The sequence below is a fragment of the Neltuma alba genome, unplaced genomic scaffold, assembly GCF_004799145.2.
Source record: "Neltuma alba isolate B1F8T4 unplaced genomic scaffold, ASM479914v2 tig00010663_pilon, whole genome shotgun sequence".
In the NCBI taxonomy this organism is placed as follows: Eukaryota; Viridiplantae; Streptophyta; class Magnoliopsida; order Fabales; family Fabaceae; genus Neltuma; species Neltuma alba.
Window position 1 is genome coordinate 53,747 of NW_021635508.1, and position 56,393 is coordinate 110,139.

General features: G+C 34.8%; 7 protein-coding genes, 1 long non-coding RNA gene and 1 pseudogene across 11 annotated transcripts; 6 read left to right on the forward strand and 3 right to left on the reverse strand.

Moving 5' to 3' along the window:
* Positions 1-5,132: 5,132 nt before the first annotated feature.
* On the reverse strand, positions 5,133-8,320 carry LOC114758076 (UDP-N-acetylglucosamine transferase subunit ALG14). The gene is given in 7 exon segments (XM_028947094.1): positions 5,133-5,686; positions 5,822-5,881; positions 5,979-6,125; positions 6,856-6,995; positions 7,090-7,114; positions 7,116-7,311; positions 7,993-8,320. Coding segments are annotated over 7 exon segments (747 nt in total). The 5' UTR covers positions 7,995-8,320; the 3' UTR covers positions 5,133-5,509.
* Positions 8,321-9,133: 813 nt separating this feature from the next.
* LOC114758075 (E3 ubiquitin-protein ligase RNF14-like) lies at positions 9,134-13,797 on the forward strand (annotated as a pseudogene).
* A 2,036-nt stretch (positions 13,798-15,833) lies between these two features.
* Positions 15,834-20,897, forward strand: LOC114758078 (E3 ubiquitin-protein ligase RNF14-like). Its single transcript, XM_028947097.1, is given in 7 exon segments — positions 15,834-16,174; positions 16,177-16,250; positions 16,695-17,211; positions 18,295-18,680; positions 19,145-19,380; positions 19,477-19,624; positions 20,505-20,897. Coding segments are annotated over 7 exon segments (1,788 nt in total). The 5' UTR covers positions 15,834-15,876; the 3' UTR covers positions 20,634-20,897.
* A 2,862-nt stretch (positions 20,898-23,759) lies between these two features.
* Positions 23,760-27,244, forward strand: LOC114758077 (pentatricopeptide repeat-containing protein At1g63130, mitochondrial). 4 transcript variants are annotated; one of them, XR_003741744.1, is made up of 3 exons: positions 23,760-26,334; positions 26,585-26,869; positions 26,968-27,244. XR_003741744.1 is itself a non-coding variant. In XM_028947096.1 (2 exons), the coding sequence occupies exon 1, from the start codon at positions 24,086-24,088 to the stop codon at positions 26,300-26,302; it is 2,217 nt and encodes a 738-aa protein (XP_028802929.1). In that variant the 5' UTR covers positions 23,760-24,085; the 3' UTR covers positions 26,303-26,334; positions 26,968-27,244. The 4 variants fall into 4 exon arrangements, 1 of the variants encoding a protein (XP_028802929.1); XR_003741743.1 differs by having other exon boundaries at positions 26,791-26,869; XR_003741745.1 differs by having other exon boundaries at positions 26,794-26,869.
* Positions 27,245-27,731: 487 nt separating this feature from the next.
* Positions 27,732-28,969, forward strand: LOC114758082 (uncharacterized). The gene is made up of 2 exons (XR_003741746.1): positions 27,732-28,451; positions 28,534-28,969. It is a non-coding gene; the product is annotated as an uncharacterized LOC114758082 (long non-coding RNA).
* A 2,699-nt stretch (positions 28,970-31,668) lies between these two features.
* LOC114758079 (heat shock factor protein HSF8) lies at positions 31,669-35,426 on the forward strand. The gene is made up of 3 exons (XM_028947098.1): positions 31,669-31,725; positions 31,896-32,196; positions 34,101-35,426. Exons 2-3 carry the CDS (start codon positions 31,924-31,926, stop codon positions 35,286-35,288), a joined length of 1,461 nt encoding a protein of 486 aa, XP_028802931.1. The 5' UTR covers positions 31,669-31,725; positions 31,896-31,923; the 3' UTR covers positions 35,289-35,426.
* Positions 35,427-36,225: 799 nt separating this feature from the next.
* On the reverse strand, positions 36,226-39,771 carry LOC114758080 (syntaxin-22). The gene is made up of 7 exons (XM_028947100.1): positions 39,545-39,771; positions 38,681-38,774; positions 38,232-38,371; positions 37,969-38,040; positions 37,405-37,562; positions 36,990-37,090; positions 36,226-36,639 (listed from the first exon to the last, which is right to left on the reverse strand). Exons 1-7 carry the CDS (start codon positions 39,730-39,732, stop codon positions 36,574-36,576), a joined length of 819 nt encoding a protein of 272 aa, XP_028802933.1. The 5' UTR covers positions 39,733-39,771; the 3' UTR covers positions 36,226-36,573.
* Positions 39,772-42,759: 2,988 nt separating this feature from the next.
* LOC114758081 (binding partner of ACD11 1-like) lies at positions 42,760-46,499 on the forward strand. The gene is made up of 5 exons (XM_028947101.1): positions 42,760-42,912; positions 43,986-44,092; positions 44,199-44,274; positions 45,396-45,476; positions 45,660-46,499. Exons 1-5 carry the CDS (start codon positions 42,907-42,909, stop codon positions 46,164-46,166), a joined length of 777 nt encoding a protein of 258 aa, XP_028802934.1. The 5' UTR covers positions 42,760-42,906; the 3' UTR covers positions 46,167-46,499.
* Positions 46,500-50,296: 3,797 nt separating this feature from the next.
* Positions 50,297-51,039, reverse strand: LOC114758073 (uncharacterized). Its single transcript, XM_028947090.1, has 2 exons — positions 50,727-51,039; positions 50,297-50,607 (listed from the first exon to the last, which is right to left on the reverse strand). The coding sequence occupies exons 1-2, from the start codon at positions 51,037-51,039 to the stop codon at positions 50,486-50,488; spliced, it is 435 nt and encodes a 144-aa protein (XP_028802923.1). The 3' UTR covers positions 50,297-50,485.
* Positions 51,040-56,393: the final 5,354 nt, after the last annotated feature.

Here is a 56,393-nt window from a genome sequence, read left to right on the forward strand (position 1 = left end):
TTAGAATTTAAATTTAAATAATAATTACTTATTATTATCTAGACTTTGTAACCCAAATGACACAAAGCACTTTGCTTAAGATTCTTTTTTCTTTTTTAATTGTGAGACTGTGAGTTGAAATTTTTTTATAAAAGATATAATGATATGTGAGTCATGACAAGAAAAACCTACCCGTTTTTATTTTCTTTTACTTTTATTAAATTAATATAATTAAAAACACACAGTTTTCATGTTAAACAATTAATAAGGGTATCTTAAAAAAAGTCTTAAACATATTGATTAGTTTTAACCATCTTTCTTGATCTTGTGAATGTGAAATGGTTATTTGAAGTACATATGAACGTGTTTGACATTTTGCCACCACGCGCGCTCTCTCCCTTTTTTTTTTTTTTAAATACCAACACTTGCTATTTTAATTCTTAGTAATTCTTTTTTGAGTGAATAATTCTTAGTAATTCAGAAGACATCAAACGTCCATGCAGTATTAAATAAATTCATCTTAAGCATTAATTTCATTTGGAGTAAAATCACCCCCTTAAAATGGATGAATAACTTGTTGTGCCATAAGAAACTTCCTATTCGATAAATTGTTTTGAAGTGAGATTCATTAAAATCATTATATGCCTCATTTCAAGATATTTTAGCACATACATATTATCCATCAATTAATAACATTACTAAATGTTGGATAATTAACTACTCTGTTGCTTCCTAATATGGAGGATTAGATTATGCTTTAAATATGAAGTTAAATCATTTTATCTCTTCTATTTCTTTTTTTCTTCTCAGATCATATTTACTGTAATTAATTAATTTATCTGACTTATTTAATATATTTAAATTAATTAAGTAGGTCTAACTCCACTAATTCCTATCTCATATATAGTAGAAAGTAATAACCAATTTATATATGTTTACAAAATTAATTAAATCAATTATTTATATAAAAATGTGTATTAATTTTTAAAATAATTTTTAAATTATTTATATTTAAAAAATTTGTCTATTAATTACACATATTGATATGTGCAACTGATAAAGATAGTTTTAAGGGGAGAAAAATGATAAATATAAAAAATAAAATAAATTAAAAATTTATATTTACAATCGAAACAAATCTTTTAAATAACATTTCAATTAAGCCCGACATTTAAGATCAAATGAATTATTTTACCATTCTTAAAACAACCGTTAAAAATAGTTATCCTTCTAAAAGTTACAAATGTATTTTTTTCAAATATAATAAAAATGTTTCGGATGTAATTTTTTTCAAATATATCTTACTTATGAAAAAAAGTAAGCGAGTGAGAAAATAAATGGAAAAAAAAAGGTGATAAAGAATCAAGATGTAAATTTATTATGAAAATTAGAACTTAGAAGTGTTAGTACCTGAAAGTTTTTTTATGCAAATTTATTTTAAAAATTTAAAATCATAGCAATATCACTTTTGTTGTTAAGAAAATTATATTGATTATTAATATTTTTAACTATATGTACCAAAATATTTACTATTTTAAATTTTTCAAATAAATTTACAATAAAAAATTTTCTAAATGCTAACAATTTAGAAAGGAAATTTTTAAGATAAATTTATACCCTATTGATAATTACAAAAAAGATAAATTCAGCCTATACCGTTTGACGTTTGTTGGAAAGCATTTAATGCAACAAGGGAGCCGACCAAGAAATGTGTGCTCATTCAATGCTTTTGGTAAAAATCTATCATAACTTGAATTTTCTACATTTAAACGGAACTTCTGAAACCATTATTTGGTAGTTGGACAATGTGCAATATTAACAAACCTTCTTTTTTATATTATCTCTTCAGCAAAATTAATCCTCCTGTCCTTGTAATTTTGATTAAGTTATAATTAATTTCTAAATTTCAATTTAGTGCAACTTCATTATTATAATTTTGTATTAGCTATAACTCAATACCAAAACTTCGACTAATATAATTCAATTTGTATAGTTTTTATATAGTTTTTAAAAAATTTATATATTTCATAAAGTCTGGGAATTAAAGTTTTAAATAGGTAAAACTATAAAAACTATTAAAAAAAAACTAAGTTTCAAGTAAGTCAAAACTGTAAATAGGGACTCGTATTACAAATAAATTTTGCTTTCTTCTTTTTAGTCGGTGTGTTTTTTCTTATGAGGATAAGCAAATAGAATCAGAGGAAGCACTACCTGTGAAGATGATCCATTCTATAAGAGGTTTCCGGGAACTTTTTTGTTTGATAATATAAAAGGGCTTATCCTGCAATGTATTCACGCTACTTTTGTTTTTTAATATGAGAATTTGTTTGATTTTTATTTTAGTCTTAAATATAAGATTCTAATTCATTTTATTTTCATATTTATCTATTTTTTTCAAGGTAATACTTATAATGATAGTAGTTCTAGCCAATATATTTAATTAGTAAAGATATTTTAAGAAAGATAATACCTATCTATTACAAATAACTAACTTACCTAGTTTAATTAATTTATTCAAATTAGTTAACTAGTTTTTATATTAAAGGCATAAGATAGTATTTTCTAGTAGTTATAAAATTTTAGGTTTTACCCCCAAATTGTAAAATACCACTCTGATCTTTTTTAATTGTTATTTATAGGAAGAAATTTTGGTCCTTTTTATTTGTCACTTGTTCCTTTTTTAATGTTTCATTTCCAACTCTAGACCTATTAATTGAGAGAGAAAAATATAAAGATGAAGAGAGAGATGAGTAAGAAAATGCATATTAGCTATTTAATAAGAATAAAAGTGTTAAATTTTATCTATTTAATGATCTCCTAATATATGAGAAACTTCTACAAATGAAAATTAAAAAACAACAGGATGCTAAGTCATTATGCTTTGGAAAGGAGCAAACGCAATAGTAATTGCTTAATGTTGCAGTGAAACATTTGAGTTACCTTTATGTACGATTTTAACCATTTAACTAACTTTTATTGATATATGTCATTTGGTTGAAAAGGCTCCATATAGGCATATACAGAATCCGACAGAGTACTTAGCACCAGAGGGGTATATATTGCATGAAGTTGTTGATCATACATAATGCGGATTTTATGCTAAATACTCCTATGTAAGTTGGATTTTTGGACGTAGAATCATAAAATCTAATTGAGTTGATGGTCTAAAAGATGCAGAAAATAGCCCAAACCGTCAACTGAAACACAATATTAATTCACCTGAAATAGTACATGCAGGGAGGAAAAAAAGAACAGTTCACCAAACAAGATGACAAGAAAAAAGGGTTATATATGCAGAAAATTGAACTATATTAACAGAAAGCTTGCCCGAAAAGATAAGATCAATAAGTAGCAATCAGCATAAATACCTCCTAACCTCCCAGTTTGAAGAAACAAATCGGTCCTACAATTGAAGTTAACCTTTCAGCAGCATTAACTCAACTGCATTTTCCTCGCGTAATAAAAGATGAATACATAAACAATGCCATATATACTTGTCATTACTGGCACAATGTTTCAGTGTCCCCCACTGTCCCTGTCCACACACTCTCACACACACATTGGTTCTGGTAGAAGAAACATAGCTATCCTCATTAAAAGAAGGCTGGTACGAGAATTGCAGAGAGTAATTTCAATATTTAATTCTTTGCCCTACCTGGCTCTTCTTCATTGATCAAAACTCATCACAGAGAAAGTAAAATATTCTCTTTCTCAAAAAAATGTGGGGCTATATCAAAGATAAGCTCAGATCCAAAGTACCAGATACTATCAGTCTCAATCAGTTGATGTGAGCAACCACGAGAAGAATGAGAAAGAGGAAGACGCAAATTAAAAAATCTGTCCTATGAACCAAAATTTGACGTGTGACTATAGTGACTGAAAGGTATTGGGAGTTTGAAAAAATATAAGGCAATAATTGTATTGATGCACATGTATAGCTAATAACAACTAGAAGAACTGCGTCTAAAAGTATCAAAGTGTGATTTAAAATGGTGGTTGTGACTCGACCTTGAAGGCCAGTTGATGCACTTCCCCTTGAATGAAAACATAGAAGAGACAGTTTACTATTATCACGTGACTGGCAGCATAATCTTCGTTATACAACTGCAGACAATAATTTAATTGCTAAACGATAGGGATCTATTTGAAAGCTTACCGACTGAGTCTCTTGTCTGAAACCTAAATCAAAACACAAGGCATAAATATCCCGTTTGGCAAAAAGCATTAAAAAAATAAAAGATAAGGATTGCGATTGTAATTAAAAAAAATTATTAAAACAGTATTCAGTATGAGTAATTACTTGTTATATGGGATTAGAAAATACCACTTTCTTCATGGTATTCCTCAATCCCACATACAAGGGTTTCGCTAATCCCATATAACAAACAACCTCTTACGCTAAATACTTTTTTAATAGATTTTCTCAATTCCAATTTCTATCCATAATTTTCTACCAAACGGGATCTAAGATCTTCCTAAATTTAATGCCGACACAAAAGGTGTAGTTGATAATTCAAACCTTATGAGAACCCCTGCGTATTGCAACATCCCATGTATGGTTAGATCTTATGTCTCTCGTCTCTGTCTAACGCCCTAAGTTGTAAAAGAGACAGTAACAGGGACACTTATCTAAAAATGCCTGCTTACAATTTTTCTTAATCATGAAGAGAAAAAAGAAAGATTAAAATGTTGAGGTTTACACTACATGAGATACCCGCGTTTGTAGTATGATATAATTTATTGGTGATTATTAGTCCCTACTCTATATGGAAACTTCATTCCGTTCCATTTTCCTAATTGGCTACACTCTTGCTCTGCACACAACGAAAATGAGTTGCCAAAAATATATTACAATTATACAGAGAAAGTTCATATTTACCGATTACATTACCTTTATTACTTTGTTTTCTAAAACCTGATCCACTACTTGAACCATGTGTTTCGGGTGTATCTCGGAGATGATGTTCAACCTCTAGGCAGAGGCTCCATCTGTATAGTTCAGAGTCTGACCTGGGACTCGTCATAGCGCAATTCTTTATCCAATCAAAACAAAGAAACAAATATGCAAGGGACATTTGGGCTTTACTGATTCCATTCAAAGATGATACATGAAAAACAAAGGGCGAGGGGGAAAGAACTGAAAACAAACTACAAAGTAAATTATCTTCTTCGAGTAAGGAGTTAGTTCTTGCACCAAATTCATCAGAATATGCATATACTCAGACCTCCCTCCAGAAAGACGCCCTCCATAACAGCCTTATGCCAGCTCACAACTCAGCCTAGCTCAGACTAGTCTTTGCCTCTCCATTCTCACATTTTTACCTAATGCGAGCTGATTGTCATTTCTACCATCTCTTCATCCTTAGTTTTTTCATAACGTAACTTGCAGCTATAGCAGGAACAACATACACAAGTTTTCAAACAATATATATCATTGTAATCGAAATACAACTTTTTGGCCAATAATTGCAATGTAATTGGAAGAAACAAAACAAAAATGCTGGATTAAATGGCATCAGGAACTAATAAACTACATCAGACGACCAACATATGTAGCTCGTGGATATTTTCTTTGCAACTGAGGCCATTGAACAAAAAGCTGATCAGCCACCCGGAACTTGTACAGGAGCAGGCCACTTAAGGAAAGTCTTCTAACTCTTGCAATACTCTCAACATAGAAAATTGATGACCACCGGATCCCCAATACCTGTGCAGTAGGTTATCCGCACATCAATAGCAACTTTATTTATCAATTAAGTTCTACAAAGACAAATGTTACCTGGATAAAAAAATTTAATGGAAGAAATTATGGGAAAAATTACAGAAGGAAGGGAATAAGAACCTTAAATAAGAATGCGATTGCACAGATGGGAATGCAAGTTCCAGGTCCATTGCAAAGAATCTGGATACAGCAGCACAGAATTAGTAAAAAAATTTCTAAACTAGTAGGACGACTGCACCAGCAAGAGGAATCAAGCATATAAGAACAGACACAATACCACTTGGGGCCTAGTTTTAATCATTAGCCACGATGCATGCATCATTGCAATCAAAGTTGTCCAAATTGAGGTTATATATGATTGACCAACTTCCCTGCTCCGATATATCTGCATGAACTGAGCAGTATCGGGAACCCTGGTTCCATTCTGCTGTGAAACCTACTTTTAATCAGAATCCATAAACTGGTGATACCAAACAAAAATTCATCAGCCTCTCAACAGGATGCACATTGCATTTGCACCTCAATAGAAGGGAATTATCTAGAAGGAACAGCAAAAAGCATACAGAAAATTCCGATTTCAATAGCAATTTTAAGTGATAATAGTTTCCACCAAGATTGACAACAGCCAAACTATGTGTAACAGGTAGTTCATCCCTGAATATCCACAAGAAAAGCTACAAGGGAAGAGCAAAAATTCTTTAAATCAAGCATCAGCAAGATGACCTCTTAGTAATCATATCCATAATAGGTCAAGTGTAATTATCCCACATAAAAAGAACTTGATGGAACTTCAAGGTTATCATGCAATTTTCATGAAAACATCACCGGACAAGAAAAAAAAATTATGGCATTTGATCTCTCAATCTCCTACGGCCACACTACACCTTGAACTGGAGGCATATGGGACTGGTAACATAGGGCATCAATAAAATGACACAAATGTGGAAGCAAAGAAAAACTGCATGAACTATCCCTCATAATCAACAATCCCAATGGACAACAGGCGCCCTTCCAGGTTCATGGTAATGAAGCCTTTTTTTAGGATATAACCCTCACTCTGCAACTTGGGAAAAAAGTTTTTTCAAGAGGGATAAAAATAAATGCAACTGAGTTCATTAGATTCAAGGGACTTTTCAAACCAGCAAAAACAGTACCTCAGCTGCAAGGTTGTTCTCCAGCAACTGAGCTTTTTGAAGACTCATATTATCTGTGGCAGCAGCAATATAGAATCTTGGGGTAAACCTATCTTTCTGTAGCACTCCCAGGAGATTAAGCATCTCAGCCGTATGACCACCTACAGTAGCATAAAAATGTAAGCAAGCAGATAGAATCACCATATATTGCTTTGCTATGAGTGGAAGAACAGGACAAACGGCATAGTTTCAAACCTGATCCTAAAACAATTAGGGTGCTGAAGAGGTCTTGTAGCTCGTCGACTATATGGTCTACCACCCCATAATATAACATAAAGAATACGAACCAAGATCAACGTAATAACAATGGTACATGAAAAGGTACTGATGGAAACCATTCCAGAGAAACTGCATCCATGGCCTTTTCCCATCATAAGCATCTTCAAGTATTCAATCAATGGTATAATGACAACTTCCCTACAGAATTAAAAAAAAAAAAAAAAAAAAAGCAAAGGGAGGAAAAACAATTAGTATCATAATTTCACATTGATTTGTGAGTCAACAACAACCTACACTAAAACATGGGTACATTTAAACACAAATTTTGTAAAATTTTGATTGCCAACAAATCGAATGATGAATACATGATGTAATTGCCCAGATGTGAGAGAGAACAAAAAGTACAATTTTAGAACAATCACAATGACTGAAAAAACAGGCCGCTGATTTTACAAGAGCAAGTATAGAAGATTAGCTTAAGGGGAAAAAATGGAGATTTAACACAAAATTCCTTTTAGTTTTTTGTCGCGAATAGGCTAAGACTCAATCCCCGGCAAAATATATTTTGATAACAGAATGTAATACAAGAACAAATTATATGAGTGGGATACTGAGTTAGGTCAAGATCGTGTCAATAAACCAGTATGTGAACTAAGACTTCACGCAGTGCATCAGCCGGCGGTAGAGGGCTAGAGCTCACTCAAAGGCAAAGAACAGTATCAATATATTTGCAGGATTAAATTTAAGGACCTTGAAAGTAAGATCTAAAAGAAGGAATTATAAAAGAACTACATCCATTGCGGGGAACAAAAGAAGGGGAAATCAAATGCACGCATACCCGGACGAAATTAGAGTGTTGACAGAAAGCACGGTGGTCTCATCGAATTTGGGGCGGAACAATGCGAGCTGTGAGTTCTTCGACGACGAGGTCAGACGGAGACCGCTGTCACATGAAGAGAGCTGAGAGGCAGAGATCGATAGATCTGGGGCGAGAAATCGCCAGAGGGAGTGAGAGGAAGAGATCGATTAAGGCATGGGGAATATTGACGGCGTTGATGAAGAGTGGTTCGTAGAGATATGATGATGGGGCTTCGAACCCCGATGGCGGAGGGGGTTTGACGGCGACTGAGAGTGGCGGTGGAGATGAACCCGATGGAGGAGGAGGCTGGCCGGAGAGTCGATAGGGATGAGGGGAGACGGAGTCGAGGGATTAGTCCAGGTGGGAACCTTTTTTTTTCCAAATATCTGACTTAAAAAGTGAGGTGGATGGCACATGGTGTGCCACCTCAGCATAATTAAACATTGACCGTTTGTACGGCCAATCCACATTGCCACATTTTCACTACGTTGCTCCATCGAAAAAATTCAGGGGTGCTTGCATGCATCACATAAAAGTGTTTCTCGCTATGAAAAGACTAATAATGATTGATAAGATATGCTTAAAACGAACCTGATTCTTTTAATCTATCTATCTTCTGTTATCTATTAAATCTATTTAAATCAGATCAACTCGATAATGAATCAAACAAAACCATAGCAAAAAAACAACATTGATTTTTATGAATTTTTTTCTTATATTTTATCGTGCACAAGTATTTTTTTTATTAGAGCTTGTTGAATATGTGATCAGGTATAAAATATGAGCATATCTTTCACTAAAATTTGAATTTTGATTAACTTTTTATTAGAACAAATCCGTTTAATAAAATGAATGCATTTTTACTGTTTGGCGCTTGGCGTTTTTACTGTTTTGTTTCAGACTTTCAGGGGTGTCAATGGCAACAGATGGTACATTCAAGAACCACCAACCTCCCGGTTCTCAGCGGAAGCGGAGGAATCAGGGCGGAAAGCTCAAGTTCCGCTTCGTCCCGAAATCTGAATTGGATTCTTCTAATTCAGAGGTTGATCTTGCGCTTAAAGAATTAAGTATTCGCGAGGAGGTTGGTATCCCGCGAGAATTGGACTCGGGGAGCAAGCACCATTTGGAGCTGAAGAGCAAAGTAGAAGATAAGAGGGAAGATAATCATGTGGATGATTCAGAGAAGGAAGGGAATGGTATTTACAGTAGACTGGATCAGCTAATGAGGAATGTAGGGGAACCGGAATTGTCAGAGGAACAACTGAGTATAAATGATCAATTGCAAGCAGATGAGGTGATGAAGTGCACAATTTACCTTGTCATATTCATTCTAGTCAAGCGTATCCTCGGACTTCTTTTAATTATGGGATTGACGATTGAATTCCATTAAAATTGCATTGGAAGTCAGAATTTTAAATCTTTTTGACTTCTTTTTGAAACACTGATTTAGATATAGAAATATCATGTCATTGATGATTATTGTCTTAATTTTGGAACTGTCTCGATAAATTCTTTTCCCCCAGTTGCTTGCATTGGAGTCGATTTATGGAGAAAATGTCTTCAGCCTGGACAGATGGAAAGGTCTCCGTTGTTTTCAGGTCTTGCAGTAACACAGTAGACTAGTCTGAAAATTCTGTTTTTCTTCCTTTTTTTAACAGAAAATTGTCTGACATCTAACCCCGGATTGTGTATTTATTCCCCTTCGCTTTCGCAGATACACATACACATTGAAGTTTTAAATGAAATTGGCATCACAGCTAAGCTGAATTCTTCTGATGAGCATAAGACTGCAAGCAGCAATGCAGATGATTTCTCATACTCTTTTAAAGTCCAGTATCTTCCACCTATTATTTTGACATGTTTATTGCCAGAGTCATACCCAAGCCATCAATCGCAGCATTTTATAATTTCTGTTCGGTGGTTAGACCCCACAAGAATTTCTAGTCTATGCTTCATGTTAGATTCAATATGGACTGAGCAGCAAGGGCAGGAAGTTATATACCATTGGGTAGAATGGTTACATGGTTTTTCTCTTTCTCATCTGGAATTTGATAAAGAGATTATGCTTGGTCATTATGGCATGAAACGTGCTGGAGATGAACGTGCAGTCTCAAGAGCTGTGTCCCTAGATTTTGATATTCCTGCATTACGAAGTTACAACAAGGAGAGACATCACGAAACTTCCTTAAAGAAATGCATGAATGTTGCATTTGTTTCGATGTATATGCAGGTAATTCTTATTTTAGCCTGGCAGAATTTTGTGGTCACTATTAGTACTGTTGGCTAATTAGTGTTTCGAATGGTCAAGGTAAACGTATTTTGATACAGAAGCATTACTTACTTGGCACTGTTAACAAAATCTGATCCTTCTGCTGCCTTCTCTTACAGCATACAAGAAGCTTATGTCGCATAATATATTATAGTTTCAAGTATACTACTTGTCATTTGGATTATTTTTTTATCTCAGCAGGTAGCGAGTTCTCAATATTTTGGGGATGATCCCCTTTTGCCCATTGTTTGTGCATGTATTGAACAATGCTCAAAGTTAAATCTCCTTTCAGAGAGAGTGATTCTTATATTTTGTGTATCAATTAATACGGGTTGTTTAATTGTCTTACTACTAAGTTAAGGATTCAATTACTGAATCCAGCCTACGATAGAAAACCCACAGATAATACTTACCTGCTCACTCACTTGTGCTAAACCAATTCCCTCTATTCTCTGTTGTAGACTAGCTCATGATAGCTTATATTTTAGGAGTGTAATGTGAAATTGTTCATTTCATCAAATTTAACAGGTACAAATTATTATTGCTTTTAATGCGTTAGACGACACATTCTTTTTAATTCCTTAAAAAATATTGGTCTGATAGCTTAATCAAATCTGTATTATTGTGTTCTGTCTTTTTCCTATATCACTTTATCTTGTTTCTAATAGTTTTGGGGGATGATCCCCTTTTGCCCATTGTTTGTGCATGTATTGAACAATACTCAAAGTTAAATCTCGTTCGAGAGAGTGATTCTTATATTTTGTGTATCAATTAATACGGGTTGTTTAATTGCTTACTACTATTAAGGATTCAATTACTGAATCCAGCTACGATAGACTACGATAGAACCCACAGATAATACTTACCTGCTCACTCACTTGTGCTTACCAATTCCCTCTATTCTCTGTTGTAGACTTAGCTTATTTTTAGGAGTGTAATGTGAATTATTGTTCATTTCATCAATTTAACAGGTACAATTATTATTGCTTTTAATGCGTTAGACGACACATTCTTTTAATTCCTTAAAAATATTGTGTCTGATAGCTTAATCAAATCTGTAATTATTGTGTGTTCTGTCTTTTTCCCATATCACTTTTATCTGTTTCTAAGCTACCTGAGCTAATTCAATGCATTTGTACCTCTTTCCACATCTCTCAATTCCCCTCAAGCTGTTGGCTTGAAAAAAGTTTGATTTTCCACTTTATATATTATTTTCTGTTACACGTATGACTGCTATCCACTTATTTCTTATCTATCACTTAGAAGAATTGGGAACTAGATATTTTCGTTTTTGTCAATTAGGTTTGGAGTTTGCTCAGTTACCGTGCCAGCATTTTTTCTGCTTGAAATGCTTGCAAACCTTTGCTCAAATGCAAGTAAAAGAAGGCACCATCGGTAATCTTCAATGTCCCGATTCAAAATGTCCTGTTATGATTCCACCAACACTGTTAAAAAGCATGCTCAATGGCAAAGAGTATGAACGATGGGAATCCTTGATGTTGGAGAAAACACTTGCATCAATGTCTGATGTTGCTTATTGCCCAAGATGCGAAATGCCTTGTATAAAAGATGATGAACAACATGCTCAATGCTCTAAATGCTTCTTTAGCTTTTGTACCCTTTGCCGGGAGCGACGCCACATTGGCATAGCATGCACAACCCTAGACACGAAGCTTCAAATTTTGCAAGTATGTATTATGGGTTCATGTCTAGTTCTTGACTTTAGCAGCCCTCCACTGCCCACTCCGAAATAAAATGGAGTAGGTTCTTCTCACATAATTTGAATAATCTGATATACATGTGCAATCTTTATTTTATCATCGCCTTGTTACTTTAAGAGTTGCAAGGAATCTTCCAACAACCTTTTTAATCATCTTCGCCTTTCTAATGTAACAATGGTTTTTTCAGAACACTTTTGGGATTTTTTGCTTATATATAGTTTCTCATGTACTGAACAATGCAATGCTGCTAATTTCCCGACTTTTTACCAATTGGTTTTTGTCTCAGCCTTATGTACAATGTCTAGCTTTTATGGCTGGTTATTTATAATTTTGCTATGAGCTGAAGAACTTAATGTTCCCAGTTTCCTGATTGTTGTTTGTTACAGGAGCGTCAGAATTCATCTCAACTAAAGGAAGCTCAGAAGTTGAGAGAACGTGAAAAGATTAATGAAATGCTCAGCATCAAAGAAATTAATCGTGATTGTAGGATGTGCCCTTCTTGTCAAGTGGCTATTTACCGAAGTGGAGGTTGCAATAAAATGGTGTGTAGTAATTGTGGCCAACCTTTCTGTTTTCGCTGCAACAAAACAATGATAAATATGATCCTTACGGGCATTTCAGGTATTGGTTATGAAAATTGCTTGAATTTCCTTTTGCAAGAGCAAAATTCTTTAATACACAGGGTCCACATAGATCTGATTTTTTATTCATTCAAGGGATGGGTCATGTGACTTGTACTTAGAGGTTTGGCAAGAAAGCACAAATCACCGTCAGGTGGTAGGACAGTTACAAGTGCAACTCTCTTTTTCATCGCGGCCAAAGATGTCCTAATTGTCGTCAACTTAATGCGAAGGTGTGTAAAGTTTTCTAATTGTTCTTATCCCTCCTATTACTAAAAAGGAAAGGCAGTTCTGAATCTAAAAAATATTTTTTCTTACCACCGTTTACATCATCTGTGCTATTAGTAAAAAGAAACATCAGGCGGTCTCTCATTGGTTTTCTAATCCTTCAAAAATATTATTATACAAATATTGTGCTTTTACCTACTATTTGTACTACTTTGAAGAACATTCTACATGTTACGTTTTTTCATATTGGTTTTTAGCGTAAAGCATATCTGCTAGATTTTTAGTCCTGCTTACTTTTTTTGGAACATTCATGGTGCATTTTTTGTGTGAAGGTTTTGGAGAAATAAAGTTGAAGTAAAACCTTCATAAACTTAAAAAATTACACTCGCACGTTTATGTGCTAGAGACTTTAGAGAGTGGTGGTCATGATGTGTAAATTGAACTCCTTAAGCCAAGGAAGAGAATCATGTAACTTGGTGGTCAAATTTTACATTACAAAGAAGACTATCTTACTCCCATTGACTTTGTCTGAATTTTCAGTTGAAACACAACTCTTCTTGACATTACTAGTATCTTTCTTCCTTTTTCCCATTTTTGGGATATTCAACAGGTTGGAAACAATAACCACATGCTTTGTTGGGCATGCCAAAGCTATTACTGCTACTCTTGCAAGGAGATTGTTGGGCGTAGCACGAAGCATTTTGGACGCAAGGGTTGCAAACAGCACTCCGATGATTAGTACGTAAAGAGATCAATTATATCCTAATGGAAACAAATTCCTGCCGACACTGTAACGAGCACAATTCCGTAGAAGAACTATGCCCCAAAGTTAACTGTCGGAGTCGGGAACCCACGGCCTTATCAGTGAACCAGTGATAGATGAAGAATTTGCATGAGAGATGCTTGCCGGTGGAAACATCACCAAGACAAACAGTGTCTGCCCATTTGAATTCTTGACTTGACAACAAATCCTAATCTTTTTTACGAAGACCCCCATAAACAGTTAAACAAAATACATTTTGAAAAGTACTCTCTCTCCGTTCCTTATTATAAGAGACATTTGATGCTAATAGTATGTTTCTATATATAAGAAACACTTAAAAGTTGTATCTATTTTTTGTATTGATTTTCTATTTTACCCCTATTTATTTTGTTTCCAACTCATACTCTCTCTCCCTCCCACTTTTATTTCTTTTAATAATTTAATTGTTCTCTCTCATACTCTCTCTTTTTATTAATGAGGGCATTATTAGAAAAAACATTATACTTTTTAATATTAATTGTCTTCAACTACTTTAATTTAACTGTTTTTTTTATTAACGTAATTTAATTATTTGTCTTTTATAACATGGAACGGACGGAGGGAGTAATTACTAAAATGCTGCATTGAAAATTAGTTCACAGTACAATAAAATCGTCCCTACCAAGAATGACTTTTCATATTCCCAAGCAGCCAAGCTTTTGGTTATTTATTTTTTATCATCTCCTCTCGTATACCCCAGCCCTCAGGTATGCACTGTTGCATTGCACCGCTTCTTTGAGCGTGGCACCCGCATCACATGGACTCCTTCTTTCCTTTATTATTTTCTTACTTATTTTCTTCTTTCTTTGTCCATTCTCTTTCTTGGTTTTTTATCCTGCAAAATAAAAGAAAATCTGGGAATATTTTACAGAAAAATCACCTCTTATCTTAAATTCAAGAAAAAGTATGTAAATAAATTAAATATGTATAAGATATTTATAAATATGATCTAATACACTGTTATAACTTATTCTCAAATATACTCCTCTAGTCTTATTTATAAATCAGAAAGACTATTTTTTAGTTCTATTTATAGATTATCTTATTAAATTTTTTAAAATAAATGTATCATTTGACCCTTTTATGCTTTTAAAAATTCTCATTTGAATATTTTTTGCTATTATTAAAAATTAACAAACCGTTAAAATAATGACATTGATCATTAATGTTTTTAATGGGAGAATATAATTTTGATAAATTTTAAATTTTTTTTGATAAATTTGTACAAAAGAAATTTTAAAAATGAAAATTTTTGAAGCAAATTTGCAACTAATCTATTTATAATTATAACAGTAAAAGAGGGCATTAAAAAACGGAAAAAGAAATAGTTTAAGCTCTAAATAAGACTATTAGGTAAAGATTATTCATTAGGGCATTTTTTATACAGATTTGTTATTAGCCAATTTATTGTAGCCTTAACACGTTTGCCCTATTGAACTCTTTGTGGGTTGATATTTTTAGCGGGTTTCTTTCAAAGCTTAAGTCCGAATGAGCTCTACCGAAAAAGGGATAGAAAGTTTGGTTTGAATTATAGTGATATGCGTATTTTCAATACCTACATGATACTATTCCAATCTTTAATATAAGAACTAATTTGACATTCAATTTGATTCTAAATATAAGATCTTAATTCATTTTTTCTCCCATATTTATTTTTGTTTCCTAAAGTGGTCCTCGTAGTAGTTATGTGTTAAAAATTTCATCAAATATTGGTTTTAACTATTGCATATGATTAACAATAGTATTTTAGGGAAGACAAAATCAATTTATTACAAATAATTATTTTAAATAATTTTCTTAATTTACTCAAATTAATCAACTAGTGTTTATATTAAAGATAGGTGGTAATATAAGATTATGCCTCATTTTAAGAATTAATTAAAAAGTAAAAAAATACCATTATTTTTTTGTTACTAAGCACGTGTATCTTTTTATTAAAAATAATCCTTGTTCGAGGTGTTGTTGGATACTAATGTAAGCTCTTTCTTCTTTTTTGGTTACTAATGTAAGCTTTTCTTTTTACAAAAATTTAACATTCGACATATCGTGACCCAGTCGTTGCAGACCACAGGGTTTGTTTGCCCACCAAGCATGACAATGTCAGGCCTTGTGAAAGAAGCAAGTTCTCGTTTGACCGCCCAATGGGCCTCTAGCTCAAAAGTTGAAAAGGCAAAGTTTTTTATTTCCTTATATTTGCAGTTTGCACCGTATGGTGGCGGGCTTGTGGCGGTCGGAGTTTTCACTGTTTTGTTTCAGGGGTATCAATGGCAGCTGAAGCTCCCTTCAAGAGCCACAAACCTCGCTTTTCTCAGCCGAAGCGGAGGAATCAAGGTGGAAAGCTCAAGTTCCGCTTCGTCCCGAAATCTGAATTGGATTCTTCTAATTCCGAGGTTGATCTTTCGCTTAAAGAATTAAGAATTCGTGAGGTTGACGTCGAGCGAGAATTGGACCCGGGGAACAAGGACGGTTCGGAGCTGAAGAAGGAAGTAGGAAATAAGAGGGAAGATAATCATGTGGATGATTCAAACAAGGAAGGGAATAGTATTTACAGTAGACTGGATAAGCTCTGAGCGATGTAAGGGAGCCGGAATTGTCAGAGGAACAGCTGAGTATAAATGATCAATTGCAAGCAGATGAGGTGATGAAGGGCACAATTTACCTTGTCATATTCATTCTAGTCAAGCGTATCCTCGGACTTCTTTTAATTATGGGATTGAGGATTGAATTTCATTAAAAAGCATTAAACTTGCATTGGAAGTCAGAATTTTAAATCTCTTGGTCTTCTGCAGGTTTTGAAACACTGATTTAGATATAGAAATATCATGGCATTGATGATTATTGTCTTAATTTTCGGGCTGTCTCACTAAAGGGTTTTTTCCCCCCCAGTTACTGACTTGCAGTGGAGTCGATTTATGGAGAAAATGTCTTGAGCCTGGAGAGATGGAAAGGTCTCCGTTGTTTTCAGGTCTTGCAGTAACACAGTAAATTAGTCTGAAAATTCTGTTTTTCTCCCTTTTTTTTAACAGAAAATCGTCTGACATCTAACCCCGGATTGTGTATTTATTCCCCTTGGCTCTCGCAGGTACACATACACATTGAAGTTTTAGATGAAATTGGCATCACAGCTAAGCTGAATTCTTCTGATGACCATAAGACTGCGAGCAGCAGTGCAGATGACTTCCCATACTCTTTTAAAGTCCAATATCTTCCACCTATTATTTTGACATGTTTGCTGCCAAAGTCATACCCAAGCCATCAACCGCCGCATTTTATAATTTCTGTTAAGTGGTTGGACTCCACAAGAATTTCTAGTCTATGCTCCATGTTAGATTCAATATGGACTGAGCAGCAAGGGCAGGAAGTTATATACCAGTGGGTAGAATGGTTACATGGTTTTTCTCTTTCTCATCTGGGATTTGATAAAGAGATTACTCTTGGTCCTAATGGCGTGAAACATGCCGGAGATGAGCGTGCAGTCTCAGGAGCTGTGTCCCTAGATTTTGATATTCCTTCGTTACGAAGTTACAACAATGAGAGACGTCATGAGAACTTCCTTAAAGAAATGCATGATTGTTGCATTTGCTTCAATGTATATGCAGGTAATTTCTTATTTTAGCCTGGCAGAATTTTATGGTCATTTATAAGTACCTTTGGCTAATTAGTGTTTCAAATTGTCAATGTCCAATCAAAGATTCACTTTTTTCTTTTTCGTTTCTTTCGTTTGTTTTTTTTTTTTTTGGGGGGGGGGTGTGTTGGGGGTGAGCGCGCTTTACCGAAGCATTACTTGGTATTGTTAACAAAATTTTGATCCTTCAGCCTTCATTACTGCATACAAGACACAGGGACAGCATATAAGAAGCTTATGTCTCATAATATATTAATTTTAGTTTCAGCTTTCAAGCATACTAGTTGGTCTTATTGACATTAGGATTTTTTTTTTTTTTTTAATCACAGCAGGTAGCAACTTCTCAATATTTTTGGGGATGTCCTCCTTTGCTCATTTTTTGTGCGTATATTGAACAACACTGAAAGTTAAATCTTCATTCAGAAAGCGTGATTCTTATTCTGGGAAAAAAAAAAGAAAAGAAAAGAAAGCGTGATTCTTATTTTTTGTGGTAGTTAATATTGGACGTTTAAATGTCTTATTACTAAGGCAAAAATTCAATTACTGAATCAGGCCTGTGATAGAAAACTCTTAGATAATACTTACCTGCTTACTCACTTAGGCGCCAAACCTGTTGCCCCTATTGTTTTTTTTGTAGACTAGCTTATGATAGCTTATCTTTTAGTAGTCTAATGTGAAATTGTTGTTCATTTCATTAAATTTAACATGTGTTAGGTTTTCTGTATAATTTGCTATTATAACCTTGCTATGGCTATTAGATTTTTTTTTCAGTTCCTTAACAAATGCTGAATTAAATTTGTTCTCTTTGCGTCTTCGATCTTGTTCCCATATTACTTTTGTCTTGTTTTACATGGATAGATGCTGTGCTGCCTGAGCTAATTCAGTGCATTGGTACATCTTTCCGCATCTCAATTCCCTTTGGGCTGTTGGCTTGCAAAAGGAGTTTTATTTTCCACTTTTTTTTTTTTTTTTGTTGCCTGGGAGTGCTATCCACTCATTTCTACTGTCTATCACTTAAAAGATTTGGGAACTAAATACCTTCTTTTTATTCAAATAGGTACGGAGTTTGCTCAGTTACCATGTCAGCATTTTTTTTGCTTAAAATGCTTGCAGACCTTTGCTCAGATGCATGTAAAAGAAGGCACCATCAATAATCTTCAATGTCCCAATTCAAAATGTGCTGTTATGATTCCACCCACTCTTTTAAAACGCTTGCTTGGTGATGAAGAGTATGAACGCTGGGAATCCTTGATGTTGGAGAAAACTCTTGCATCAATGTCTGATGTTGCTTATTGCCCAAGATGTGAAACACCTTGTATAGAAGATGAAGAACAACATGCTCAATGCTCTAAATGCTTCTTTAGTTTTTGTACCCTCTGCAGGGAACGACGCCATGTGGGCATAGCATGCATGACCCTAGACATGAAGCTTCAAATTTTGCAAGTATGTATAATGGGTTCATGTCTGGTTCTTTAGTCCAGCAGTCCCCACCCGCAAAAAGAGAGAGAGAGAGAGAGAGAGAGAGATATGGCAGGTTACTTATTCTGTCTTGCACCCCCTTAAGCAACAGGAGTAGGTTCTTCTAAGAATACGTTATAGTTTGAATAATCTCATACACTGGTGCAATCTTTATTCTATCAGTGCTTTATTACTTCAAGAGTTACAAGGAATCTTCCAACCACTTTTTTGCATATATGGAAAATTGCCTTTCTGATGTAACAGTGACTTTTTTAGAACTATTAGGTTTCCATCTTTTTGCGTGTAATCAGATAGGATGATCTAGTGGCTTCACTTCTGGGAGTTTTTGCTGATATATACGTTCCCATTCCACGTTCTCTTTATTGTCATCCTCCCATGAGCTAAATAGTTTAATTTCCCCAGATTTCTGATTGTTGTCTTTGTTACAGGAGCGCCAAAATTCATCTCAATTAAAGGAAGCTCAGAAGCTGAGGGAACGTGAAAAGATTAATGAAATGCTCAGCGTTAAAGAAATTCATCGTGATTCTAAGCTGTGCCCTTCCTGTCAAATGGCTATTTCCCGAACTGAGGGTTGCAATAAAATGGTGTGTGGTAATTGTGGCCAATATTTCTGTTACCGCTGCAACAAAGCACTTGACGAATCTGATCCTTACGAACATTTTAGGTATTGGTTCTTGAAATAGCTGGACATTCTTTTTGCAAGCACAAAATTCTTTAATTTACAAGGTCCATATAAATCTTATATTTTTATTCATTCAAGGGATGGGTCCTGTGAATTGTTTCCTCAAGAAATGGTAGAGGCTTGGCAAGAACGTATAAACCACCGTCAGGTGGTAGGACAATTACAAGCTGAACTCTTTTTTCAACGTGGCCAAAGATGTCCTAATTGTCGTCAATTTAATGCAAAGGTACGTAAAGCTTTCTGGTTGTCACTTGCCAAACTATAATGAGAAATCTAATCATTGACGAATTTGAATAGATTTATTGATCATTGGGTTACTTTTTTTTTCGCCGGCAATAAGATAGTTGAGTTACTTGATTCACGGAATAGACGAGGTAGTTGAGACAATCAATTTAAATAGTTAATGATGAGCTTAATCTTTTCGAAACAAATGACATCAACATATCTTTGGAGTACTGAAATACTGAACAGGAAAAAGAAAGGTAGTTCTGGGTTTTAAAAATAATTTATTCTTACTACTGTTCACATTGTCTCTGCTATTAATAAAGAGAAACATCAGGCAGTCTCTCATTCGTTTTCTGATCCCTGAAGAATATTGTTATGCAAATATTGTGTTGCTACTTCAAACTAACATTCTATTTGTGTTATGATCTCTAACTTTGGTTTTTAGTATAAAACGCATCTACTAGTGTTTCTGTTGTAAAATTGCCTTGGCTTGGGGTGTTTTATCACCTGCTTACTTTTCGTGGGAACATGGAAGGAGCTGGTGAGGGAAAAGAACATCTGATCATGGGTGGTGCTCTTTGAAGAAACTTGAAGTAAAAACTTCATGAACTAAAGACATTAGGCTCTAACGTACGTTTATGTGTTAAAGACTTTGAGAGTGGTGGTCATAATGTGTTAATTGAAGTTCTCAAGACATTAGGCTCTAACGTACGTTTATGTGTCAAAGACTCTGATAGTGTGGTCATAATGTGTTAATTGAATTTCTTAAGCCAAGAAAGAGAATGATGTAACTTGATGGTCAAACTTAAACATTCTAGGGAAGACTATCCTAAACCACTTACTGAATTCTCTCTTTTTCCCATTTTTGGGATATTCAACAGGTTGGAAACAATAACCACATGTTTTGCTGGGCATGCCAAAGCCATTATTGCTACTCTTGCAGGGAAATTGTTAGGCGTAGCACGCAGCATTATGGACCCAAGGGTTGCAAACAGCACTCCGATGACTAGCAAGGAGATCAATTGTTATATTTTACTGGAGGTGAATTTTGCTGACACTGTAAAATTTTGAAGCTTTCATTATACACGATTTAAGATAGGGGCTACATGTCCATGGAGGGCAGTCGGAATATGTTGGCAATGTGAGTCCACTTGACGCGTTGCAAGTGCCTCACCGAGGGGTGAGTGGTGAAACTATTGTAATTGTGTCTCAGATTTATTTCATGTGATTTTCTACTGTATAAAATAAATATATAAGAGGAGTTTTGTTTGTGCTTTTGAGTGTTCTCAAACTGATTCCTAAAATGGTTCAAATTTGATAGTTTTGAGAAATATAAATTAATACGTATCAGTAAATTTTGATATGAAGGATTTAGAATTATAGTGAAGATACAGGCATCAAATCTCTTTTCCATCTATTGTAGTGTGTGGATTGATGTGTCATCTACAAATTTTCTCATCAATGGTTTAATAAATTGTAAATTTAATTTAATAAATTTTTGCCAACTTAGTTGTTATTAGAGTTGGTAATATGAGTTAAACTCGCAGGTCGAACCCGCTAACCCACCAAAAATGACAGGTTATGGTTGGTTAAATATCAACCTGCCAGTAAACAACGCTTTTCAACCCGCACCGCTTAACCCACAACCACTCTGCAGGTTAGCCCGCCGGTTAACCTGTATTTTTTTTTTTTTTGTATTTTAAAAATTTTGGTAATCATTATATGTATATTATTATATTATATATTCTATCTGAAAATTTAAAAAAAAATACATATATTATTTATTTATTTAGTGTTTTTAATCAAGTATTTAAACAAAAGATAAAAATTTCATTATATTTTTTATATTGTATAAGAAAAAAATTTTAAAAAATAATTGGCAGGTTGGCGGGCCAACCCATCAACCCACTATGACGGGTTAGGGTTGGCTAAAAGCCAACCCGCCATCTCACAGGACTTTTTTAGCCTGCACCGCCTAATTTTAACCCGTCACGGGTCAACCCACAACCTATGGATTGGTCCATATTACCACCCCTAGTTGTTATGATAAATATTAATTAATGAATTCATTTGCATAGACGTTTTTGGCATGGCTTGCCAAACTGTGAAGGTAAGTCTCAGAAGTACTGATATTTACAAAAGCTGAAAGATCCCTGTAAGATGCACCAGTTTTCTGACTTCTAAGTTATTCTTGCATAAATTTTATTAAATACTAATTATTTTACAAAAATCAAAGAACACTACACCAAATATTACTTGGTCATTGTTGAATGAAAGTGAAAATGGATAGAAAATTTTATTGAGGGATTGTGGATTATAAAAGAACTAAATTCATGTATTGAGGATGTTACGAACTGCATTTCTTGAAAACTAACCAAAATAGAGAATATCTTCTTAAATTTCACATAAAACGTATCAAGTCTAATTCATAAAATTAATATCACCGTGACTCTATCGGCGATTTTAGAAGGACAAATCCAAAATTTATTTGATTTTTGACTAACTTTTTTGTTGGAAAAACTAATACACATATTCTTGTAGTTTTGTCTCATTTTCAATTAGGTCCTCAAAAGTTTTTTTTAAAATTAAATCTTTAATGTTTTAACCGTTATAGCCGTTCAATTTCTTGTTTAAAATGGAGCTAAACACCATTAAAGAAGATCACTGCTATTGATTTTCAAGAGCCTTCTTCCTATAAGGTTGCTTGTATGGGGCAAGTGTAAGGCACAAGTCCCACCATGGCACCTCTTTGGCTAAGCTAAACCTCATGGATCCTTTGAGGTCTTCCCAGGCGAGAAATCAGAGATCATCTTCGATGTCCTGGCACATGATGGGAATTTTAAGGAGTATTCCTTCGACTGTGAGCACAGCTTTGGGGGATTCGTTGGGTCTGATGAGGATTAGGCCCGCTATGGCAGCAGATTAATCCCATTCGAGGATTGCACCTAAAGTGGATCCACTATGTTAGTGGATGTGAGCTTGTGCTTGAAGGGGATCCACCAATGTGGCACTGGAGTGTTTGATTGTGATAGATTGTTGCTACATCATGAGCCCTTCAAGCGAGACCGTCTTACGACAGCTAGATCCTCTCCTCCCTAACCATCATCCTCTAGCATCAAGATGTACATCTTGATTGTTAGGCCAACTAAATGGAGCACGTCTATTTTCCATGATTATTGGAAGAATAATAATGTGAAAATCTGGGTCTGAAGTTTATGGTGATGGATGAATGTATGTTTTTGGATTGAAACAAAGATATATGTTCCTTGGGTATAAAGAATAAGATTCAGATAGGGATTTTGATCTGCCTGTGATGGTGATTTTTTGAGGGATCAATGGCAGTAGTCATCTTTAGTGGTGTTAACCCAAATCTAACGATGTTTAAACAAAAAGAACTATAGCTATAATAATTAAAACATTAAGGATTTGATACAAAGGAAAATAACTTTAATGAGCTAATTCAAAACAAGATAAAACTACAAAGACCTGCGTATTAATTTTTCCTTTTTTGTTTTTTAATACTGATATATGATACATAAATTATATACTACATGTAGTCCTAATTATAAGAACTAGTTAACTAATTTGAGAAGATTAAGTAAAGAAGTTAAGTTAGTTATTTATAATAAATAGGTGTTATCTTTCCTAAAATATTTTTACTAATCAATTGTATTGGTTAGAGCTATTATTGTTAGAAGAATTACTTTGAGAAAAAACACATAAATATAAGAGACAAAGTGGATTGAAGTCTTTTATTTAAGATGAAAATAAAAATCAAATAAGATCTTTTATTAAAGATTGGAGCTAGTACTATTTATAAATCATATAGAAAACATTTTATACCTATAGTAAAGTAAACTTGTCATTGAACTTTGGGATACACGTGCTGTGTCTTAGGGCTATAAATTCCAACTCTTCAAATCAAATCAAAATGTCTTTTAAAAAAAACGATAAATAAAAGGACCATAGACACTCCAATTCGGCCAAACCTACTTTACTGTGCTGTAGCTGTTGTAGCTCCTCATTGTTCCGCGTCCCCTGTCCAGTTATACGTGAGACCTCGGAGAAGAGCTGAAGCCGCCGGTTGTTCTTTATTTTCTGTCATTGCCCCCAGTGACTAGAAGAAGCATATGTCTATCAAGGCGAGTTTTTTTTTTTTTTTGTGACAACGTCAAGGCGAGTTTTTGTGTCAAGATACATCCTTTCAGGGTATACTGTTTACATACCTCAACCATTGATTCCGGGCTATTTTTTAAAGATAGAACTTGAGAGTTAAACTAGGCTGCCAGGGAAGAGGGGTCGCGGAAATTTCTTTTCCGATGGTTGGCTATTAACCCCTTGAGGTTGTTTCCTTCTCACAGCTTTGTTAGTGCTGTGGCACCGTAACTGGTCTACGCTTGTTAGATTGGTATCGGAGAGGTTCCCTTGGTGCCGCGAATTGTGTATTGATGGGTGTATATTCATGTCGATAAGATGTGGAGTTGAGTTCGCTCTGCTTCACAGCAAAGTACTCTATTCCAAACAACGGTTATTTAGATTGTACTATGCTGCTTCTTCGGCAGTGATGTCTGAAGACCACTTGTTTGATGAAAGTCCTGAAGTTGATTATGCCAATGTAATGGTCAATTTTGGAGGAAATAGTATGAGAGTTTCAAGCCTGGAAAGAAAGGGCAGTTTATTTCCTATAGTGGTCTGGGTGATTAAAACCTCAAATTGGGAGACTGAACTTGCAAGAGATAAAATGTTCTGGAAAGCTGTAAAGCTATTTGGATTTTATCATTCAATCACTTCCTTTAGAATTATTATTCACATATATGCATCGGAGGGAATGCACATGGAAGTATTTGCTTTGCTCAGAGATATTGTTGGATTCTATAGGAAAGCCAATTTAGACGCGTTCAAATTGTTTTCAACTTTGTTAGATTCACCTCAGCATGTGGAACGATCAATTGTTGTGTATGACATATTAATAAAAGTACTTGCATCCTATTCCATGCTTGATGACGCATTTGATGTGTTCGTGAGAATTAAGCATCTGGGGTTTGAACCTGATGCATTGTCGTGCAATTTCTTGTTGAAATGCTTGGTAGAAAGAAAGAGGGTGGAGTTGGTTGGAAAATTATTTCAAGAGCTAAAAATCTCAGGCCCATCACCAAATATCTACACGTATACAATTATGATGAGCTTCTACTGTAGAGGAGATTGTGGGCAGGATGTAGATATTAACCAAGCTACCGGAATTTTTGAAGAAATATTGAGGAGTGGGGAAAACCCAACTGTTGTCACATATAGTATTTATATTCGTGGACTTTGTAAAGTTGGTTCTGTTGCTGCTGCTCTGCAATTCATTCGTGAATGCAGGTATAGAAAACTGCCTCTCAATAGCTATTGCTTTAATTCTGTAATTTATGAATTTTGTCAAAGAGGTGCAGTTCATGAAGCTTTGGAAGTCTTCCAAGAAATGCGGAGCTCAGGAGTATTGCCTGATGTTTGTAGCTACAGTATTTTAATTCATGCATGTTGTAAAAAGGGTGATATAGTGAAAGCTTTTGACTTGATTGAGGAAATGGAACTTTGTAATATAAAACCATCCATAATTAGTTACACCTCCCTCATCTATGGTCTATGCAAGAGTAAGCTGATGGAATTTTCAATGTGTGTGTTTCGGAATATCGGTGCCTCTGGATACAAATATGATCAGGCTGCTTATGAAACTTTAATCAATGGATATTGCTGTCAAGGTGATATGGGTTCAGCCAAAAAGCTTTTGGAGGAGATGATCACAAATGATCTGGTTCCGACTTCTTTTGGTTATCAGTGTATAATTGGAGGATTCTACAAACTGGGATTCGTAGACAAGGCATTGGAAATTCTAAATTCCATGCTACAAGGTGGTATTTTGCCAAATACCATCACTTGCAATTTTATTATCGATGGGCTCTGCAGAGAAGGCCGTTTCATGGAAGCCTTGACTCTACTGGAAGAGTTCCAAGACCAAGGAATTGACCTAAACTCTCATTCATATAACGCTGTCATCTGCAGTCTTTGCAAGAGAGGATATTTAAAATGGGCATGGGAGCTCCTTCCAAGAATGATGAAAAGGAATGTGCTTCCAGGAGTTGTTAATTATACAACTCTCATAGACGCTTTTGCCAAACAATCTCATCTAAAGAAGGCCTTATGGTTATACACTAAAATGCTGAAAGTTGGAGTCAGTCCCAACACCATCACTTATACAGTCCTCATTAACATCTTTTGCCGCGTGGGCAAAATGCATGAAGCTTTTGGTTTTTACAAGAAAATGATAGAAGATGGTTTGAATCCAGATCATATTTCATATACATCTTTAATAGCTGGTTTTTGTAGTACTGGAGATATGAGAAGGGCTTGGGTAGTATTCCAAGAAATGTTGAGGAAAGGCCTTTTGCCTGATGTATTTACTTACACATGTTTGATAGATGGATTTTGCAAGTTAAACCGGATAGATTCAGCCTCTTTTCTGTTTGATGAAATGAACAGAAAAGCAGTTAATCCTAGTGTAGTCACTTACACTATTCTCATTGCTTGGTACCGTAAACATGGATATGCAGATCAGGCGCATAGGTTATATCGTGAAATGAGGATAAAGGGTATTTCACCAGATGATATAACTCATACAGTTTATTTTGGGAGGCGGTAGAGCAGAAGCTGAGGTTTCATGATATTTTGATGGTACGTGCCTCACATTTTCTCATGTTTGATCGATTATTTATGCTAGTTTACTAAAATTCTCTCTAATTGATGGCCCATTTGAAATAACAAGATCATTAATTATAGAGCGCTTTTCAATAGCTGTCACACTCACTATTTTTTTTTAAAAAAAAATCACATTTCTTGCATAATTTTCTGAATTTAGTTTGAGGAAGTGTTTTTTCTTTTCCGAGAAATTAAATCATATTTCCTATGTAACTATACTTTGCAGGTTTAACGTTTCATTGTGATGTAGCTGACATTCTGACAATATGATTTATTGCAAACTGGAGGCATTGTTCTAGTAATATAAGTAAATGTAGTTTCTAATGTGCTTGACACACAATTTTAATGTGAGAGCATGCTAAGAAGGTTGAATTACTTGATGGATTTAAAGAATTGACTTGATAACTAATCACAATTTTTTTTATGGTGAAGGAGTCATGACTGTTTTGCACCGTATGATTGTGGCCAATAACAGAATTTGGATTCTTATCCTGGTCGTGGTGCTGAAGTGGTAAGGTTTTCCTTCATAGTAATGACTTATTCCTAAGGGAGAAAATGATCAGCATTTTAAGTTAGATCTTCACTTGCCCATATGTTTTTCCTCTTCAGGAAAGCATCTCTCAATTTGGGGATGTTATTATCAGCCTGGACCACTATGAGCTTGGATCACAACAATTGGTATCTATTTTATGGTTGCCCTTGCATTATGCAGGGAGCTGCAAGGTAATACTGCTTTGCACCGTGCAATGTGATCCAATGTGAAAGGAGAGGGACCAACTGGTTCGGGTCTTGCCTGCTTGAAGTTGATATTGCCAAGACTTTCGGATGAGATGACACAACAGTAGTGAAGGCAATGTACACTGTAAGCAAAGCTGGGGATTTCCCATTTGCTGCTCCAAGACGCCATTGGAACTCATTTTCAGCCCTTCCTACTTCCCTTGAATTTAACCTGAGAATCATTACTCTGGTTAGTTTCTGTAGTAGACTACATTTTCTTTGCTTTGTTTTGGGAAATAACTTTATGACCTTTATATTTGACTTTGTTATTGGTAGTGGTTGGTTTTTTTTCCCAAAAAAATTAATAGAGAATCATATATTGGGTTTTGAAACTGCCAATTTACAACGTGCCTGATAGGAAATAATATCCAAGAATCGGACAAGGATAGAGGAAAAATTGACAATGTTTCCAACCATATGTCCTTTGTTTAATTATATTATCAAGCACCACCTGTTTCATTTTTACAGCGTCAGTCATTTCCCCTTCATGTTTTTTTCAGGTTCCATCCCACCAACGTAGCTTTGGTTAGCCTGTTATGTTTTTAAGCCTATGCCAGTTCAAAATGTTGTTAATATTTCTTAGCACACCCCCTATTTCTCGGAACACAAGCTCGTCATTGACATTTGGTTGGCTACCGCCTGACTTTTTTCAAGGAGTAATATCCCTGTATAAATCTCGTGATGACCGGTTGTCACTCTCGCACTACCATCCTCCACAAAGTCTACCATGCTTCCACATAGCTTTAGAAACCTTCCATCGTCTTCTCATATATATTATTTATAGTAGTATATGCTCTTGAATGAATTCTTATAAATCATTTGTTCAGGTATATACTTGAAATCTTGAATTTGGATAAAGTAATATCAAACCACACAGAAGAAGGATCAATTACCTGCCGGAGGTTTACTTGATCATTTTCTAGATTAGGGCTGCAATTTTTGTCAGGGGAGGAATTTTTTTGGGATTGCAAATATTTGCGCTAGAAAGTCATGCTCTATGTGAACTCTGAATCTGCGAGTATTGGCTTGAGATGTTTATATTATCATCCAGTGAGAAGCTGTTTTACTTCATCACTATTCAGCCATTAGCAATTTGCTGAGTTTGTCTTAAGCTACTAAATATGAATGTTCATTTCTATAAGCTGCGGGTAATTCAATGTCTTGACATATGAAAACTACATTGAGATCAGTATAACAGTATCAACATGGTGGGATTCATCATATTTTATGAGCGTCATATTTCTGAATCACCTGCTTTGTTTTGTCTCTGAAAACTTTCTGGGCCTCGAATACTTGATGCAAACTTGAGGAAACAAGTAATAATTTCAACTAACAGTGTTTTTTGTCTATGTGAATTCTGCTAATACTAACGGTATCCTTGTTTCTTTACCACCCCAGGTGTGAAGCAGATGCGACTTGGAACCTTACGAGACCATATGCTTGCAGATTGTGATGCTATTCAATTGCAGACACAGCTGAATTTGAACATGTCCTAAGTCATTTGTCTTGATTGTGTTAGCTGGTTGATTACACGCCGGGATTTCAAGGTGCTGTATCGACTCGAGTACACTCATATAGCATGATCAACTATTCGATATGTGTACATATATACTACTAGTATGTGATTGTAAATAGCTTTTGAGCCTTTTCTTGCCTTGGATCCCAAGGGGGAACATGGATAATAGCGTCTGAATATACTAGGATACGCATAATAGTTGCCTTTTAGTACTTGATTCTGAGGTAGTCAAATTTATCTATACTGTTGCTTTAAATGTGGACAAAATTAAGATTAAATTACTTATCTTTGTTAAGTTAGTGCATATATGCATTTTAACAATTAATAATAACACAATAGCAAGTTTTCATATTTCTTAGATGAAGCTACAAATGAACATGTGCGTTTTACCAATTAATAATAACAAAATAATAAGGGTCCATATGAAAATTTATAAATCCTAATTTTTGTTATAGGAGCTAATACAAAAATTTACAAATGTTCATGGGTAAATTTAAAAGTTCAATATGCATTTTAACACTAACAATAACAAAATAGCAAATGTGATTAGAAAAATTTACCTAAATTTAATCTTTTAATTACTTCTACTTGTGAAAGGTTCAAGTAACGTCCCTCAATCTTTTGCACTTGATTCTTTGTGGAGTTGGAAAGTGATTAACATTGATCATAGGAGAGAGTATGGAAAAAAGATAAAATGACATGCCAACGTGTATGACCAGTTTTAGTGACTACGTTTTTTACATCATCGTACATAATATTGCAATCATAAAGCTGAGAGCTAATCATGTTGATTAAAATAATGGGTTAAGGCAACGTATTTACCAAGTACCAATGGCCCTCTGAAATTTTTCTCAGGAGTTTAAAATTATAATAATATTACCATTTTCGTTAAAAAATATCTTTACAATTAAAAAACTAATATTGATTATTAAAATAATAATATTGAACGTTAATATTTTTAACGGTAAGAGGTAATATCACTATAATTTAAAACTTTTAGGAGAAATTTGCATCTAAAAAAATTCTAAATACCTAATGTTTCTAAGTAAAAATTTTTAAAACAAATTTGCACGTTATCCCTAAAATAATAGTGGATTCAATTCAGTCATGCTGGTTTGATGTTAGATTAAAAAATGAATAGTTTAGATTTAATATTTTAAAAAGTAAAAGTCCATGTTCTCTTTTCTGTTTATGTAATATTATAATAATGATTTTATAAAGTACTCCTCCGGTCCTTAATATAGGACCCAATTCTTGAGTTGATTTTAGTCCTAAATATAAGACCCGTTTCTCATATTTATCAATTTTCTCTAAATTACCCCTATAGATACTCCCTCAACCATAATCAAATAGAAGAGGGAGAAGGGGTATTAAAAAAGATGATTGTGGTGTTTTAGGAAAAATGTGTCACTTTTCTTATAATTAACTAACTTACCTAACTTCCTTAATCTAATCAAATTAGTTAAATGGGTTTTATATTAAGAACCGGAGAAGTATAAAATATGAATCATCTATTATTGGATCCAACCGTGGAGATTGGATTCTAAGAAGAAAGAGAGAGAGAGAGAGAGAGAGATTCTAAATATTCTCTCCTCCCATTTGATACCTACAAGCATTGCATCACAGATTTGTTTTCTACGGATTATGCCAGCATATTCCTTTACACTCCCGTGCCCCTTGACCCATTTGTTTTTTAAGAGGGGAAAAAACCTAGTATTTAATGGTTTTTTATGATAATTATTCATTATTAAATTCTTTATATATAGGAATACAATTGTTGCAGAATTACCTGCCACAAAATTAACTCAGACAATAGTTGAAACGAAAAAAAGATCATTCGGACAAAAACCAAGAAAAGAAAACAGCAAGAGCGGCAACAAATTAGGAATTAAAAATGCAGCTTGAAATACAGAATGAATTATCTTGTCTATAATTTGCGAATATACCTTCCTATCATGTTTACGCGAGCCCAAGCAAACATCCAGATTTTTCCCCCCTAAAATATAGGTATCCTTCTATTAGAGGTAATCTATTTAAAGTATTATTGGATACTAAATGTGAGTACCTCTTTTAACGGGATTTGAACATTGATTCATCACGTTGTGAGAAACTAAGGGGGTGTTTGGCAAAACCAAAACCTAGGTTTCAGAATCACTTTTCCGCAAAACGAGGTAACCTCCTCCACATATTTACTTTGTAATCCGTAAAAGCACTTCTGAAACCATGGTTTGGTTTCTATCCAAACACCCCCTAACTCCTTTCGTTAAACCTAACCCCATTAGTAAATATACAGATTTTAAGCGATGTGATTATTGAAGAGAGAATTTGACGTGACCCAATTTCATATTTGCATACATTAAAAAAAAAAAACCGGCCTTGTCAAAAAAAATTTGAATATTTTGTAAGAATATATTTCCATTAATAAAGTCAATGTTAAAAATTAAATTAACTTAGATATTTTTTATTTTCAGATTAAAATAATGAATGCCTTTTTTATGAGGACAATTGATTTAAAAATATACCTTTTTGGCCGATACTGTATTTTTTTCGTAAGTATACTATTTTCGTTTTGTGTTCTGAAATTTTTGTACCCTTCCGCAGCAGCTAAACTCAAATTTTGTGTGGCCAAAAACAAATGAGACTTGGTTTCTAATTTCAGTTTTTTTTTGGGGCCAAAAATTTTAGTTTTGTTTTTAACTTTAATTGTGTTAGTGATGATTTTTCATCAATTAATATTATTTTAAAAAGTTAAACTTAATGTATTAACATTTGATAATATTTTATTAATATTTAAGCAATGAAATTGATAGTAGTAGGATTTGAGAAGTGAAATACATTCTATAAAATTAGAAAATTAAAATAAAATTTTATGTAAAAATAATAAATTTAAATTTAAATTCAAATTACAGCAACAAGTTTTACCGCAAACGAACAAAATTGTCGTTTTGGCAAAAACTTTTTTTGGGGTCGTATTGAAACGACGTTATCTCTCAGCCCTGAAATGTGCAACTGGGTTGCTTCTTCCATTATTACCGCCGCGCCTGCGATGTAAAACCGGTGGTCTTCGTTCTCCGGTCCGTACAAAATCTCCTCTTCTCTCTCAATTCACGCACTTTTCCTTTCTCTCTTTATCTTGAAAGTCTTGCTCTTTTCTGCACTCCAGATCTATCCTTCCGACTAGGGTTTAAGTTTCGCACCAATGGCTTGCATTGAATTAGAATCATAGTCTTGTCTTCTGATGTAGATATATCTTTTATAATCAAATTTCTGATATGGATGGAGAGAATAAGAGCAGTGGAGACGGCGGGGACGTCCAGATGGAGGCTCCGGCACCGGCGCCCATTTCTAATGCGAACGCTCCGCCGCCGTTCCTTAGTAAGACCTATGACATGGTGGACGACCCGGCCTCTGATGCGATCGTGTCTTGGAGCCCAACCAACAATAGCTTCGTGGTTTGGAACCCCCCAGAGTTTGCCAGAGATCTATTGCCCAAATACTTCAAGCACAACAATTTCTCTAGCTTTGTGAGGCAGCTGAACACTTATGTATGGCTTTTTTTCGCTTACATCATTTTTCAATTCGTTGCACCATTATTTTTATGTCGGAGTTAATTGTTGTTGGTGTGCTGATGACAACAGACCGTACTTTATCAGTGTGCAGTATTTTGATTTGAATGCTTTGGAGTTGATTTGGTTATCAATTATCCTTAGATTAGTTTGGCTGTGAATTTTGCTTGCAGTCTAAACTAGGTTGGGCCCACATGTGGCAACAAAATAAGATTCTAATTCTAACTAGCAGTGTGTATGTTATAATACTGAGGAGGAGGAACGATCTTTTTACTTCTTCTTTGTTTTTTTGGCTGCAATCTACCGTCCTGGTTCTTTTTCATATAAGGGAGATATCTGACTTGATATGACTTTGGAATCTGCTTCAGCTTTTCAACTGAGCGAAAATCTGGACCAGGATGTGTAATTTTGCTTCTGCATGACAGAAGAATGAATGGCCTAAGAAATCTAAGTTTAGATATATATTCCCCCAGCATTTAGTCAGCGAGTAGATGGAGTAGAAGAAGCAGAATTAACAAAGAAAGCAATTGTCAGGTTTAGCAGTGACTTGGTTACTAATTTGTTCGTGTATGATATGATAAATGGCTATTAAAGCTGCTACACGAGCCCAAATAAAGTTAGGAAGATTGGAGATTGCTGAGAATATAATGAAATGTTTCCTCACACAGTGAGTTCGTTAATATGCTTTTTAACCTGGTGTTGGTTCCTTGTTAGATAGCCTATTGATGAGAATGCCCCAGGAATAGTTGCAACAAGTGTAGTTAATCTCCTTGTGAATGTTTTATTGTACTTTTGCCATCCCCACGATGAGTAGTACATAAGCTTCACAAATTTTTATTGGAAGAATATTTTTATTCTGTTGGTCTATTTTTGGCATGTGAAGGCACAGGGCTTAGGTTTTGCTAGATATATTATGGGGCTACACTGATCCTTGATTCCATGGAGAAGGTGGTGATCCACTTTGCTATCCGTGTTGTGGAATGGATAATAATTTACCTTACTACCCAACGATACTCATTCTGTTTAATATAATAACTGCCTAAATGGCACAGAGCTGCCATGGATACATAGCATGAGGCTGTTGTGCTTTCAAATGTTAGTGTAACCTAACCTAAATTTTTCCCCGTATTTGGGATCATTAATATGATTTTGTTTGTGTTTTTGTCTTGGAGCCTCTCACAGTGATTATAGCATAGACAAGTACTGAAATCCCGGTGTCTCTGGACTCTGGCCGCATTAAGTTGTCTTATCTGTGAATCAATACCAGGTTGCGTTTTGTTCTTTAGATATTCAAACATTGTTTTGGTACTCATTCTACAACATTTTTGGTGAATTCTCTGTTGAGTGGCAATGTCAATTATATTTATTAGTACCCTTGCCTTTTTTGTGAAGGTAATTCCTGATTTTGCAGCAATCATTTAATCTAGACGTTCTCATGATACAAACTAATATTATTAGATGGGTGATTTTCTGCTTGGAAGTCCATCCGTGGAGATTTAACTTCTTGCAGAGTTGATGAAAATGCCTGCCACATTGATACTTGTGTTTCATTATTGATATTTTCTGCTTGATTAATATCAGAGCTCAGAAGTTGCATTGCGTAATTGATTGGAGGAGTTTCTCTTCTAGAGCAGGTCCATAGGACCATGACTTGAGCTATATGAATAATAGTTTTCATGAATAGACCGTCCTGTGTCATATTATTATTGTGCTAGAGCCATGTTTGTTCATTTTTTGTTTTATATTTACACTTGAAGTTTAGCCAAGTATGTCTACTATCGTATTTGTACAATTCTGATTCTTTGCATTTTTATTTATTTACTTGAGGATGCATTAAACCTTTCCTGTTTCTTTTCCCTTCTAAATGTCATTGTCTTCAATAGGGTTTTCGGAAGGTGGATCCAGATCGATGGGAATTTGCAAATGAGGGTTTTCTAAGAGGTCAGAAGCACTTGCTTAAGAGTATTACTCGACGAAAACCTGCACACGGCCATAATAATCAACAAACACAGAACTCCCATGGACAGAATGCATCAGTAGGGGCATGTGTAGAAGTTGGGAAGTTTGGGCTTGAAGAAGAGGTTGAGAGGCTTAAAAGAGATAAGAATGTGCTCATGCAGGAGCTTGTGAGGTTGAGACAGCAGCAACAGACCACTGATAACCAGCTGCAGACAATGGTTCAGCGCCTTCAGGGAATGGAACAGCGGCAACAGCAGATGATGTCATTCCTTGCCAAGGCTGTCCAGAGCCCTGGCTTCTTTGCTCAGTTTGTACAACAGCAGAATGAGAGCAATAGACGCATAACTGAAGCCAACAAAAAACGCCGGCTTAAGCAGGAAGGTGTTGCTGAAACAGAATGTACTCCTGCTTCTGATGGACAAATTATTAAGTATCAGCCTCTGATGAATGAAGCGGCAAAAACAATGCTAAGGAAGATAATGAAAATGGATACTGCCAGGCAGGAATCTTTTAACAACAACCTTGATAACTACTTGATTGGGGATGGTTCATCATCATCCAGTGCAATGGACAGTAGTAGCTCTTCAAGCTGGACTTCTGGAGTTACACTTCAAGAGGTTCCGCCAACTTCAGTGCAGTCTTCTCACATTCCAGCTGCTTCAGGAACCTTGGGCCCCTCAGCTGACAAATCCAAAATCCCATCTACAAAAACTGCACCTGCTGTCTCTGCTTCTCAGGCAGACATCATCATGCCTGAGCTTTCACCCATACCAGAGATGGTAACAGAGAGTATTCCTGATGTTCCTGGAGAAAATTATGTGAGACCTGCAATGGACAACACGGATCCTACTTCGTTGGGAGTGAATGAGTCATTGGCCGCTGATGTTGGTAGCATTTCTCCTGATGCAGACATTGAGGATTTGTTACGCAATCCTTCCTTTTGGGATGATTTTCTTCTGCGAAGTCCGTTGCCTGAAGATATTGAGATCAATGCAGCTGAAGCACTGTCTAATGAGGCGCAGCCAATGGAAGACGGGTGGGACAAAGCTGAACACATGAGCCAACTTACGGAGCAGATGGGTCTTCTTGCATCTGATCCAAGAGCAGGTTGATTGTCTTTATTATAAATGTAGATTAATCTTTCGTGCTGGTTAGAGTAAATCCTCTTCCAAACAATATATTAGTCATGTGTATGATATAATTACATCTCCACTCGCCCGCCTTGAAAGCTGATGCTTTTCCTTTGCGCATCCTGTATCTAGTTTGTATATGAGGCCCTAATCTAATCAAATTATAATTAGTTTTTCTTTAATACTGCCTTCATGTTGAATCTAAGCATTGGAATCATGGTGGTCTTAAGATGGTAATATTATGGCGTATCTTTATTTCTTTGTACCACCAAGGCATTGTTCCCAGAAGGGGTTATATATATCTTCGGTTTGAAGTATTTTATCTTAATAATGGGATGCATGCTCGCCTGGTTGTTGAAACCTGAATCGCTCGTTTCTGTTGTGTTTTGGCGAACTAGTGTTGGCAGAAAAGAAATAGCAAGAAACGGCCACTAAGGTACACTTTCATCTTAATAACAAGTGGCCAGTGACGAACTCTTAAGCACCACCTCCGAAGCCTCACTTGCCCCCCTCCTTTCAGTGCGATTGCGAACAATTCCCAGCACCCTCGTGAGTCGGTTATGTGCCTCCCCAGCCTTGCTCATCTTCTAACGCACCAATGCTCCTGCTATGATTTGTTAGTTGATTTGCTCTCAAAAGGGGTAAACGGACAACATTACCGATTTAAGCTACGCGATGGACCCGTCACCAATAATGGGCATCATCTGTTTAATAAATCTATTACGGATTAGCTACAAAAATGAAATTTTGAGGTCCAAATATGAAATTTTTGATGAAATAGATCAACGAGATCGTACAGCTAAGACGTAATCACTAAAGGTCAATCACCAACAGAGCTTACTGAATGCATCCATTTTTTGGTGCACAACCCGAGACCCAGTCAGGAACACCGCCAAGAAAAGGATTGTCCCACAAAGGGTTTTGGTAAAGATTCAGCATAGCCAACCTTCCTAATGCATAAACGGGGGTAAGTACATCCAAAGAATGCAATTTTTTTTATTAAAAATAAAATAAGTAAATCGTTAGCCAACAATCGGATTGTGGTACATCCTTAAAACCCAAACACCAACTTGGAGAAGAGAACAAGCACTCCACACAAAATCATATTTCACTCGTGTGCATCCCACATCATGTACTGACAACACATGCCACAAACTCCAGCTAACTGTGAGATCTGATGAAACAACCTCAGTAAAATCAGTCAAGGGAGATGTCATCTGCTGCCCCTCTTAAATGTTGAGTTTGATCCATTATAGACAGTCTTTGACTAGGCCGCAAGGATTATGATCACGATGAGGAGCACAATTCCAAAGATCACCAAGAGTAAGCAAGTCTAGGGAAAAACAAAAGGAAGTGAGCCTAAATGAGAAAAATACTAAAAAACTGAACATAAGGATGAAAAAGAGCCGTCAAAGATCAAAATGGGGACAATCTACAATTTATCCAGTAAACAGAAGGGAGCTGTAAATAATTGCCATGCAAACCTACCGCTTCCTCCCAACCCCGAAAAGCAAAAGGTAAAGGTTGTGAACCATGCAACCAGACAAAAAATAGTTGATGCTACTAAGGTTGCCTATGTTGGTTCAACTTTGCACAAGACCAGATGAGGTAGGACAATAGAGAATTAATTGAGGTAATCCATGAATTAATAATAACCTTAACAAGTGAAGACAAGTAAATTACCAGAGATGAATTTGATCTTTGGGTCTTTGCAGCTTTCACTAATTGAGATTTCGCCTGTGCAGTTGCTGCATGCGAGTTCTCAATATTGGAGCCAATATCATCTACACACACCCAAAAAAAAAAAAAATCAACATCATAACATGAACCAGTCCAGACACAGTTTACGGCCTATTTGGAATAGCTTATAAATAACTTTTCAATCATGATTTACAAAATACGAAGTAAATATGTAAAAAAAGTTTTGTCTCGGCTTTTGTGAAACATGTTTATAAGTGATTTTAATCGCCAATCCAAGCAGGGGATTAGTAAAAGAGGAATGCATGTATCACATTCACACCAAAATAAAAAAGCAAAAGAAAAAGGAATGAAAAGTGCATGTAAATCAGCCAATAATATCAAGACCAATTTGCGTTACCAATCATGGTTCCTTGCTCATGAACAAGTACAGCAAGATCTTTGAAAATCTCATTTACTTCGCCAATTTGCTGCTGGATTTCTTGAATGCCTTGCTCTCTTTCCTCAATGATAGCCTCATTAAACACTATCTCGTTATCCAACATCAAGACCTCCTGCCTGCAGCATGAAACATGCAAGAGTTGAGGTGCTATTAAAATAAAAATATGCAACAGGAACAGGATGAAGTTGGAAACTAGCCTTTTGGCAATACAAATCTGAGTTAAATACTTCAATTCTTATCAAAATTTATTTAAAAAAAAAAAAAAAATCCGTGACAGGATCAGCCATTACCCACCAGATCTTGGTATTATTTCTTCAGCCTTTTACAGCTAGAAAAGCGATAAGTAATATTTCATCTATATTTCAAAATTGTTTTTCTCATGTTGTATTGCTACATAAATTGATGAAAACTTCACTGGTTCTTACTAGAAAAGGTAGAAATAATACCACAGTCCCATGAAAATAAATCAGTAAATGACATAGCGGATCGCTAAGTTGCTATCATTAAGACATGAAAAGTCACCTTCTTGATTCAGCAAGAAGAGCCTGTTGTTCTTGGCTCTTACCAGAGGCATCTATCTCACTAGCTGTATAGCTGCAATTCAAAACTTCATAAGCAATGCATGCAGAGGCAATAAGAATTAACAAATAACAACAGAAAATTGGTTGTCAGTTAAAAAAAGCTCAGAAACAGGGAAGTACAGACTAAATCTGTAGTTTTCTAAAAGTAGTCTGTTCATCTCTTCAAATCAATTCACTCAATAAAGTTGCATCAACATAAGACACCTTGAGGGAAGAACTGCTTGTGGAACAAAAGGAGTGTAAGCTGTTTCCCTCTCAGCTGCAAGCCGTTGGGCCTTCTGAAACTCTTTCAACACTGCCTGAAAGTCTTTTGCAAGTTTGGCATCTGCTATCTTCTTACTTGCCTGCAATCATGACAAAAGCATTGAAGTTCATGTCACCCTAAAAATGATATACAGATAACTTCTGTAATGTTGATTAAAAAAAATAAGTGGAACTCTATTTTTAAGCTTAGACCACTCAATGTAAAAGTTTCAGGAAGAATTTTAATAAGTAATACATATCTCGCTTTTAATAGATATTCGCACATTTTAGAATATGACTATAGCATGTCTATGCTCATCGGTCCTCATACAAACTTGTTACACGGTGCCATCAAGCTGTGCTTTTAGATATGAATATGAAACCAATATATGAAAAAAGTCTAAACTTACATTAACTTCACCATGATGATCTATTTCACTAGCTTGCTTAAGTTTAGTTGATGTATCCTTCACCAATTGCCCAATATGCAGTCTCGTCTTGTGCCTGAAAGTTAAGAGCAGTCAGAAAAACAGCGAAGGTAAAAGATCTCACAAGACTGCTGCTGTAGAGAATGATTAAAAGACATCAACTTAACTAGAATATATTAACGTTTAGTTTATCAGTAACTTTGACATTGTTTATCACCTCAACTATTCTCAACTCATAAACCTAACTATAAATATAAAAGGTATTTATGATTAGTTCAATCGCACAACGTGTCTTGATATGAATATTGTCATGGCTATATAACACTGTAGCTTAATCTCGACATAAAAAGGGGTCAGCGAAAATAGGACCAAGGCCAAAATAGGAGTATCCAAGACAGTATTCATTGTGAGATGATAAATAAGGAGACGACATGCTACAATATAGAGCTGTAGTTTCGTAATCAGCAGATAGCTAGAGGATCTAACAACCATAAAGCAGTAGCAGGGAGACATGCAGCTAGAGGCTTCCAGAATTCCTGATTTTTTACAACATCCATGAGGGCTCCAGGCCAGAGCCAAAAGGTGATCGATAACATCCTACTAAATTCATTATTCAAATTGCACTAGCCACACACACACACATGCGCGCATAAACACAGCCGCACAACCATGCTATGGCGTAGTTTAAAATTAGCAATGAAACTTAATCCATTGTACTCGCAAGAAAGAAGCAACAGAGTAATCATTCAACGTAAACCACAATCGACCATCGTTCAACATAAACAAGCAAATCAAAATATTCCAGAATCATGAAAATAATCGAATTACATAAACGGATGCACTCACAGCTTTTCACGGAGCTCGGGCGTGTCTTTCGGGGTTCCAAGGGTGTTGACGAGCCTCTGAAACGTAGACACGGCTGTGTTGATCTGAAATACACCCGACGCTACCGCCTGTGTAGGGTCTTGCTTGCCATTGATTAGGTTTCGCCTCGGAGCAAAAGGCCGGCCGGCTTCGATATCCTGAAAGCTCATGCTGCTATTATCTCTCCCGACGACAACCCTAACTTTCTCGAGAAATCAAACAGAAATCCTTGAGAAAGCAAGAGAACGTGATGTTTTGTTTATAATGATCTGCAAGCCACAATCGAATTTAGGGTGAATTAGGTTAACAGATGCTATCAACCCGGCGCGGATTGAGGAGAGAGAAAACTGAGCCGACGCTGATGATGATGATGGTGGTGGTCTAGAGAGAGAAAGGTAGAAAGTGTGGAATGTCGCTAATGTACGATTCGGTGAGGGAGTTTCTTTGGGGGAGGACTATGGTGGACGAATTCTTGGCTGTAATGCCTTGCCGGCACGTTGATGTGGACCCACGAGGACACGTGGTGGGTTCGTATAGGCCCGATGTGAAGCTTCTTGCTTTTTTTTTTTTTTTTTTTCCTTGCCCGTGTTTTTTTGTAGAACAATGAAGCTTCTTTTTGGGTGGCATGGCCCCTTGTGAACTGCTACTAATGATCATTCCTCATTGTTAATTCCAGCTCCAAAGTTTAAATTATTGTCGGACGATTTTGTGGTGCATGATTTCTTGTTATTTCTATATGAGTCGTTCGTGACCAATTGTTTCCATATTTATTAATAGTGCTATCTTCTATCATTAATATAATATAAGAGGTAATTTGATATTCAATTTGATTCTAAATATTTCTTTCATATTTATTTATTTTTTAAATAGTTTTTGTAATAATTATATATAGGCTAAAGTATATTTTTAGTCTTTTAACTTTATACAAAATTATATTTTGGTCCCTTAATTTTGAAAAGTAAACTTTTAATCCTCTAATCCTAAAACTGTTAACAAAAAATGATAATATTAAATTCCTGAATGCTGATAAAACATTACTAAATGCTGATATATTCAATTTAATATTCAAAACAACTATGATTATTATAAAAAAAATACATTTAAGACTAATAATTTTGAGGTTGAAGGATTAAAAGTATCCTTTTTAAAGTTAAGGGATCAAAATGAAACCTTATATAAAGTTAAAGGACTAAAAATATAATTTAGTCTTGTATATATTAAGTTTCATCACATGGTAGTTATAACTAATACATATGATTAGTAATGATATTTTAAGGAAGAAAACACACATTTATTACAAATAACTAACTTAACTAATTTTCTCAATATACTCAAATTAGTCAGTTATTCTTATATTAAGAACCAGAGGTAGTAGTATGTTTCAACTATAATAATCATAATATATAAAATTTAGGTTCAATGATATTATTAGTGCTTGCAATTAAAAAAAAGGGGGGGAACATAATCTTTATGCTTGGTTTGGATTAAGAAGTTGGAGTGTACATTTATTTATAGTAGTATATTCAACCGCATAATCATAATATATAAATTTAATTTAAATCATTAACACTTTTTTTAGAATATAACTTGTTGTGTTTAATTTTTTTTATTGTCAATTTAGTTCTTATATTTTACTATCTCAATAGCTATTCTTTCATCCATATTTAATTAACAGTCAAAAGGCTTGCGGAAGTTATTATAATTCTCTACCCTAATACAACTAAATTTCCATGTTTTTTTTTTTAATTTTACAAACTACAAACACTAAATTGTATTGAGTTGAAATTGAGAGAAAAAAATTGAGAAAAAAACGATTAAAAGTTAAATTATTTTTTATTAACATTATGTATCTATTTATTATATTACGAGGTTTCTTTCTGCTTACAGCTCACTTTTGGCTTTCATGTCATTTGAGCTCGCTTTACACCACCGTTGTATTTCTTATTTATGTCATTAAATTATAATTATAAAGATTTTTAACTTGTGGTTTATATATGAATTTAAAGAGACTAGAAAAGTGGCTTTTGTCCATACTAAATTATGAAGGGTTCTCTGCGCAATGATTGTGTTACTGCTCACAGAGCGTGGAAGCATCCGAAAGTTTTTCCAATCGAAATGGGTGCTAAACCTGTCAGTCAAAGATCCTTATTCGAGATTTTTTTGATTTAACTTAACTAAGGTTAAACTGACGATGATCAAGTTAATTTTTTTCTTCTTAATTTATTTTTAACCTACCATATTGCAAATTAAAAAATATGTAAAAATTGTATCAAGTCCCATCCAAAACGAATTAAATTAAAAAATCCCTTAAAATTATTAAATTAATCTGAATCCCAAAGGACCTCATTAAAAAAGAATCCAGTTATTTAATTACTAAATTACTCTTATTTACTTAAAGTATATATTGACAACTGAAAGGGTATCACTCTTATTAATCATTTAAGATACAATAATTAACAATTATCACAGCAAATATTAATAATATATTTTTTTAGTATATCACAAAGATTTAATGTATAGATTGTTAATATTTGCCGTGACAATTATTAATCGTTACACTTTAAGTTATTAATAACTGTCTTTTCAATATGAGAGCAATTTAATAATTGAAACTAAATTTCTTGCAATAAAATTTCTTGAGACTTCAGATTAATTCAGTGATTTCAAAAGATTTTTTTGGTACTTAATTCTTTTGGATCTTAATCCAATTTTTCCCAAAATACACTACCTCTCATTTTCAATATAAAAGCTAGTTAGATTTTACCTCCAATATTTATCTATTTTTCCAATATTTTTAAGGAGGGATATGTCCAAATCCAATGCAATACAACATTAATTTATTATAACTAACTCAACTAAAAATGAACACGTAGATTATTATTTTTCCCGATATTTTTATTATTATAACCAAATGTATCCTGTTACCGTTTTATCATAACCAAACGAGCACGAGAATGAATTATCAACCGCATATTTATGACGAGCACTTGTATAAATCAATGTTCCTTCCACACCTCAACCCCGTGTTTGCCGGCCAAAAAGGAAAACCGGGGCTCCGTGTCCGACTCGGGGCATTTTCAAGTAACACGGTAGAATTTCCTTTCTCGCTACGGTATTCGCACTCGCACGTGCGAACCTAAGTCAAGCACGCGTTTCTAAGACCCATCAATAATAACCCCCCCCCAAAAAAAAAAACACTCTTGTGAAATAAAAATCAACCGCCTGCAAAATCTTCTTCGCGGACTTCGCTTTTCAAAGGCTTTGCCACAGAGATAATCCCTCCGATAGCTGAGTTACTTGGTGATTTCAGTTCACGAGAGATTTCTATTGCCAGTCGTTTCGCGATGTCGGTGAGTTTTGGTTCTTTGTCCGTCTTATTTGTATGAGCCTTAGCTTGGTTGACTTATGTGCGGACTGGATGGAAATGTTTCGTGTGCGAATGCTTAAATTGTTTGTTGGCTTGAATTCTTCGGTGTAAATTTCTGTTTCCGTATATTATGCTTTGAAAGAATGATCTATCTGTTACTTTCAACTCTTGCTTAAAGGCCGGCCGTTTGTATTATTTTCTCTCATATCCATCACTTCTTAGAACGCAATTTTCCTATAGGTTTAACCAATTCCTACCTGCTGCTATTTAAGATTCACTTTATTGGTAGTGGATTAGTTGCAGATGTGTTTTCCAATAATAATCCAATACGTGGTCGTAAGATATTCCGAAACCATGCTTCAATAGTTTATCTGATTATTTATACGAAGCGATGTGCGGAAACGATGCTCCAATTCTACTTGTTTCATAATTTAGATTAAACGATGTCATCTTGAAAGTTACACAATTAAAAAAGTAAAGAAAATGACCAAACTGCATGGCAAGACTATTTTTGGATAATAGAATTATTTACTTTGCTAGCTAACTATTTAGAAGTTAGAACCTCGGTTATACATAGTAATAAATGGGAAAAAAAATTAATCTCAAAGATGGATTTTATATCACTAAAATCATCACCAAAACTAATGCTTTGAAGTATGAGGAAACTGTTTTTGTTTGTGAATGGAACAAACACGGAGTACTAAGAACTGGAAAAATTTGCATGCTTCATGTAAGATTTCCAAATTATAAGCCGTACTATTTTGGCTGCTAGCAGATGAGAAAGAGATTTTAAAGGGTGGTCCAATTTTTCTTATCCAGGGGAGAAGTCGGAAAGTGAATGTGTGTGTTTCTTTAGTCTAGCTGATTGAAATATTTTTATCTGCGGGTGACCAGAATTGTGTTTTAAAGTTTCGTTTTTTTCTTTCCCCCATGCATCTGGCCTTTAGGTGTAGGCTTTCTCTATTGATTGTCAGTACTCCTGTGAATCTGTGATATGTTTTAACCTTTGCTTTTGAGTGTGACATATCTAAAATCTCATTAACTTCGCTTATGCAGCAAACAAAAACTGTTAAAGTCAGTAATCTTTCACTGGAAGCGACTGAACAAGACCTTAAGGAGTTTTTTTTCTTTTCTGGTGATATTGAGTATGTTGAACTGAGGAGGTAAGTGGGAAGTTGCTATATTTGACGTATGGAGTCCCTTATTTTATGGTGCTGTCTATTTGAGCTTCTTTTTTAAACTATAACTGTGACCTCTTATCTGATGTAGTCATGATGAACGATCTCAAATTGCTTATGTCACCTTCAAGGATGCACAAGGAGCTGAGACTGCTGCACTACTATCGGTAATTTGACTATCATCAATGAACTTGAATTTTAATACACGGTCAAGTACCGCAAATTTTCTAGTCTGTGATTTGTTGCCTTGATAGTTTTTTAGAGGTGCTATGGTCAGTTGATATATGTAGCTTTCTGGATAAATATCAGTGAAGTATCTGGAAAATATAATCCATCTGACAATTGTGGATTGCTGCTTGGTTCAGATAGGCTTCCAAATCTCCTTTTGTCAAGAACTTTCTTGTTTAAAATAAGGTCACTTCTCATGTTATCTTCAATCATGATGAATAATTTCGCTTCACATATTGTCTGGAAAACCTTTTTTTTTTAAACAAGCGTCTCAGTTTTCTTGGTTATCTGTGTTATCTGTGCTGCCCCTTGAAAGTTTTTCGAACTTGCATATATCTAGAGCTGTTTTTTGAGAAATCAGGATCTGGATTCATTTCTAGCTTTAAACTACACTGCAAGGAAAAGAAGATGGTCTGGCGATGTTCATACTAGTTTTTTGACCATAAAGATCTCCAATTGAAAAAAACCTCTTCCAATCATAACAAAATGTTGGCTCTGAATCTTAGATTTCCTTTTCCTCGACAGCAGACAAATGAGAGGGTTTAGGATTATTTTGGAGCTTGACTATCAGGGCTGGCACTGCAATATATTAATCTAGAGTTCTCTGATCTTACTGGATGGATGACGTACAAATTCTTGAAAGTCATGATATTGAAAATTCTCTCGTGGCTTTTGGATAGAAGTATCCTTTGGGAACTAAGATCAGTCAATGTCAGATTTAACATGAATAGAAGGGGCTGGCAAGAGGGGATTTTGAATAGTTCGGATGAGACCTTGTGGTTAAAAGTATAAGCTTGCGTTGCATTCTTTATTTGCCACCGGCTCTCTTCTTGGTGGGGTTATTTTTATCTATTACCAAGATGTTCTGGTGCCTCTATTTTGGAAGCATATAACTGTGCCCTTTTTTTTTTGGGGTTTTTTTGGGGGGGGGGGGAGTCGCATGGCTGTAATTATATAATGAGTTATTGTTCACAACCTCATCTATCTCTTTTGTATATCAGTTCATATACCTTACAATTAATTGTGTAACCAAGTTCCACCCTGGTTTGACAATTGTCAGGGAGCAACAATAGTTGATTCGTCGGTTACAATAACTGTGGATCCTGATTACCAGGTCCCACCAGCTGCTTTGACATCACCTGTAAGCTTTGCATGAACCTCTACAATTGTACTAAGGGGTGTTTTGGAAAACCCCAGAATATATATATAAAAAAAAAAAACTCTTCTATGCTTTACAGGACAAAACTCCTCTCACATAAAATCACTTGAAAGAAGTTAAACCAGATTAGGCTGTTTTGGCATAACTGTTTCTGTGGCTTTACAGGTAACTGAGTGTAAGACTCCTGCTACTGGTGGTTCTGAATCTGCTTTAAGAAAGGCAGAGGATGTGGTCACCGGCATGATGGCTAGGGGCTTTGTCTTGGGGAAAGATACCGTCACCAAAGCAAAGACATTCGATGAGAAGCATCAGTTATCATCAACTGCCTCAGCAAAAGTTGCATCTTTTGATCAGAAAATTGGGTTCAGTGAGAAAATAACTGCTGGTGCTTCAGCCGTGAGTGATCGAGTTCGAGAAGTGGATCAAAAGTTTCAGGTTTCAGAGAAAACCAAAACGGCATTTGCAGCTGCAGAACAGAAAGTCAATGAAGCGGGTTCTGCTATCATGAAAAATCGCTATATACTCACTGGGGCTTCATGGGTTACAGGTGCTTTCAGTAAGGTTGTTAAGACAGCTGAAGATGTAGGACAGAAGACAAAGGAGAAAGTGCAAAATACAGAAGAGGAACGGAAGCAAAAGGATCAGCATGCCCCGGCCCCCTCCGAGTCTTAGATGCACCAACAACAGGTGAATAGAACCCATACAAGTCTTCTCCTCCTGAAGGCCTGATCCTATAATTTTCTTCTTGTGTATGGAACTCCTGCCAACTTTTTCCCACTTATGTAGCCTTTTTTCGTTTCTGCTTTAAAATATAGCTCGGATTTCACTAGTTACTTGGACAAATTTGCAGTTTAGCCCCCCCCCTCCTTTGTAAGAAAAAGATGTGCCGAAGTATGTAGGTGTTTGATGATTTTGTTTTTATGATTTGTGTCGCTTTCTCCATTTATTTTGTGGTAATATGTAACTTGTTACCTTGTTCCTGTGAAAGTCTTTTGGAGCTGACTCTTCAATCGACCCTTTTTTTTCCCCCGGGTCTGCTTTTTAATCAAGTTTAACCAATGTGGTTAGAACCGGACTGGGTCCGTGGTCAGACCATTCTTAATTAAAATATTATAATTAAGGAATATTGTCAAAATTTATAGTCAATCATACCATTATTATAATAGAACTACCATTTATTATCTGCTACATATCACCAAAATTATCACACGTCACATTAATTCATTAACAAAAGCAGCCCAAGTTTCTATCATTGACTAAAATCACCAATGAATTATCATTCATATATATAGATATATAACTCTAAAGGAAAATCACAAAGAAAAATACAAAATAACATAGTTTTGTGATATTGAACTTTTTCAAAGGGAAAAAAACAGTTTATGATCGGTTTTGACCAGTTCCCTCTGGTTCTTTTGTTGGCCAGGTTTCACTTTGTCCCTAATTGGACCAGGCACCAATTTGTGGTCGAACTAGCAGGTCTAGCCCGATTCTGACATTGTTGTTTTAGCTTCTTCTTGTTGTTATTATTATAATGCTATTTTTACGGTGCATGGCTGTAGTTTTTTGAAAGATACGAGTAGATTGAAGTTATTTGTAAAAAAAAATTAATGAAGAGTAATTGAACAGAAAGGTTGTGTCCCAATTAATTCAAGGTTGATCCAAACCTAAACAGTAATCAAGTATAATACTTTTTTTTTTTTTTTTCCAAGCACGAATGCATGGATCATTAAGTAAGAATGATTATTTCGATTGTATTTTTATTCTATTAAATACATTATAAATTTTACCCACATTCATTGTGTTTGCATCCCTTTTTTCTTCGATCAATATTGTGATTTTATTTTCCGAAATCCGAAGTAGACATTTTCTCCATTCTCTCTGAGAGAACGTCTCGTATGGAGGATTTTCCTCTTCCACGGCGGAAGAATTATCCCTCTTCTGAATATAGAGAAGGTTTTCCTTCCGTTGGGTTAGAGCTTCAAATCTTTTCCTCAGGTTGCTGTGGAATTGTAATCTGCCTCCATCAGATCCACCAAAGAACTCTTATATTATAACACTTCTGATTTTTAATATAAAAGCTAATGAACTAATATAAGTGAATTAAAAAAAAATCACTTAATTTAGTTATTATAATATCTTAACATATTCATGATAATCACGTGTATTAGTTATAACTATTATTTGACAAAATATTTAATATATTAAACTACTGCAAAGACTATTTTAAGAAAAATAGATAAATATAAAACAAAGTAGATTGAAATCTTATATTTAAAACCGTATTAAATGTCAAATTAATTCTTATATTTAAAACTGAGGTAGTGGATTGATGGGAAAAAAATATTGAGGGAATTCAAAAGTAGCATCCCAAAGAGGGAGAGACTCGGGAAGATGCCAAGGAGCCAAGGGAGAATGAGCGCTAACAGGAGCTCCACTCACGAGTCACGAGCAGCTACTTAGCTCCATGGTGCGCTACTCGTGATATTCACAGCCTTTAACAATAGAGAGAGAAAACATTACGATTTTTAAAGAAGTAATGAAAATAAAATTATTAAAAACAAGGAAATTTAATTTAGTTGCTTCTTTGGCCTTGTCTCCTCACCCTCAAGACATTTGATATTTGTCGCAAAATTCATGAAGTTACACCTGCAATATATTAGAGAAAGAGTCCACTAACATTAGTGTGTTAATGTTAAGATGTCGGGTTACATGTGCCGCACAAAATCAATAAATTAACACCCAAATCCTCTAACGGTATTCTGCAACGCACACCCTCACCAAAAAATAGCTTCTTTCAACTTATAGCAGAAGTGCATTTCAGTGGCAGAAGTCAGGTTGCATGAACGTGTGTCCAAACACCCATTTTCAGTTTGCCTGTTGCTTCTCCGTTGGGGATGCACGTTTGGAGGCCCAAACGTGATCCCAAACAGGCCTTTTATTATTTATTAAAACTCATATCTATTTTAGTTATTTTATAATCAAACTTACTCAACCATAATCCAAACAACTTTTTACCAATCTTACTTTTGCAAACTGACTTTTCTAAACTCCAATCCAAACACAATTCAGCTTATCCAATTTAATTTATATCTAACTTTATTTTTTCAAAAGCTACTTTTCTAAGAAGCTACTTTTCCAATTGCTGATCTTAACGAGCCCTATATCTTTGATCTACCTTGATATTCTTAGAGACCCATTGTCTTCCATTCCTATTTGGAACCAATGCGTGGGACTGTCTGCTCTGAAAAACTCCCGAAATTCTGTCACGGAAGTTTTAGGAAAAACTCCATTAAGAATCTTAATTAAAATTCAATATAAACCATGCTAAAGTTTATACAAAAATATGATATATTAATGGTAAAAAGTTATTGCATAATTTTTATAAAAAAAACTCAAAATTACTGACAAAATAGTTACAAATGAGAGTTGGTTTATTTTTTGTAATGTCAAAATCTAATTGTTTTATTCAGTTTTGGTTTGGTTACATAAAACCAAATCATCGAGATAATGTGTAAGTTGAAGTTATATTTGGGACCATAATTAAATATATGGAAACTTCAATATATTTTTTTCTCAACAAATTGAAATCAATACTACTTTTTACTTTTCACATAACTGAATCAATGCTTTGATCTTTTAAACATTTTATCCAATTAAGTAACATATCATAAGGATAAATGTCTTTTTTTCTAACTTCAATTCTTTTTATAAAATTGTAATCGTAATTGTAATCATTTTAATATCAATTTTCTTTCCGAAAACGAGTATAACTTCAAATATAATTTCTAAACATAATTACAGTATCTTTAATTGAAAAAAAAATCTCTTTTTAACATAATCCAAACTAATCCGAACCAACTTAAGATCTTAATTCTTGAAGAGATTAAATTTAGAGTTTTGCCAAATCAGTTAGGTTCCAACCAAACCTCTTGTACAAAGGTGTAGATTGAATGATGTGAGTTTCTGGTAAAAAAAAAAAGAATGATGTGAGTGAGTGGAAAGTAGATATCCAAATTATGCAAAATCACAAAACTTTCCATTCATTAATTATCAATTCAAATTGAAATAGAAGTGTTAATAGGTAAACTTGCTCCTTTCAGAGAACCAGTCATAAAGAACTTTTCCAAGAGGACTGAACATTATTAGAAGGAAAGCAAAGATTATGCAACGAGGGATAGCTTTGTTTTGTTATAAATAATTGGATCTCTGTCAACGTGATCATCTCTTCACTTTTTAATATAAGAACTATTTAAAAAATTATATTAAATATAATATGATCTTAAAAAATTTTATATAAAATAGATTAGGAAGTAGAAAAAAACCGCCGAAATAAAAAAATTATAAATAAGAACCCGTTACAACAATTGTATGAGTTTTGAAAACAATTTTGTGAACGCGTCCTTATGTGTAATTTTTCAATTTCAGCTGTTTTTTTTTTTTCAATTTTCTCAATAGATTAATATGTTATATTTAAAACTAAATTGGATCTTCATATTATAACGTGGATGGGATGAAATAAAAAAAAAAAAAAAACCAAATTTAATCCAGATAATAATTTCCTCAAATTATTTCCAGTTGGCATCGCATTCGCATCCAGTTCCCTACCTCTCAATTCGAAGTGCATTAACGGTCCCAAAATCCAGCTGGGTTCCAAAAAATGGCGCAACTGCTATCCTGCGCCTTCGCCGGAGGCTCACTTTAACCTACACCACCACCCCCTCCGAATTGCAATAATCAAACACAGCTCAAAACAACTGAAACAGAGGCGGATAATCTTTTGGTAATTTATCAATTATAAATTAGGAACCGGCGAGGCATTGCATTCCAAATTTCAGATGCCTATACAGAATTTAAGAGCATAACTTATTTTTTTCTTCCTCTTATTATTGTTTAATTTTCACGCACGACCAAGAAAGTGAAGCAAAGAAAGCTATTCTGATAAACGAAGTTGCAGGAATGATCAAGATGGTAAAACCAGTTAATGCGGCTTAAAAATCGGCGAATTTCCTGTGTGGCCGTGTCTCTTGCAAATTTTTCAGGGTGCGAATCGGCAAAATATCGGCTCCGTCTGCTGGAATCTGCCGGATATCGTTCATATCCACCGCTAAGTCTATCAAAAAAAATTTGGAAATGCATTATAAGAACATTGGTAGAGAATGTTAAAAAAAAAAATAGCAAAAGAAAATTAGTTGAATGAAATTAATGTGGGAATCTGGAAATGCATTATACCAGAACGCTCGGAGGAGAGCTTGAATCTGCGAAACGATTCCATGTCTGACGCGGAGGGAGTGTGAGAGCAGAGGTAGAGAACGAGGAAGCAGCAAAAAATGAGAATGGGAAGGAGGTGGATGAACTTGTCTGTTCTGGAAGGAGGCGATGATGCTCGACGACTCTTCCCGGCGTTATCGCCGTCTTCGTCGTATATGGACGACGATGAAACAGAGTCTCTGAGCTTCGGTTCTTCGACATTCTCCGTCTCTTCCTTGGCTCCGCCATGGCTGTAAAGCTTTAAGGACGGTGAGCTCAGGGACTGTCTATGCATGGTCTCAGACGCAGAAGAGAGGGACGGAGGAAGACTGAGCGGAGAGTGCGAGAAATCTACCGTTGAAAAGTCCGGATATTATTCTATTATATCGTGTTTTGCTGAAGTTCAATTTATTTTTATCGTCAAATTAAAGTCCAGATATTATTTATATATTTATTTCGAAAAATAACAAACAAAGACCTCTCGAATTACTAAAATTATATAGAGATAACCTGAATTATCATAAAAGACTCGGTTTCATATTACAAATATGAAATTTTGACGAAATATCTAAAATACCCCACAGTTAAGTTATGATTAGGACTACTGAAATTGTCATTTGTTAAAATAAATTTATTATTTCTATAATCAACTTGTCATTTGACATATCTTCAACTAAGTTGTGATTTGATGTACTAGAGTTGTTATTCGTTGAAGTAAACTTGTCATTTTCTATAGTCAACTTGTCATTTGGCTGAGGGACATTTCAGACATTTCACCAAGATTTCATATTTGTAATATGAGATTGGATCCTTCATGGTAATTTTTCTTATTCAGGTGAGAGTCTTTATTTGTAATTTTTCCTATTTATTTTGATAGAGAAGTTCAGTTTATTTTTATCGTCAAATTAAAGTACATTTACTGAAGCAATTACTCTTCTGATCTTATCGTTATCCTTCGATTAATTAAACATCGGGGAAGATTTACGTATATTTGTTTTCAATCAAATCAAGATAGTATTTAGATTTCTTAAATTTGTTATTACTGTTATCAATATTTTAAAATCCACCTCATTTGTTTTAATTAAATAAAAACATATTTAAGTATCATGAAGTCTTTGCTTGGCTTTTACTCTTTTCTATTCTTTTCTTTTTTCTTTCCCTTCCTATCTCCAAAGGGTTTTCTTCCCTTTATCTTCTTTCATTTGACACTTCCTCTTGTGTTAATCGCTATTTTAGTATTTTTCCTTCCCTTTATTTTTTGATATATTTCTTTGTCGGCAATAACTTCAAAGTTCGATTTGTTCTTTTCAGGACTGTATGCCACACAAAAAGTCATATGATTCTCTTTATTTACAAATCAATCTTTTCAAGTTGAATTTTTTTAAAGTTTAATTCATGTATGATTTTTTATTTAATAACTGTCAGTAAATTTTTGTGAACATTTTATTTCCCCATGAAATAATAATTGATTATTGATAAAATTTGAAAATTTTAAACAAATTGACTGTATATGTTATACGAAAATCATAGTAATCAATAAAAAAGAAATTGAAGCTGTTCCAGTGCTCCAATTCGAGCTCAATAATCCCTCGTCTCGTGCACAGGTTGAGCCAGCAATAATTTAGGCTCCAAGTGTGTCTAACCCAAGCAATTCAGACAAAAGACGGACTTTATATTCGTACTTGCCCAGCAAAGCCCAACCAACCCAATTGTTTTTGGGTATTCAACCAGCCCAATTTCAGCCCAAGAATTAACTGCGTATAGTTTGTATTTTGTATTGGGCTTCGCCTACTTCAGTTACCCAAAAAAAGCCCAATGGAGCCCCATGTCTGATGTAAAAGTGATTTTATAGCTACTAACGGGGTTGGGTTTAGTAGAAAGAGTTAGTCTCTCACAATGCGACGAATCAATATTCGAATCCCCACTGAGAGAGATGCTCACATTTAGTGCCCAACAGTACCTCGAATAGAATTACCTCCAATAAGAAAATATCTATGCTTTAGCAAAAAAAAAAAAAAAAGGTGATTTTATAGCTTACAAAGTAAGTATATAAGAAGAGTTTTATTTTAACTTATGTAAAAATGTATTTTTGGGTTAAACCAAACATCCCCTAATCTAATCTCAATTTGAATGATTCAAGGGTTCTATGGTGCTTTGCCACGATTTCATTGGATCACAAGATGCCTTGCTTCAATTTCCTTGGATCACCGCAATAAATTGCGATTAATTAAACCAACGCCGGAATTTGACAAAAGATTCAAGTTTGAAGCAGCCCTTTCTCCATTGGAGTGAAGCTCCCGCTCGCAGTAACCCGATTCTTAAAATAATAGCTAATTAATTGATGTGAGTATATTATAAAATTAGTTAAATTTGTAAAATAACTTTACTAATTATGAATATTAGCTAGTACTACCAATTGATAAAAATTTAATGTATGCAATTAGTACAAGAACTATTTTAAAAAAATAAATAAATATAAGAGACAAAATAGATTATGTTCTTGTATTTAACAACAATTTAAATGTTAAACTAGATTTTGTATTAACAACTGGAGGCAATATATTCTAAATCTCATTGGATATTCCTGCTGCATCACAACCATGCTCATGGATGTTCCCGTTCCTGTTCCCATTCCCATTCCCAGTGAAACTCTTCTTATGCCCCACAATACTTAACACACCATCTGCCAAACCAGTGGAAGCAGGATTGAAAGCTTGAAACGACTTCCATATTTACCCAAAAAAAACCACAAAGACAGGGTGGGGGCAGAATAACTTAATAGTCATGGTCCGTCATTTTATAAGAAAATCATCAAGTTCCATTTACAAGGAGGAAAACTGTTCTGTTCACGCACACATTGCTGCTATATCCCCACTTTTATTTTATTACTCATCGAGTCTAAATGTAATACTGAGAGAGTATCTATTGAATGAATTGTTTTACTCTTCATTCATTCAAATAAACTATCGACAAAAATGGTAATTGGCAAGCGTATAATAAGCTATTATTTCCTGACTTTAATATAAAACTTACTTGGTTAATTTGGAACGATTAAGAAAACTAAAAAATTATTTCAAAATATTTATATTTATCATTTTGTTCTAAACTAATTTGCTTAACTTATAAATTGATATATAATATAATGATATACATAAGTGTTTCAGTAAGATCATATAACTTGTGTTATAATTAAGTAATTTCTTAATTTCATTAATCTTTTTAAATTAATCAATTGAATTTTATATTAACCACCGAAGATAGTAATTAAAGTTTACCCCTAAGATAACTCAAACTCAGTTTAGATAAGTCAAAAATTTGGAAAATATTTTATAAAAACATAAAGGTCAATGAACATAAATAAAATAAACTCTGCTTTATAATGCCTCTCTTAATTTCATAGCATTGACGGGAAACAAGAGGCAAATTAGATGATCCGCAGTTCAAATAATAGCCAACGGTTCAGATGAAATGAACGAGATAACCAACGGTCACGATGCCACCGAGGAAAAAGGGTAACCACGGGGAAGAATAGAGAATTAGAGAATTGACGGACGTCGCCAAACGAAAATTCTGGCGGCCTTGTTCAAGAGTGCAAAGGGGGAAAGGGGGTGGAGGGAGTAAACTTGCGCCCCAGGAAACGGTGCGTGGGAAGGCTGAGCAATAAATTAATAGAGGAAAGCAAACCAACCGAAAGCTTCAACACATAACCCCAACCATTCTCTGAAACAGATACTCTCATTTCGAGGGAGAAGATCATGGTTCTCTGGGAGATTACCGTCGCAACCGCCTATTTTTTGGGCCTCAAGCGAACTTATAGGCTTGCTTTGAGGCTTCAGCGAAAGATCATTAGTGTCAAGCATCCTAAGATCCGTCAGTTCGCCCACAGGTGCTTCGCTCTTTTTACGCTTCGTTGATTTTTCCGAATCTGTTCCTGTTAATCGATTCCTATTGATTAGTAAGATAATTTTGTCTGATAACAATATAAGACGAGTCATGCTTGCTAATTTTGGCTTGCTAGTACGGTATGGTTTTCGGATTCGCAATGTTTCGCCATTAATATTTGCGTAGTCAGTTGCATTTAAGATTCACTTGTAATCGTGTGAGTAGTTGAGAAATGTACTAGTGGTTTCATGCATATTGCTGTTGAGTGGACCTGAGACTTGTTCCAGGATGACAAAATGATAAAATTAGTTTGGTGGCAGAGTAAGGTTATTTTAAAACTCCTCGATGATTGCTTGTGTGCTCGAATTACTTAGGATACGGATGCTTGTAATTCTGACCTTGTACTGCTGCATTGCTAATATTTTATAATTAGCCTAGGCTTGTAAATCGTTGCCCCTCGGAGTCTTAATGCTGTGTTCTGTATCCCTGATCATAGAGAATAAGGTCCTAGTCTACCACCTACAATGTATAAGGGGCAGATGGCAATGTAATGCATTGTAAGAAATGGTTACTTTTTATGGCTAAAAGCAGAAGAAAAATTTGATAACTTAGCCGAGTTGTTGATAGAGGAGATTATTATGTTTTGACTTTTGAGAAGCCTAAACCCGAGTGTCATCTTTGGATGTAGCTGTCATATATAATTGCATCTCTATTAACAAAATTTATAAAATAGGGAATTGGGTGGTGAGAACTAGGAGCAGAAGAAAACTGGTTGTTAGAGGGAGACTGCTAGAGAAACCGATGGGAAATTTTGAGCTGTTTTATGTCATTCTGGTTGTTCATCCTCTTTTCTTTGAGAGATGAGGAGGAAAAAAACTGGCTGGGAAAAAGGAGCTATCATATTATTTCAAAAGTTCTGATAATGGCATGAATTATCCTCTTCTTTTCTAGTTTACTTTAACCCCCCCCCCCCAAAAAAAAAAAAAAAAAAACTAATGGTGGAATTTTCATTTATTATTGCCTTCTTGCCTTCTATGTGAAATCCAAGTCTTCGCTCATGTTACATACTTTTTCTTTTCTCGTTTCTGTAGAAATTTTTATTTCTAATATGAAGTCAGAAGCATTTATACATGTCTGCAGGGCTGCCAGATAGTCGTCTATTGGATCCTCCCAATCAAGACTTTTCAAGTTAGAATCAATGAGATATGACATGTAATCAAAAGATTTTAGAACCAATAATATTATGAGGCCTTTGAGAATCTGCAATGCATAATGTTCAGTCATCAGCTTTAGGCCGCCTTTGGCAACTCATAGGATCGTGAAAGGGTTATGGAATCCTTAAGCGAAGTATGTTTGGTTCATAGATTGTCTTCCAATGATGAGATGGAGCGTGTGGAGTAGTTTTCCATCATGTTTTGATGTCAATAATTGAAATAGAAGGAAGAAAATGATTAGTGTACCAATTATATACCTGACAAACAAATTAAATAACTTACGAAAATATTGATTATGATAATTCAACTTTTTTATCTAAGGGCTGTGTCAATCTTTTAATTTTTCTCTCTTTCCATTGCTTCGTTATTTTATCATCCTCAACAACTAATATTACAGTATTCTATTCCATTTCATACCCAACAAACATAATTCATTCCATTCAATTCCTTTCATTATTCCTTTTCCTAATTTTCCATTACAGATATTGAACAAGCCCTCAGTTTAGTTTTCTTGTATATTCTAGACTATGATGTTCATTACTTAGGTTAGCTT

Bases quoted from the DNA above. Each gene is read 5' to 3' on its own strand.
- LOC114758077 (XM_028947096.1), top strand. From the start codon at position 24,086: ATGTCGATAAGATGTGGAGTTGAGTTCGCTCTGCTTCACAGCAAAGTA.
- LOC114758079 (XM_028947098.1), top strand. From the start codon at position 31,924: ATGGATGGAGAGAATAAGAGCAGTGGAGACGGCGGGGACGTCCAGATG. The intron at 32,197-34,100 runs GTATGGCTTTTT...TGTCTTCAATAG, and splicing joins TGAGGCAGCTGAACACTTAT to GGTTTTCGGAAGGTGGATCC.
- LOC114758080 (XM_028947100.1), bottom strand. From the start codon at position 39,732: ATGAGCTTTCAGGATATCGAAGCCGGCCGGCCTTTTGCTCCGAGGCGA. The intron at 38,372-38,680 runs GTAAGTTTAGAC...TCATGATTGCAG, and splicing joins ATCATCATGGTGAAGTTAAT to GCAAGTAAGAAGATAGCAGA. The intron at 36,640-36,989 runs GTAATTTACTTG...GTTTTTCCCTAG, and splicing joins AAAGATCAAATTCATCTCTG to ACTTGCTTACTCTTGGTGAT.
- LOC114758081 (XM_028947101.1), top strand. The intron at 44,093-44,198 runs GTAAGTGGGAAG...TATCTGATGTAG, and splicing joins GAGTATGTTGAACTGAGGAG to TCATGATGAACGATCTCAAA. The intron at 44,275-45,395 runs GTAATTTGACTA...GACAATTGTCAG, and splicing joins AGACTGCTGCACTACTATCG to GGAGCAACAATAGTTGATTC.
- LOC114758073 (XM_028947090.1), bottom strand. From the start codon at position 51,039: ATGCATAGACAGTCCCTGAGCTCACCGTCCTTAAAGCTTTACAGCCAT. The intron at 50,608-50,726 runs GTATAATGCATT...TTTTTTTGATAG, and splicing joins GCTCTCCTCCGAGCGTTCTG to ACTTAGCGGTGGATATGAAC.